This window comes from Procambarus clarkii, chromosome 2, assembly GCF_040958095.1.
Source record: "Procambarus clarkii isolate CNS0578487 chromosome 2, FALCON_Pclarkii_2.0, whole genome shotgun sequence".
Lineage (NCBI taxonomy): Eukaryota > Metazoa > Arthropoda > Malacostraca > Decapoda > Cambaridae > Procambarus > Procambarus clarkii.
The window spans coordinates 1,110,394-1,182,482 of NC_091151.1; positions in this window are offsets into that span (position 1 = coordinate 1,110,394).

Consider the following 72,089-nt stretch of genomic DNA (forward strand, 5'->3'; position numbering starts at 1 on the left):
GCAGAGAGCCAGAATTTGGGTCCAAAATATGGCTCAGGTATCAAATTTGGGATTTTTGGGATATTTTGAAAACTGCAGTGGGGTTTGGGCAAAATGTGACCCACCGCCGCTTTTAGTAATTGGCAGATTTTTGGTATAAAACGTCGGAATTTCAATCTGCGAATAGGTGCAGAGAGCCAGAATTTGGGTCCAAAATATGGCTCAGGTATCGAATTTGGGATGTTTGGGATATTTTGAAAACTGCAGGGGGGTGTGGGCAAAATGTGACCAACCGCCGCTCTCAGTAATTGGCAGGTTTTTGGTATAAAAAGTCGGAATTTCAAACTGCGAATAGGTTCAGAGAGCCAGAATTTGGGTCCAAAATATGGCTCAGGTATCAAATTTGGGATTTTTGGGATATTTTGAAAACTGCAGTGGGGTTTGGGCAAAATGTGACCCACCGCCGCTTTCAGTAATTGGCAGGTTTTTGGTATAAAACGTCGGAATTTCAATCTGCGAATAGGTGCAGAGAGCCAGAATTTGGGTCCAAAATATGGCTCAGGTATCGAATTTGGGATGTTTGGGATATTTTGAAAACTGCAGGGGGGTTTGGGCAAAATGTGACCCACCGCCGCTCTCAGTAATTGGCAGGTTTTTGGTATAAAACGTCGGAATTTCAATCTGCGAATAGGTGCAGAGAGCCAGAATTTGGGTAAAAATATGGCTCAGGTATCGAATTTGGGATGTTTGGAATATTTTGAAAACTGCAGGGGGGTTTGTGTAAAATGTGACCCACCGCTGCTTTCAGTAATTGGCAGATTTTTTGTATAAAAAGTCGGAATTTCAAACGGCGAATATGTGCAGAGAGCCAAAATTTAGGTCCAAAATATGGCTCAGGTATCGAATTTGGGATGTTTAGGATATTTTGAAAACTGCAGGGGGGTTTGGGCAAAATGTTACAAATCGCTGCTTTTAATAATTGGTATATTTTTGGTATAAAAAGTCGGAATTTCAAACTTCGAATAGGTGCAGAATGCCAGAATTTGGCTCCAAAATTAGGCTCAGGTATCGAATTTGGGATTTTTGGGATATTTTGAAAACTGCAGGGGGGTTTGAGCAAAATATGCCCCACCGCCGCATTCAGTAATTGGCAGCTTTTTGGTATAAAACGTCGGAATTTCAATCTGCGAATATGTGCAGAGAGCCAGAATTTGGGTCCAAAATATGGCTCAGGTATCGAATTTGGGATGTTTGGGTTATTTTGAAAACTGCAGGGGGGTTTGGGCAAAATGTGACCCACCGCTGCTTTCAGTAATTGGCATATTTATAGTATAAAAAGTCGGAATTTCAACCTGCGAATAGGTGCAGAGAGCCAGAATTTGGATCCAAAATATAGCTCAGGTATCGAATTTGGGATGGTTGGGATATTTTGAAAACTGCAGGGGGGTTTGGGCAAAATGTGACCCACCGCCGCTCTCAGTAATTGGCAGGTTTTTGGTATAAAACGTCGGAATTTCAATCTGCGAATAGGTGCAGAGAGCCAGAATTTGGGTCCAAAATATGGCTCAGGTATTGAATTTGGGATGTTTGGGATATTTTGAAAACTGCAGGGGGGTTTGGGCAAAATGTGACCCACCGCCGCTCTCAGAAATTGGCAGGTTTTTGGTATAAAACGTCGGGATTTCAATCTGCGAATACGTGCAGAGAGCCAGAATTTGGGTCGAAAATATGGCTCAGGTATCGAATTTGGGATGTTTGGGATATTTTGAAAACTGCAGGGGGGTTTGGGCAAAATGTGACCTACCGCTGGTTTCAGTAATTGGCATATTTTTGGTATAAAAAGTTGGAATTTCAAACTGCGAATAGGTGCAGAGAGCCAGAATTTAGGTCCAAAATAAGACTCAGGTATCGAATTAGGGATGTTTGGGATATTTTGAAAACTGCGGGGGGGTTTGGGCAAAATGTGACCCACCGCTGCTTTCAGTAATTGGCAGATTTTTGGTATAAAAAGTAGGAATTTCAAACTGCGAATAGGTTTCAGAGAGCCAGAATTTGGGTCCAAAATATGGCTCAGGTATCAAATTTGGGGTATTTTGAAAACAGCAGGAGGGTTTGGGCAAAATGTGACCCAACGCCGCTTTCAGTAATTGGCAGGTTTTTGGTATAAAAAGTCGGAATTTCAAACTGCGAATAGGTGCAAAGAGCCAGAATTTTGGTCCAAAATATGGCTCAGGTATCGAATTTGGGATTTTTTGAAAACTGCAGGGGGGTTTGCACAAAATGTGACCCACCGTTGCCTTCAGTAATTGGCAGCTTTTTGGTATAAAACGTCGGAATTCAATCTGCGAATAGGTGCAGAGAGCCAGAATTTGGGTCGAAAATATGGCTCAGGTATCGAATTTGGGATGTTTGGGATATTTTGAATACTGCAGGGGGGTGTGGGCAAAATGTGACCCACCGCTGCTTTCAGTAATTGGCATATTTTTGGTATAAAAAGTCGAAATTTCAAACTGCGAGTTGGTGCAGAGAGCCAGAATTTGGGTCCAAAATATGGTTCAGGTATCGAATTTTGGATCTTTGGGATATTTTGAAAACTGCGGGGGGGTTTGGGCAAAACGTGACCCACCTCCGCTTTCAGTAATTGGCAGATTTTTGGTATAAAACGTCGGAATTTCAATCTGCGATTAGGTGCAGAGAGCCAGAATTTGGGTCCAAAATATGGCTCAGGTATCGAATTTGGGATGTTTGGGATATTTTGAAAACTGCAGGGGGGTGTGGGCAAAATGTGACCAACCGCCGCTCTCAGTAATTGGCAGGTTTTTGGTATAAAAAGTCGGAATTTCAAACTGCGAATAGGTTCAGAGAGCCAGAATTTGGGTCCAAAATATGGCTCAGGTATCAAATTTGGGATTTTTGGGATATTTTGAAAACTGCAGTGGGGTTTGGGCAAAATGTGACCCACCGCCGCTTTCAGTAATTGGCAGGTTTTTGGTATAAAACGTCGGAACTTCAATCTGCAAATAGGTGCAGAGAGCCAGAATTTGGGTCCAAAATATGGCTCAGGTATCGAATTTGGGATGTTTGGGATATTTTGAAAACTGCAGGGGGGTTTGGGCAAAATGTGACCCACCGCCGCTCTCAGTAATTGGCAGGTTTTTGGTATAAAACGTCGGAATTTCAATCTGCGAATAGGTGCAGAGAGCCAGAATTTGGGTAAAAATATGGCTCAGGTATCGAATTTGGGATGTTTGGGATATTTTGAAAACTGCAGGGGGGTTTGGGCAAAATGTGACCTACCGCTGGTTTCAGTAATTGGCATATTTTTGGTATAAAAAGTTGGAATTTCAAACTGCGAATAGGTGCAGAGAGCCAGAATTTAGGTCCAAAATAAGGCTCAGGTATCGAATTAGGGATGTTTGGGATATTTTGAAAACTGCAGGGGGGTTTGGGCAAAATGAGACCCACCGCTGCTTTCAGTAATTGGCAGATTTTTGGTATAAAAAGTAGGAATTTCAAACTGCGAATAGGTACAGAGAGCCAGAATTTGGGTCCAAAATATGGCTCAGGTATCAAATTTGGGGTATTTTGAAAACAGCAGGATGGTTTGGGCAAAATGTGACCCAACGCCGCTTTCAGTAATTGGCAGGTTTTTGGTATAAAAATTCGGAATTTCAAACTGCGAATAGGTGCAAAGAGCCAGAATTTTGGTCCAAAATATGGCTCAGGTATCGAATTTGGGATTTTTTGAAAACTGCAGGGGGGTTTGCACAAAATGTGACCCACCGTTGCCTTCAGTAATTGGCAGCTTTTTGGTATAAAACGTCGGAATTCAATCTGCGAATAGGTGCAGAGACCCAGAATTTGGGTCCTAAATATGGCTCAGGTATCGAATTTGGGATGTTTGGGATATTTTGAAAACTGCAGGGGGGTGTGGGCAAAATGTGACCCACCGCTGCTTTCAGTAATTGGCATATTTTTGGTATAAAAAGTCGAAATTTCAAACTGCGAGTTGGTGCAGAGAGCCAGAATTTGGGTCCAAAATATGGTTCAGGTATCGAATTTTGGATCTTTGGGATATTTTGAAAACTGCGGGGGGGTTTGGGCAAAATGTGACCCACCTCCGCTTTCAGTAATTGGCAGATTTTTGGTATAAAAAGTCGGAGTTTCAAACTGCGAATAGGTGCAGAGAGCCAGAATTTGGGTCCAAAATATGGCTCAGGTATCAAATTTGGGATTTTTGGGATATTTTGAAAACTGCAGTGGGGTTTGGGCAAAATGTGACCCACCGCCGCTTTTAGTAATTGGCAGATTTTTGGTATAAAACGTCGGAATTTCAATCTGCGAATAGGTGCAGAGAGCCAGAATTTGGGTCCAAAATATGGCTCAGGTATCGAATTTAAGATGTTTAGGATTTTTTGAAAACTGCAGGGGGGTGTGGGCAAAATGTGACCAACCGCTGCTCTCAGTAATTGGCAGGTTTTTGGTATAAAAAGTCGGAATTTCAAACTGCGAATAGGTTCAGAGAGCCAGAATTTGGGTCCAAAATATGGCTCAGGTATCAAATTTGGGATTTTTCGGATATTTTGAAAACTGCAGTGGGGTTTGGGCAAAATGTGACCCACCGCCGCTTTCAGTAATTGGCAGGTTTTTGGTATAAAACGTCGGAATTTCAATCTGCGAATAGGTGCAGAGAGCCAGAATTCGGGTCCAAAATATGGCTCAGGTATCGAATTTGGGATGTTTGGGATATTTTGAAAAATGCAGGGGGGTTTGTGCAAAATGTGACCCACCGCTGCTTTCAGTAATTGGCAGATTTTTTGTATAAAAAGTCAGAATTTCAAACAGTGAATAGGTGCAGAGAGCCAAAATTTAGGTCCAAAATATGGCTCAGGTATCGAATTTGGGATGTTTAGAATATTTTGAAAACTGCAGGGGGGTTTGGGCAAAATGTTACAAATCGCCGCTTTTAATAATTGGTATATTTTTGGTATAAAAAGTCGGAATTTCAAACTTCGAATAGGTGCAGAATGCCAGAATTTGGCTCCAAAATTAGGCTCAGGTATAGAATTTGGGATTTTTGGGATATTTTGAAAACTGCAGGGGGGTTTGAGCAAAATATGCCCCACCGCCGCTTTCAGTAATTGGCAGCTTTTTGGTATAAAACGTCAGAATTTCAATCTGCGAATAGGTGCAGAGAGCCAGAATTTGGGTCCAAAATATGGCTCAGGTATCGAATTTGGGATGTTTGGGTTATTTTGAAAACTGCATGGGGGTTTGGGCAAAATGTGACCCACCGCTGCTTTCAGTAATTGGAATATTTTTGGTATAAAAAGTCGGAATTTCACACTGCGAATAGGTTCAGAAAGCCAGAATTTGGGTCCAAAATATGGCTCAGGTATCAAATTTGGGATTTTTGGGATATTTTGAAAACTGCAGTGGGGTTTGGGTAAAATGTGATCCACCGCCGCTTTCAGTAATTCACAGGTTTTTGGTATAAAACCTCGGAATTTCAATCTGCGAATAGGTGCAGAGAGCCAGAATTTGGGTCCAAAATATGGCTCAGGTATCCAATTTGGGATGTTTGGGATATTTTGAAAACTGCAGGGGGGTTTGGGCAAAATGTGACCGACCGCCGCTCTCAGTAATTGGCAGGTTTTTGGTATAAAACGTCGGAATTTCAATCTGCGAATAGTTGCAGAGAGCCAGATTTTGGGTAAAAATATGGCTCAGGTATCGAATTTGGGATGTTTGGGATATTTTGAAAACTGCAGGGGGTTTGGGTAAAATGTGACCAACCGCCGCTTTCAGTAATTGGGAGATTTTTTGTATAAAAAATCGGAATTTCAAACGGCGAATAGGTGCAGAGAGCCAAAATTTAGGTCCAAAATATGGCTCAGGTATCGAATTTGGGATGTTTAGGATATTTTGAAAACTGCAGGGGGGTTTGGGCAAAATGTTACAAATCGCCGCTTTTAATAATTGGTTTATTTTTGGCATAAAAAGTCGGAATTTCAAACTGCGAATAGGTGCAGAATGCCAGAATTTGGCTCCAAAATTAGGCTCAGGTATCGCATTTGGGATGTTTGGGATATTTTGAAAACTGCAGGGGGGTTTGAGCAAAATGTGCCCCACCGCCGCTTTCAGTAATTGGCAGCTTTTTGGTATAAAACGTCGGAATTTCAATCTGCGAATAGGTGCAGAGAGCCAGAATTTGGGTCCAAAATATGGCTCAGGTATCGAATTTGGGATGTTTGGGTTATTTTGAAAACTGCAGGGGGGTTTGGGCAAAATGTGACCCACTGCTGCTTTCAGTAATTGGCAGGTTTTTGGTATAAAACGTCGGAATTTCAATCTGCGAATAGGTGCAGAGAGCCAGAATTTGGGTCCAAAATATGGCTCAGGTATCGAATTTGGGATGTTTGGGATATTTTGAAAACTGCAGGGGGGTTTGGGCAAAATGTGACCCACCGCCGCTCTCAGTAATTGGCAGGTTTTTGGTATAAAACGTCGGAATTTCAATCTGCGAATAGTTGCAGAGAGCCAGAATTTGGGTAAAAATATGGCTCAGGTATCGAATTTGGGATGTTTGGGATATTTTGAAAACTGCAGGGGGGTTTGTGTAAAATGTGACCAACCGCCGCTTTCAGTAATTGGGAGATTTTTTGTATAAAAATCGGAATTTCAAACGGCGAATAGGTGCAGAGAGCCAAAATTTAGGTCCAAAATATGGCTCAGGTATCGAATTTGGGATGTTTAGGATATTTTGAAAACTGCAGGGGGGTTTGGGCAAAATGTTACAAATCGCCGCTTTTAATAATTGGTTTATTTTTGGCATAAAAAGTCGGAATTTCAAACTGCGAATAGGTGCAGAATGCCAGAATTTGGCTCCAAAATTAGGCTCAGGTATCGCATTTTGGATGTTTGGGATATTTTGAAAACTGCAGGGGGGTTTGAGCAAAATGTGCCCCACCGCCGCTTTCAGTAATTGGCAGCTTTTTGGTATAAAACGTCGGAATTTCAATCTGCGAATAGTTGCAGAGAGCCAGAATTTGGGTAAAAATATGGCTCAGGTATCGAATTTGGGATGTTTGGGTTATTTTGAAACCTGCAGGGGGGTTTGGGCAAAATGTGACCCACCGTTGCTTTCAGTAATTGGCATATTTTTAGTATAAAATTCGGAATTTCAACCTGCGAATAGGTGCAGAGAGCCAGAATTTGGGTCCAAAATATAGCTCAGGTATCGAATTTGGGATGTTTGGGATATTTTGAAAACTGCAGGGGGGTTTGGGCAAAATGTGACCCACCGCCGCTCTCAGTAATTGGTATATTTTTGGTATAAAACGTCGGAATTTCAATCTGCGAATAGGTGCAGAGAGCCAGAATTTGGGTCCAAAATATGGCTCAGGTATTGAATTTGGGATGTTTGGGATATTTTGAAAACTGCAGGGGGGTTTGGGCAAAATGTGACCCACCGCCGCTCTCAGAAATTGGCAGGTTTTTGGTATAAAACGTCGTTATTTCAATCTGCGAATATGTGCAGAGAGCCAGAATTTGGGTCGAAAATATGGCTCAGGTATCGAATTTGGGATGTTTGGGATATTTTGAAAACTGCAGGGGGGTTTGGGCAAAATGTGACCTACCGCTGGTTTCAGTAATTGGCATATTTTTGGTATAAAAAGTTGGAATTTCAAACTGCGAATAGGTGCAGAGAGCCAGAATTTAGGTCCAAAATAAGGCTCAGGTATCGAATTAGGGATGTTTGGGATATTTTGAAAACTGCGGGGGGGTTTGGGCAAAATGTGACCCACCGCTGCTTTCAGTAATTGGCACATTTTTGGTATAAAAAGTAGGAATTTAAACTGCGAATAGGTACAGAGAGCCAGAATTTGGGTCCAAAATATGGCTCAGGTATCAAATTTGGGGTATTTTGAAAACAGCAGGAGGGTTTGGGCAAAATGTGACCCAACGCCGCTTTCAGTAATTGGCAGGTTTTTGGTATAAAAAGTCGGAATTTCAAACTGCGAATAGGTGCAAAGAGCCAGAATTTTGGTCCAAAATATGGCTCAGGTATCGAATTTGGGATTTTTTGAAAACTGCAGGGGGGTTTGCACAAAATGTGACCCACCGTTGCCTTCAGTAATTGGCAGCTTTTTGGTATAAAACGTCGGAATTCAAACTGCGAATAGGTGCAGAGAGCCAGAATTTGGGTCCAAAATATGGCTCAGGTATCAAATTTGGGATTTTTGGGATATTTTGAAAACTGCAGTGGGGTTTGGGCAAAATGTGACCCACCGCCGCTTTTAGTAATTGGCAGATTTTTGGTATAAAACGTCGGAATTTCAATCTGCGATTAGGTGCAGAGAGCCAGAATTTGGGTCCAAAATATGGCTCAGGTATCGAATTTGGGATGTTTGGGATATTTTGAAAACTGCAGGGGGGTGTGGGCAAAATGTGACCAACCGCCGCTCTCAGTAATTGGCAGGTTTTTGGTATAAAAAGTCGGAATTTCAAACTGCGAATAGGTTCAGAGAGCCAGAATTTGGGTCCAAAATATGGCTCAGGTATCAAATTTGGGATTTTGGGGATATTTTGAAAACTGCAGTGGGGTTTGGGCAAAATGTGACCCACCGCCGCTTTCAGTAATTGGCAGGTTTTTGGTATAAAACGTCGGAATTTCAATCTGAGAATAGGTGCAGAGAGCCAGAATTTGGGTCCAAAATATGGCTCAGGTATCGAATTTGGGATGTTTGGGATATTTTGAAAACTGCAGGGGGGTTTGGGCAAAATGTGACCCACCGCCGCTCTCAGTAATTGGCAGGTTTTTGGTATAAAACTTCGGAATTTCAATCTGCGAATAGGTGCAGAGAGCCAGAATTTGGGTAAAAATATGGCTCAGGTATCGAATTTGGGATGTTTGGGATATTTTGAAAACTTCAGGGGGGTTTGGGCAAAATGTGACCTACCGCTGCTTTCAGTAATTGGCATATTTTTGGTATAAAAAGTAGGAATTTAAACTGCGAATAGGTACAGAGAGCCAGAATTTGGGTCCAAAAAATGGCTGAGGTATCAAATTTGGGGTATTTTGAAAACAGCAGGAGGGTTTGGGCAAAATGTGACCAACCGCCGCTTTCAGTAATTGGGAGATTTTTTGTATAAAAAATCGGAATTTCAAACGGCGAATAGGTGCAGAGAGCTAAAATTTAGGTCCAAAATATGGCTCAGGTATCGAATTTGGGATGTTTAGGATATTTTGAAAACTGCAGGGGGGTTTGGGCAAAATGTTACAAATCGCCGCTTTTAATAATTGGTTTATTTTTGGCATAAAAAGTCGGAATTTCAAACTGCGAATAGGTGCAGAATGCCAGAATTTGGCTCCAAAATTAGGCTCAGGTATCGCATTTGGGATGTTTGGGATATTTTGAAAACTGCAGGGGGGTTTGAGCAAAATGTGCCCCACCGCCGCTTTCAGTAATTGGCAGCTTTTTGGTATAAAATTTCGGAATTTCAATCTGCGAATAGGTGCAGAGAGCCAGAATTTGGGTCCAAAATATGGCTCAGGTATCGAATTTGGGATGTTTGGGTTATTTTGAAAACTGCAGGGGGGTTTGGGCAAAATGTGACCCACTGCTGCTTTCAATAATTGGCAGGTTTTTGGTATAAAACGTCGGAATTTCAATCTGCGAATAGGTGCAGAGAGCCAGAATTTGGGTCCAAAATATGGCTCAGGTATCGAATTTGGGATGTTTGGGATATTTTGAAAACTGCAGGGGGGTTTGGGCAAAATGTGACCCACCGCCGCTCTCAGTAATTGGCAGGTTTTTGGTATAAAACGTCGGAATTTCAATCTGCGAATAGTTGCAGAGAGCCAGAATTTGGGTAAAAATATGGCTCAGGTATCGAATTTGGGATGTTTGGGATATTTTGAAAACTGCAGGGGGGTTTGTGTAAAATGTGACCAACCGCCGCTTTCAGTAATTGGGAGATTTTTTGTATAAAAATCGGAATTTCAAACGGCGAATAGGTGCAGAGAGCCAAAATTTAGGTCCAAAATATGGCTCAGGTATCGAATTTGGGATGTTTAGGATATTTTGAAAACTGCAGGGGGGTTTGGGCAAAATGTTACAAATCGCCGCTTTTAATAATTGGTTTATTTTTGGCATAAAAAGTCGGAATTTCAAACTGCGAATAGGTGCAGAATGCCAGAATTTGGCTCCAAAATTAGGCTCAGGTATCGCATTTTGGATGTTTGGGATATTTTGAAAACTGCAGGGGGGTTTGAGCAAAATGTGCCCCACCGCCGCTTTCAGTAATTGGCAGCTTTTTGGTATAAAACGTCGGAATTTCAATCTGCGAATAGTTGCAGAGAGCCAGAATTTGGGTAAAAATATGGCTCAGGTATCGAATTTGGGATGTTTGGGTTATTTTGAAACCTGCAGGGGGGTTTGGGCAAAATGTGACCCACCGTTGCTTTCAGTAATTGGCATATTTTTAGTATAAAATTCGGAATTTCAACCTGCGAATAGGTGCAGAGAGCCAGAATTTGGGTCCAAAATATAGCTCAGGTATCGAATTTGGGATGTTTGGGATATTTTGAAAACTGCAGGGGGGTTTGGGCAAAATGTGACCCACCGCCGCTCTCAGTAATTGGTATATTTTTGGTATAAAACGTCGGAATTTCAATCTGCGAATAGGTGCAGAGAGCCAGAATTTGGGTCCAAAATATGGCTCAGGTATTGAATTTGGGATGTTTGGGATATTTTGAAAACTGCAGGGGGGTTTGGGCAAAATGTGACACACCGCCGCTCTCAGAAATTGGCAGGTTTTTGGTATAAAACGTCGTTATTTCAATCTGCGAATATGTGCAGAGAGCCAGAATTTGGGTCGAAAATATGGCTCAGGTATCGAATTTGGGATGTTTGGGATATTTTGAAAACTGCAGGGGGGTTTGGGCAAAATGTGACCTACCGCTGGTTTCAGTAATTGGCATATTTTTGGTATAAAAAGTTGGAATTTCAAACTGCGAATAGGTGCAGAGAGCCAGAATTTAGGTCCAAAATAAGGCTCAGGTATCGAATTAGGGATGTTTGGGATATTTTGAAAACTGCGGGGGGGTTTGGGCAAAATGTGACCCACCGCTGCTTTCAGTAATTGGCACATTTTTGGTATAAAAAGTAGGAATTTAAACTGCGAATAGGTACAGAGAGCCAGAATTTGGGTCCAAAATATGGCTCAGGTATCAAATTTGGGGTATTTTGAAAACAGCAGGAGGGTTTGGGCAAAATGTGACCCAACGCCGCTTTCAGTAATTGGCAGGTTTTTGGTATAAATAGTCGGAATTTCAAACTGCGAATAGGTGCAAAGAGCCAGAATTTTGGTCCAAAATATGGCTCAGGTATCGAATTTGGGATTTTTTGAAAACTGCAGGGGGGTTTGCACAAAATGTGACCCACCGTTGCCTTCAGTAATTGGCAGCTTTTTGGTATAAAACGTCGGAATTCAAACTGCGAATAGGTGCAGAGAGCCAGAATTTGGGTCCAAAATATGGCTCAGGTATCAAATTTGGGATTTTTGGGATATTTTGAAAACTGCAGTGGGGTTTGGGCAAAATGTGACCCACCGCCGCTTTTAGTAATTGGCAGATTTTTGGTATAAAACGTCGGAATTTCAATCTGCGATTAGGTGCAGAGAGCCAGAATTTGGGTCCAAAATATGGCTCAGGTATCGAATTTGGGATGTTTGGGATATTTTGAAAACTGCAGGGGGGTGTGGGCAAAATGTGACCAACCGCCGCTCTCAGTAATTGGCAGGTTTTTGGTATAAAAAGTCGGAATTTCAAACTGCGAATAGGTTCAGAGAGCCAGAATTTGGGTCCAAAATATGGCTCAGGTATCAAATTTGGGATTTTGGGGATATTTTGAAAACTGCAGTGGGGTTTGGGCAAAATGTGACCCACCGCCGCTTTCAGTAATTGGCAGGTTTTTGGTATAAAACGTCGGAATTTCAATCAGAGAATAGGTGCAGAGAGCCAGAATTTGGGTCCAAAATATGGCTCAGGTATCGAATTTGGGATGTTTGGGATATTTTGAAAACTGCAGGGGGGTTTGGGCAAAATGTGACCCACCGCCGCTCTCAGTAATTGGCAGGTTTTTGGTATAAAACTTCGGAATTTCAATCTGCGAATAGGTGCAGAGAGCCAGAATTTGGGTAAAAATATGGCTCAGGTATCGAATTTGGGATGTTTGGGATATTTTGAAAACTTCAGGGGGGTTTGGGCAAAACGTGACCTACCGCTGCTTTCAGTAATTGGCATATTTTTGGTATAAAAAGTAGGAATTTAAACTGCGAATAGGTACAGAGAGCCAGAATTTGGGTCCAAAAAATGGCTGAGGTATCAAATTTGGGGTATTTTGAAAACAGCAGGAGGGTTTGGGCAAAATGTGACCCAACGCCGCTTTCAGTAATTGGCAGGTTTTTGGTATAAAAAGTCGGAATTTCAAACTGCGAATAGGTGCAAAGAGCCAGAATTTTGGTCCAAAATATGGCTCAGGTATCGAATTTGAGATTTTTTGAAAACTGCAGGGGGGTTTGCACAAAATGTGACCCACCGTTGCCTTCAGTAATTGGCAGCTTTTTGGTATAAAACGTCGGAATTCAATCTGCGAATAGGTGCAGAGAGCCAGAATTTGGGTCCTAAATATGGCTCAGGTATCGAATTTGGGATGTTTGGGATATTTTGAAAACTGCAGGGGGGGGGGGGGTGTGGGCAAAATGTGACCCACCGCTGCTTTCAGTAATTGGCATATTTTTGGTATAAAAAGACGAAATTTCAAACTGCGAGTTGGTGCAGAGAGCCAGAATTTGGGTCCAAAATATGGCTCAGGTATCAAATTTGGGATTTTTGGGATATTTTGAAAACTGCAGTGGGGTTTGGGCAAAATGTGACCCACCGCCGCTTTCAGTAATTGGCAGGTTTTTGGTATAAAACGTCGGAATTTCAATCTGCGAATAGGTGCAGAGAGCCAGAATTTGGGTCCAAAATATGGCTCAGGTATCGAATTTGGGATGTTTGGGATATTTTGAAAACTGCAGGGGGGTTTGGGCAAAATGTGACCCACCGCCGCTCTCAGTAATTGGCAGGTTTTTGGTATAAAACGTCGGAATTTCAATCTGCGAATAGGTGCAGAGAGCCAGAATTTGGGTAAAAATATGGCTCAGGTATCGAATTTGGGATGTTTGGGATATTTTGAAAACTGCAGGGGGGTTTGGGTAAAATGTGACCCACCGCTGCTTTCAGTTGTTGGCAGATTTTTTGTATAAAAAGTCGGAATTTCAAACGGCGAATAGGTGCAGAGAGCCAAAATTTAGGTCCAAAATATGGCTCAGGTATCAAATTTGGGGTATTTTGAAAACAGCAGGAGGGTTTGGGCAAAATGTGACCCAACGCCGCTTTCAGTAATTGGCAGGTTTTTGGTATAAAAAGTCGGAATTTCAAACTGCGAATAGGTGCAAAGAGCCAGAATTTTGGTCCAAAATATGGCTCAGGTATCGAATTTGGGATTTTTTGAAAACTGCAGGGGGGTTTGCACAAAAAGTGACCCACCGTTGCCTTCAGTAATTGGCAGCTTTTTGATATAAAACGTCGGAATTCAATCTGCGAATAGGTGCAGAGAGCCAGAATTTGGGTCCTAAATATGGCTCAGGTATCGAATTTGGGATGTTTGGGATATTTTTAAAACTGCAGGGGGGTGTGGGCAAAATGTGACCCACCGCTGCTTTCAGTAATTGGCATATTTTTGGTATAAAACGTCGGGATTTCAATCTGTGAATACGTGCAAAGAGCCAGAATTTGGGTCGAAAATATGGCTCAGGTATCGAATTTGGGATGTTTGGGATATTTTTAAAACTGCAGGGGGGTGTGGGCAAAATGTGACCCACCGCCGCTCTCAGAAATTGGCAGGTTTTTGGTATAAAACGTCGGGATTTCAATCTGTGAATACGTGCAAAGAGCCAGAATTTGGGTCGAAAATATGGCTCAGGTATCGAATTTGGGATGTTTGGGATATTTTGAAAACTGCAGGGGGGTTTGGGCAAAATGTGACCTACCGCTGGTTTCAGTAATTGGCAGATTTTTGGTATAAAAAGTAGGAATTTCAAACTGCGAATAGGTACAGAGAGCCAGAATTTGGGTCCAAAATATGGCTCAGGTATCAAATTTGGGGTATTTTGAAAACAGCAGGAGGGTTTGGGCAAAATGTGACCCAACGCCGCTTTCAGTAATTGGCAGGTTTTTGGTATAAAAAGTCGGAATTTCAAACTGCGAATAGGTGCAAAGAGCCAGAATTTTGGTCCAAAATATGGCTCAGGTATCGAATTTGGGATTTTTTGAAAACTGCAGGGGGGTTTGCACAAAAAGTGACCCACCGTTGCCTTCAGTAATTGGCAGCTTTTTGGTATAAAACGTCGGAATTCAATCTGCGAATAGGTGCAGAGAGCAAGAATTTGGGTCCTAAATATGGCTCAGGTATCGAATTTGGGATGTTTGGGATATTTTTAAAACTGCAGGGGGGTGTGGGCAAAATGTGACCCACCGCTGCTTTCAGTAATTGGCATATTTTTGGTATAAAAAGTCGAAATTTCAAACTGCGAGTTGGTGCAGAGAGCCAGAATTTGGGTCCAAAATATGGTTCAGGTATCGAATTTTGGATCTTTGGGATATTTTGAAAACTGCGGGGGGGGGGGGGGGTTTGGGCAAAATGTGACCCACCTCCGCTTTCAGTAATTGGCAGATTTTTGGTATAAAAAGTCGGAGTTTCAAACTGCGAATAGGTGCAGAGAGCCAGAATTTGGGTCCAAAATATGGCTCAGGTATCAAATTTGGGATTTTTGGGATATTTTGAAAACTGCAGTGGGGTTTGGGCAAAATGTGACCCACCGCCGCTTTTAGTAATTGGCAGATTTTTGGTATAAAACGTCGGAATTTCAATCTGCGAATAGGTGCAGAGAGCCAGAATTTGGGTCCAAAATATGGCTCAGGTATCGAATTTGGGATGTTTGGGATATTTTGAAAACTGCAGGGGAGTGTGGGCAAAATGTGACCAACCGCCGCTCTCAGTAATTGGCAGGTTTTTGGTATAAAAAGTCGGAATTTCAAACTGCGAATAGGTTCAGAGAGCCAGAATTTGGGTCCAAAATATGGCTCAGGTATCAAATTTGGGATTTTTGGGATATTTTGAAAACTGCAGTGGGGTTTGGGCAAAATGTGACCCACCGCCGCTTTCAGTAATTGGCAGGTTTTTGGTATAAAACGTCGGAATTTCAATCTGCGAATAGGTGCAGAGAGCCAGAATTTGGGTCCAAAATATGGCTCAGGTATCGAATTTGGGATGTTTGGGATATTTTGAAAAATGCAGGGGGGTTTGGGCAAAATTTGACCCACCGCCGCTCTCAGTAATTGGCAGGTTTTTGGTATAAAACGTCGGAATTTCAATCTGCGAATAGGTGCAGAGAGCCAGAATTTGGGTAAAAATATGGCTCAGGTATCGAATTTGGGATGTTTGGGATATTTTGAAAACTGCAGGGGGGTTTGGGTAAAATGTGCCCCAACGCTGCTTTCAGTAATTGGCAGATTTTTTGTATAAAAAGTCGGAATTTCAAACGGCGAATAGGTGCAGAGAGCCAAAATTTAGGTCCAAAATATGGCTCAGGTATCGAATTTGGGATGTTTAGGATATTTTGAAAACTGCAGGGGGGTTTGGGCAAAATGTTACAAATCGCCGCTTTTAATAATTGGTATATTTTTGGTATAAAAAGTCGGAATTTCAAACTTCGAATAGGTGCAGAATGCCAGAATTTGGCTCCAAAATTAGGCTCAGGTATCGAATTTGGGATTTTTGGGATATTTTGAAAACTGCAGGGGGGTTTGAGCAAAATATGCCCCACCGCCGCTTTCAGTAATTGGCAGCTTTTTGGTATAAAACGTCGGAATTTCAATCTGCGAATAGGTGCAGAGAGCCAGAATTTGGGTCCAAAATATGGCTCAGGTATCGAATTTGGGATGTTTGGGTTATTTTGAAAACTGCAGGGGGGTTTGGGCAAAATGTGACCCACCGCTGCTTTCAGTAATTGGCATATTTATAGTATAAAAAGTCGGAATTTCAACCTGCGAATAGGTGCAGAGAGCCAGAATTTGGGTCCAAAATATAGCTCAGGTATCGAGTTTGGGATGTTTGGGATATTTTGAAAACTGCAGGGGGGGTTTGGGCAAAATGTGACCCACCGCCGCTCTCAGTAATTGGCAGGTTTTTGGTATAAAACGTCGGAATTTCAATCTGCGAATAGGTGCAGAGAGCCAGAATTTGGGTCCAAAATATGGCTCAGGTATCGAATTTGGGATGTTTGGGATATTTTGAAAACTGCAGGGGGGTTTGGGCAAAATGTGACCCACCGCCGCTCACAGAAATTGGCAGGTTTTTGGTATAAAACGTCGGAATTCCAATCTGCGAATAGGTGCAGAGAGCCAGAATTTGGGTCGAAAATATGGCTCAGGTATCGAATTTGGGATGTTTGGGATATTTTGAAAACTGCAGGGGGGTGTGGGCAAAATGTGACCCACCGCCGCTCTCAGTAATTGGCAGGTTTTTGGTATAAAACGTCAGAATTTCAATCTGCGAATAGGTGCAGAGAGCCAGAATTTGGGTAAAAATATGGCTCAGGTATCGAATTTGGGATGTTTGGGATATTTTGAAAACTGCAGGGGGGTTTGGGCAAAATGTGACCTACCGCTGGTTTCAGTAATTGGCATATTTTTGGTATAAAAAGTTGGAATTTCAAACTGCGAATAGGTGCAGAGAGCCAGAATTTAGGTCCAAAATAAGGCTCAGGTATCGAATTAGGGATGTTTGGGATATTTTGAAAACTGCAGGGGGGTTTGGGCAAAATGTGACCCACCGCTGCTTTCAGTAATTGGCAGATTTTTGGTATAAAAAGTAGGAATTTCAAACTGCGAATAGGTACAGAGAGCCAGAATTTGGGTCCAAAATATGGCTCAGGTATCAAATTTGGGGTATTTTGAAAACAGCAGGAGGGTTTGGGCAAAATGTGACCCAACGCCGCTTTCAGTAATTGGCAGGTTTTTGGTATAAAAAGTCGGAATTTCAAACTGCGAATAGGTGCAAAGAGCCAGAATTTGGGTCCTAAATATGGCTCAGGTATCGAATTTGGGATGTTTGGGATATTTTGAAAACTGCAGGGGGGTGTGGGCAAAATGTGACCTACCGCTGCTTTCAGTAATTGGCATATTTTTGGTATAAAAAGTCGAAATTTCAAACTGCGAGTTGGTGCAGAGAGCCAGAATTTGGGTCCAAAATATGGTTCAGGTATCGAATTTTGGATCTTTGGGATATTTAGAAAACTGCGGGGGAATTTCAATCTGCGAATAGGTGCAGAGAGCCAGAATTTGGGTCCAAAATATGGCTCAGGTATCGAATTTGGGATGTTTGGGATATTTTGAAAAATGCAGGGGGGTTTGGGCAAAATTTGACCCACCGCCGCTCTCAGTAATTGGCAGGTTTTTGGTATAAAACGTCGGAATTTCAATCTGCGAATAGGTGCAGAGAGCCAGAATTTGGGTCCAAAATATGGCTCAGGTATCGAATTTGGGATGTTTGGGTTATTTTGAAAACTGCAGGGGGGTTTGGGCAAAATGTGACCCACCGCTGCTTTCAGTAATTGGCATATTTATAGTATAAAAAGTCGGAATTTCAACCTGCGAATAGGTGAAGAGAGCCAGAATTTGGGTCCAAAATATAGCTCAGGTATCGAATTTGGGATGTTTGGGATATTTTGAAAACTGCAGGGGGGTTTGGGCAAAATGTGACCCACCACCGCTCTCAGTAATTGGCAGGTTTTTGGTATAAAACGTCAGAATTTCAATCTGCGAATAGGTGCAGAGAACCAGAATTTGGGTCCAAAATATGGCTCAGGTATCGAATTTGGGATGCTTGGGATATTTTGAAAACTGCAGGGGGGTTTGGGCAAAATGTGACCCACCGCCGCTCACAGAAATTGGCAGGTTTTTGGTATAAAACGTCGGAATTCCAATCTGCGAATAGGTGCAGAGAGCCAGAATTTGGGTCGAAAATATGGCACAGGTATCGAATTTGGGATGTTTGGGATATTTTGAAAACTGCAGGGGGGTTTGGGCAAAATGTGACCCACCGCTGCTTTCAGTAATTGGAATATTTTTGGTATAAAAAGTCGGAATTTCAAACTGCGAATAGGTGCAGAGAGCCAGAATTTAGGTCCAAAATATGGCTCAGGTATCGAATTTGGGATGTTTGGGATATTTTGAAAACTGCAGGGGGGTGTGGGCAAAATGTGACCCACCGCTGCTTTCAGTAATTGGCATATTTTTGGTATAAAAATTCGAAATTTCAAACTGCGAGTTGGTGCAGAGAGCCAGAATTTGGGTCCAAAATATGGTTCAGGTATCGAATTTTGGATCTTTGGGATATTTTGAAAACTGCGGGGGGGTTTGGGCAAAATGTGACCCACCGCCGCTTTCAGTAATTGGCAGGTTTTTGGTATAAAAATTCGGAGTTTCAAACTGCGAATAGGTTCAGAGAGCCAGAATTTGGGTCCAAAATATGGCTCAGGTATCAAATTTGGGATTTTTGGGATATTTTGAAAACTGCAGTGGGGTTTGGGCAAAATGTGACCCACCGCCGCTTTCAGTAATTGGCAGGTTTTTGGTATAAAACGTCGGAATTTCAATCTGCGAATAGGTGCAGAGAGCCAGAATTTGGGTCCAAAATATGGCTCAGGTATCGAATTTGGGATGTTTTGGATATTTTGAAAACTGCAGGGGGGTTTGGGCAAAATGTGACCCACCGCCGCTCTCAGTAATTGGCAGGTTTTTGGTATAAAACGTCGGAATTTCAATCTGCGAATAGGTGCAGAGAGCCAGAATTTGGGTAAAAATATGGCTCAGGTATCGAATTTGGGATGTTTGGGAGATTTTGAAAACTGCAGGGGGGTTTGGGCAAAATGTGACCTACCGCTGGTTTCAGTAATTGGCATATTTTTGGTATAAAAAGTTGGAATTTCAAACTGCGAATAGGTGCAGAGAGCCAGAATTTAGGTCCAAAATAAGGCTCAGGTATCGAATTAGGGATGTTTGGGATATTTTGAAAACTGCAGGGGGGTTTGGGCAAAATGTGACCCACCGCTGCTTTCAGTAATTGGCAGATTTTTGGTATAAAAAGTAGGAATTTCAAACTGCGAATAGGTACAGAGAGCCAGAATTTGGGTCCAAAATATGGCTCAGGTATCAAATTTGGGGTATTTTGAAAACAGCAGGAGGGTTTGGGCAAAATGTGACCCAACGCCGCTTTCAGTAATTGGCAGGTTTTTGTTATAAAAAGTCGGAATTTCAAACTGCGAATAGGAGCAAAGAGCCAGAATTTTGGTCCAAAATATGGCTCAGGTATTGAATTTGGGATTTTTTGAAAACTGCAGGGGGGTTTGCACAAAATGTGACCCACCGTTGCCTTCAGTAATTGGCAGCTTTTTGGTATAAAACGTCGGAATTCAATCTGCGAATAGGTGCAGAGAGCCAGAATTTGGGTCCTAAATATGGCTCAGGTATCGAATTTGGGATGTTTGGGATATTTTGAAAACTGCAGGGGGGTGTGGGCAAAATGTGACCCACCGCTGCTTTCAGTAATTGGCATATTTTTGGTATAAAAATTCGAAATTTCAAACTGCGAGTTGGTGCAGAGAGCCAGAATTTGGGTCCAAAATATGGTTCAGGTATCGAATTTTGGATCTTTGGGATATTTTGAAAACTGCAGGGGGGTTTGGGCAAAATGTGACCCACCTCCGCTTTCAGTAATTGGCAGATTTTTCGTATAAAAAGTCGGAGTTTCAAACTGCGAATAGGTGCAGAGAGCCAGAATTTGGGTCCAAAATATGGCTCAGGTATCAAATTTGGGATTTTTGGGATATTTTGAAAACTGCAGTGGGGTTTGGGCAAAATGTGACCCACTGCCGCTTTTAGTAATTGGCAGATTTTTGGTATAAAACGTCGGAATTTCAATCTGCGAATAGGTGCAGAGAGCCAGAATTTGGGTCCAAAATATGGCTCAGGTATCGAATTTGGGATGTTTGGGATATTTTGAAAACTGCAGGGGGGTTTGGGCAAAATGTGACCTACCGCTGGTTTCAGTAATTGGCATATTTTTGGTATAAAAAGTTGGAATTTCAAACTGCGAATAGGTGCAGAGAGCCAGAATTTAGGTCCAAAATAAGGCTCAGGTATCGAATTAGGGATGTTTGGGATATTTTGAAAACTGCAGGGGGGTTTGGGCAAAATGTGACCCACCGCTGCTTTCAGTAATTGGCAGATTTTTGGTATAAAAAGTAGGAATTTCAAACTGCGAATAGGTACAGAGAGCCAGAATTTGGGTCCAAAATATGGCTCAGGTATCAAATTTGGGGTATTTTGAAAACAGCAGGAGGGTTTGGGCAAAATGTGACCCAACGCCGCTTTCAGTAATTGGCAGGTTTTTGTTATAAAAAGTCGGAATTTCAAACTGCGAATAGGAGCAAAGAGCCAGAATTTTGGTCCAAAATATGGCTCAGGTATTGAATTTGGGATTTTTTGAAAACTGCAGGGGGGTTTGCACAAAATGTGACCCACCGTTGCCTTCAGTAATTGGCAGCTTTTTGGTATAAAACGTCGGAATTCAATCTGCGAATAGGTGCAGAGAGCCAGAATTTGGGTCCTAAATATGGCTCAGGTATCGAATTTGGTATGTTTGGGATATTTTGAAAACTGCAGGGGGGTGTGGGCAAAATGTGACCAACCGCCGCTCTCAGTAATTGGCAGGTTTTTGGTATAAAAAGTCGGAATTTCAAACTGCGAATAGGTTCAGAGAGCCAGAATTTGGGTCCAAAATATGGCTCAGGTATCAAATTTCGGATTTTTGGGATATTTTGAAAACTGCAGTGGGGTTTGGGCAAAATGTGACCCACCGCCTCTTTCAGTAATTGGCAGGTTTTTGGTATAAAACGTCGGAATTTTAATCTGCAAATAGGTGCAGAGAGCCAGAATTTGGGTCCAAAATATGGCTCAGGTATCGAATTTGGGATGTTTGGGATATTTTGAAAACTGCAGGGGGGTTTGGGCAAAATGTGACCCACCGCCGCTCTCAGTAATTTACAGGTTTTTGGTATAAAACGTCGGAATTTCAATCTGCGAATAGGTGCAGAGAGACAGAATTTGGGTAAAAATATGGCTCAGGTATCGAATTTGGGATGTTTGGGATATTTTGAAAACTGCAGGGGGGTTTGGGTAAAATGTGACCCACCGCCGCTTTCAGTAATTGGCAGATTTTTTGTATAAAAAGTCGGAATTTCAAACGGGGAATAGGTGCAGAGAGCCAAAATTTAGGTCCAAAATATGGTTCAGGTATCGAATTTGGGATGTTTAGGATATTTTGAAAACTGCAGGGGGGTTTAGGCAAAATGTTACAAATCGCCGCTTTTAATAATTGGTATATTTTTGGTATTAAAAGTCGGAATTTCAAACTTCGAATAGGTGCAGAATGCCAGAATTTGGCTCCAAAATTAGGCTCAGGTCTCGAATTTGGGATGTTTGGGATATTTTGAAAACTGCAGGGGGGTTTGAGCAAAATATGCCCCACCGCCGCTTTCAGTAATTGGCAGCTTTTTGGTATAAAACGTCGGAATTTCAATCTGCGAATAGGTGCAGAGAGCCAGAATTTGGGTCCAAAATATGGCTCAGGTATCGAATTTGGGATGTTTGGGTTATTTTGAAAACTGCAGGGGGGTTTGGGCAAAATGTGACCCACCGCTGCTTTCAGTAATTGGCATATTTTTAGTATAAAAAGTCGGAATTTCAACCTGCGAATAGGTGCAGAGAGCCAGAATTTGGGTCCAAAATATAGCTCAGGTATCCAATTTGGGATGTTTGGGATATTTTGAAAACTGCAGGGGGGTTTGGGCAAAATGTGACCCACCGCCGCTCTCAGTAATTGGCAGGTTTTTGGTATAAAACGTCGGAATTTCAATCTGCGAATAGGTGCAGAGAGCCAGAATTTGGGTCCAAAATATGGCTCAGGTATCGAATTTGGGATGTTTGGGATATTTTGAAAACTGCAGGGGGGTTTGGGCAAAATGTGACCCACCGCCGCTCTCAGAAATTGGCAGGTTTTTGGTATAAAACGTCGGAATTTCAATCTGCGAATAGGTGCAGAGAGCCAGAATTTGGGTCGAAACTATGGCTCAGGTATCGAATTTGGGATGTTTGGGATATTTTGAAAACTGCAGAAGGGGTTTGGGCAAAATGTGACCCACCGCTGCTTTCAGTAATTGGAATATTTTTGGTATAAAAAGTCGGAATTTCAAACTGCGAATAGGTGCAGAGAGCCAGAATTTAGGTCCAAAATATGGTTCATGTATCGAATTTGGGATGTTTGGGATATTTTGAAAACTGCAGGGGGGTTTGGGCAAAATGTGACCCACCGCTGCATTCAGTAATTGGTATATTTTTGGTATAATAATTCGGAATTTCAAACTGCGAATAGGTGCAGAGAGCCAGAATTTGGCTACAAAATATGGCTCAGGTATCGAATTTGGGATGTTTGGGATATTTTGAAAACTGCAGGGGGGTTTGTGCAAAATGTGACCCACCGCCGCTATTAGTAATTGGCATATTTTTGGTATAAAAAGTCGGAATTTCAAACTGCGAATAGGTGCAGAGAGCCAGAATTTGGGTCCAAAAAATGGCTCAGGTATCGAATTTGGGATGTTTGGGATATTTTGAAAACTGCAGGGGGGTTTGGGCAAAATATGACTCACCGCTGATTTCAGTAATTGGCATATTTTTGGTATAAAAAGTCGGAATTTCAAACTGCGAATAGGTTCAGAGAGCCAGAATTTGGGTCCAAAATATGGCTCAGGTATCGAATTTGGGATGTTTGGGATATTTTGAAAATTGCAGGGGGGTTTGGGCAAAATGTGACCCACCGCCGCTTTCAGTAATTGGCAGCTTTTTGGTATAAAACGTCGGAATTTCAATCTGCGAATAAGTGCAGAGAGCCAGAATTTGGGTTAAAAATATGGCTCAGGTATCGAATTTGGGATGTTTGGGATATTTTGAAAACTGCAGGGGTGGTTTGGGCAAAATGTGATCCACCGCGGCTTTCAGTAATCGGCAGATTTTTGGTATAAAAAGTCGGAATTCCAAACTGCGAATAGGTGCAAAGAGCAAGAACTTGGGTCCAAAATATGGCTCAGGTATCTAATTTGGGATGTTTGGGATATTTTGAAAACTGCAGGGGGGTTTGGACAAAATGTGACCCACCGCTGCTTTCAGTAATTGGCATATTTTTGGTACAAAAAGTCGGAATTTCAAACTGCGAATAGGTGCAGAGAGCCAGAATTTAGGTCTTAAATATGGCTCAGGTATCGAATTTGGGATGTTTGAGATATTTTGAAAACTGCAGGGGGGGTTTGGGCAAAATGTGACTCTTAGCTGCTTTTAGTAATTGGTATATTTTTGGTATAAAAAGTCGGAATTTCAAACGGCTAATAGGTGTAGAGAGCCAGAATTTTGGTCCAAAATATGGCTCAGGTATCGAATTTGGGATGTTTAGAGTATTTTAGGATATTTTGAAAACTGCAGGGGGGGTTTGGGCAAAATGTGACCCTTCGCTGCTTTTAGTAATTGGTATATTTTTGGTATAAAAAATCGGAATTTCAAACGGCGAATAGGTGCAGAGAGTCAGAATTTAGGTCCAAAAAATGGCTCAGGTATCGAATTTGGGATGTTTAGGATATTTTGAAAACTGCAGGGGGGTTTGGGCAAAATGTGACCAATCGCCGCTTTTAATAATTGGTATATTTTTGGTATAAAAAGTCGGAATTTCAAACTACGAATAGATGCAGAGAGCCAGAATTTGGCTCCAAAATATAGCTCAGGTATCGAATTTGGGATGTTTGGGATATTTTGAAAACTGCAGGGGGGTTTGGGCAAAATGTGACCCACCGCCGCTTTCAGTAATTGGCAGCTTTTTGGTATAAAACGTCGGAATTTCAATCTGCGAATAGGTGCAGAGCGCCAGAATTTGGGTTCAAAATATGGCTCAGGTATCGAATTTGGGATGTTTGGGATATTTTGAAAACTGCAGGGAGGTTTAGGCAAAATGTGACCCACCGCCGCTCTCAGTAATTGGCATATTTTTGGTATAAAAAGTCGGAATTTCAAGCTGCGAATAGGTGCAGAGAGCCAGAATTTAGGTCTTAAATATGGCTCAGGTATCGAATTTGGGATGTTTAGGATATTTTGAATACTGCAGGGCGTTTTGGGCAAAATGTGACCCACCGCTGCTTTCAGTAATTGGCAGATTTTTGGTATAAAAAGTAGGAATTTCAAACTGCGAATAGGTACAGAGAGCCAGAATTTGGGTCCAAAATATGGCTCAGGTATCAAATTTGGGGTGTTTTGAAAACAGCAGGAGGGTTTGGGCAAAATGTGACCCAACGCCGCTCTCAGTAATTGGCAGTTTTTTGTTATAAAAAGTCGGAATTTCAAACTGCGAATAGGTGCAAAGAGAAAGAATTTTGGTCCAAAATATGGCTCAGGTATCGAATTTGGGATTTTTTGAAAACTGCAGGGGGGTTTGCACAAAATGTGATCCACCGTTGCCTTCAGTAATTGGCAGCTTTTTGGTATAAAACGTCGGAATTCAATCTGCGAATAGGTGCAGAGAACCAGAATTTGGGTCCTAAATATGGCTCAGGTATCGAATTTGGGATGTTTGGGATATTTTGAAAACTGCAGGGGGGTGTGGGCAAAATGTGACCCACCGCTGCTTTCAGTAATTGGCATATTTTTGGTATAAAAATTCGAAATTTCAAACTGCGAGTTGGTGCAGAGAGCCAGAATTTGGGTCCAAAATATGGTTCAGGTATCGAATTTTGGATCTTTGGGATATTTTGAAAACTGCGGGGGGGTTTGGGCAAAATGTGACCCACCTCCGCTTTCAGTAATTGGCAGATTTTTGGTATAAAAAGTCGGAGTTTCAAACTGCGAATAGGTACAGAGAGCCAGAATTTGGGTCCAAAATATGGCTCAGGTATCAAATTTGGGATTTTTGGGATATTTTGAAAACTGCAGTGGGGTTTGGGCAAAATGTGACCCACCGCCGCTTTTAGTAATTGGCAGATTTTTGGTATAAAACGTCGGAATTTCAATCTGCGAATAGGTGCAGAGAGCCAGAATTTGGGTCCAAAATATGGTTCAGGTATCGAATTTGGGATGTTTGGGATATTTTGAAAACTGCAGGGGGGTGTGGGCAAAATGTGACCAACCGCCGCTCTCAGTAATTGGCAGGTTTTTGGTATAAAAAGTCGGAATTTCAAACTGCGAATAGGTTCAGAGAGCCAGAATTTGGGTCCAAAATATGGCTCAGGTATCAAATTTGGGATTTTTGGGATATTTTGAAAACTGCAGTGGGGTTTGGGCAAAATGTGACCCACCGCCGCTTTCAGTAATTGGCAGGTTTTTGGTATAAAACGTCGGAATTTCAATCTGCAAATAGGTGCAGAGAGCCAGAATTTGGGTCCAAAATATGGCTCAGGTATCGAATTTGGGATGTTTGGGTTATTTTGAAAACTGCAGGGGGGTTTGGGCAAAATGTGACCCACCGCTGCTTTCAGTAATTGGCATATTTTTAGTATAAAAAGTCGGAATTTCAACCTGCGAATAGGTGCAGAGAGCCAGAATTTGGGTCCAAAATATAGCTCAGGTATCCAATTTGGGATGTTTGGGATATTTTGAAAACTGCAGGGGGGTTTGGGCAAAATGTGACCCACCGCCGCTCTCAGTAATTGGCAGGTTTTTGGTATAAAACGTCGGAATTTCAATCTGCGAATAGGTGCAGAGAGCCAGAATTTGGGTCCAAAATATGGCTCAGGTATCGAATTTGGGATGTTTGGGATATTTTGAAAACTGCAGGGGGGTTTGGGCAAAATGTGACCCACCGCCGCTCTCAGAAATTGGCAGGTTTTTGGTATAAAACGTCGGAATTTCAATCTGCGAATAGGTGCAGAGAGCCAGAATTTGGGTCGAAACTATGGCTCAGGTATCGAATTTGGGATGTTTGGGATATTTTGAAAACTGCAGGGGGGTTTGGGCAAAATGTGACCCACCGCTGCTTTCAGTATTTGGAATATTTTTGGTATAAAAAGTCGGAATTTCAAACGGCGAATAGGTGCAGAGAGCCAGAATTTAGGTCCAAAATATGGATCATGTATCGAATTTGGGATGTTTGGGATATTTTGAAAACTGCAGGGGGGTTTGGGCAAAATGTGACCCACCGCTGCATTCAGTAATTGGTATATTTTTGGTATAATAAGTCGGAATTTCAAACTGCGAATAGGTGCAGAGAGCCAGAATTTGGCTACAAAATATGGCTCAGGAATCGAATTTGGGATGTTTGGGATATTTTGAAAACTGCAGGGGGGTTTGTGCAAAATGTGACCCACCGCCGCTATCAGTAATTGGCATATTTTTGGTATAAAAAGTCGGAATTTCAAACTGCGAATAAGTTCAGAGAGCCAGAATTTGGGTCCAAAATATGTCTCAGGTATCGAATTTGGGATGTTTGGGATATTTTGAAAATTGCAGGGGGGTTTGGGCAAAATGTGACCCACCGCCGCTTTCAGTAATTGGCAGCTTTTTGGTATAAAACGTCGGAATTTCAATCTGCGAATAAGTGCAGAGAGCCAGAATTTGGTTTAAAAATATGGCTCAGGTATCGAATTTGGGATGTTTGGGATATTTTGAAAACTGCAGGGGTGGTTTGGGCAAAATGTGATCCACCGCGGCTTTCAGTAATCGGCAGATTTTTGGTATAAAAAGTCGGAATTCCAAACTGCGAATAGGTGCAAAGAGCAAGAACTTGGGTCCAAAATATGGCTCAGGTATCGAATTTGGGATGTTTGGGATATTTTGAAAACTGCAGGGGGGTTTGGACAAAATGTGACCCACCGCTGCTTTCAGTAATTGGCATATTTTTGGTATAAAAAGTCGGAATTTCAAACTGCGAATAGGTGCAGAGAGCCAGAATTTAGGTCTTAAATATGGCTCAGGTATCGAATTTGGGATGTTTAGGATATTTTGAAAACTGCAGGGGGGGTTTGGGCAAAATGTGACTCTTAGCTGCTTTTAGTAATTGGTATATTTTTGGTATAAAAAGTCGGAATTTCAAACGGCTAATAGGTGTAGAGAGCCAGAATTTTGGTCCAAAATATGGCTCAGGTATCGAATTTGGGATGTTTAGAATATTTTAGGATATTTTGAAAACTGCAGGGGGGGTTTGGGCAAAATGTGACCCTTCGCTGCTTTTAGTAATTGGTATATTTTTGGTATAAAAAGTCGGAATTTCAAACGGCGAATAGGTGCAGAGAGTCAGAATTTAGGTCCAAAAAATGGCTCAGGTATCGAATTTGGGATGTTTAGGATATTTTGAAAACTGCAGGGGGGTTTGGGCAAAATGTGACCAATCGCCGCTTTTAATAATTGGTATATTTTTGGTATAAAAAGTCGGAATTTCAAACTACGAATAGATGCAGAGAGCCAGAATTTGGCTACAAAATATAGCTCAGGTATCGAATTTGGGATGTTTGGGATATTTTGAAAACTGCAGGGGGGTTTGGGCAAAATGTGACCCACCGCCGCTTTCAGTAATTGGCAGCTTTTTGGTATAAAACGTCGGAATTTCAATCTGCGAATAGGTGCAGAGAGCCAGAATTTGGGTCCAAAATATAGCTCAGGTATCCAATTTGGGATGTTTGGGATATTTTGAAAACTGCAGGGGGGTTTGGGCAAAATGTGACCCACCGCCGCTCTCAGTAATTGGCAGGTTTTTGGTATAAAACGTCGGAATTTCAATCTGCGAATAGGTGCAGAGAGCTAGATTTTGGGTCCAAAATATGGCTCAGGTATCGAATTTGGGATGTTTGGGATATTTTGAAAACTGCAGGGGGGTTTGGGCAAAATGTGACCCACCGCCGCTCTCAGAAATTGGCAGGTTTTTGGTATAAAACGTCGGAATTTCAATCTGCGAATAGGTGCAGAGAGCCAGAATTTGGGTCGAAACTATGGCTCAGGTATCGAATTTGGGATGTTTGGGATATTTTGAAAACTGCAGGGGGGTTTGGGCAAAATGTGACCCACCGCTGCTTTCAGTAATTGGAATATTTTTGGTATAAAAAGTCGGAATTTCAAACTGCGAATAGGTGCAGAGAGCCAGAATTTAGGTCCAAAATATGGCTCATGTATCGAATTTGGGATGTTTGGGATATTTTGAAAACTGCAGGGGGGTTTGGGCAAAATGTGACCCACCGCTGCATTCAGTAATTGGTATATTTTTGGTATAATAAGTCGGAATTTCAAACTGCGAATAGGTGCAGAGAGCCAGAATTTGGCTACAAAATATGGCTCAGGTATCGAATTTGGGATGTTTGGGATATTTTGAAAACTGCGGGGGGGTTTGTGCAAAATGTGACCCACCGCCGCTATCAGTAATTGGCATATTTTTGGTATAAAAAGTCGGAATTTCAAACTGCGAATAGGTGCAGAGAGCCAGAATTTGGGTCCAAAAAATGGCTCAGGTATCGAATTTGGGATGTTTGGGATATTTTGAAAACTGCAGGGGGGTTTGGGCAAAATGTGACTCACCGCTGATTTCAGTAATTGGCATATTTTTGGTATAAAAAGTCGGAATTTCAAACTGCGAATAGGTTCAGAGAGCCAGAATTTGGGTCCAAAATATGGCTCAGGTATCGAATTTGGGATGTTTGGGATATTTTGAAAATTGCAGGGGGGTTTGGGCAAAATGTGACCCACCGCCGCTTTCAGTAATTGGCAGCTTTTTGGTATAAAACGTCGGAATTTCAATCTGCGAATAAGTGCAGAGAGCCAGAATTTGGGTTAAAAATATGGCTCAGGTATCGAATTTGGGATGTTTGGGATATTTTGAAAACTGCAGGGGTGGTTTGGGCAAAATGTGATCCACCGCGGCTTTCAGTAATCGGCAGATTTTTGGTATAAAAAGTTGGAATTCCAAACTGCGAATAGGTGCAAAGAGCAAGAACTTGGGTCCAAAATATGGCTCAGGTATCGAATTTGGGATGTTTGGGATATTTTGAAAACTGCAGGGGGGTTTGGACAAAATGTGACCCACCGCTGCTTTCAGTAATTGGCATATTTTTGGTATAAAAAGTCGGAATTTCAAACTGCGAATAGGTGCAGAGAGCCAGAATTTAGGTCTTAAATATGGCTCAGGTATCGAATTTGGGATGTTTAGGATATTTTGAAAACTGCAGGGGGGGTTTGGGCAAAATGTGACTCTTAGCTGCTTTTAGTAATTGGTATATTTTTGGTATAAAAAGTCGGAATTTCAAACGGCTAATAGGTGTAGAGAGCCAGAATTTTGGTCCAAAATATGGCTCAGGTATCGAATTTGGGATGTTTAGAATATTTTAGGATATTTTGAAAACTGCAGGGGGGGTTTGGGCAAAATGTGACCCTTCGCTGCTTTTAGTAATTGGTATATTTTTGGTATAAAAAGTCGGAATTTCAAACGGCGAATAGGTGCAGAGAGTCAGAATTTAGGTCCAAAAAATGGCTCAGGTATCGAATTTGGGATGTTTAGGATATTTTGAAAACTGCAGGGGGATTTGGGCAAAATGTGACCAATCGCCGCTTTTAATAATTGGTATATTTTTGGTATAAAAAGTCGGAATTTCAAACTACGAATAGATGCAGAGAGCCAGAATTTGGCTCCAAAATATAGCTCAGGTATCGAATTTGGGATGTTTGGGATATTTTGAAAACTGCAGGGGGGTTTGGGCAAAATGTGACCCACCGCCGCTTTCAGTAATTGGCAGCTTTTTGGTATAAAACGTCGGAATTTCAATCTGCGAATAGGTGCAGAGCGCCAGAATTTGGGTTCAAAATATGGCTCAGGTATCGAATTTGGGATGTTTGGGATATTTTGAAAACTGCAGGGAGGTTTAGGCAAAATGTGACCCACCGCCGCTCTCAGTAATTGGCATATTTTTGGTATAAAAAGTCGGAATTTCAAGCTGCGAATAGGTGCAGAGAGCCAGAATTTAGGTCTTAAATATGGCTCAGGTATCGAATTTGGGATGTTTAGGATATTTTGAATACTACAGGGGGGTTTGGGCAAAATGTGACCCACCGCTGCTTTCAGTAATTGGCAGATTTTTGGTATAAAGAGTAGGAATTTCAAACTGCGAATAGGTACAGAGAGCCAGAATTTGGGTCCAAAATATGGCTCAGGTATCAAATTTGGGGTATTTTGAAAACAGCAGGAGGGTTTGGGCAAAATGTGACCCAACGCCGCTTTCAGTAATTGGCAGGTTTTTGTTATAAAAAGTCGGAATTTCAAACTGCGAATAGGTGCAAAGAGAAAGAATTTTGGTCCAAAATATGGCTCAGGTATCGAATTTGGGATTTTTTGAAAACTGCAGGGGGGTTTGCACAAAATGTGACCCACCGTTGCCTTCAGTAATTGGCAGCTTTTTGGTATAAAACGTCGGAATTCAATCTGCGAATAGGTGCAGAGAGCCAGAATTTGGGTCCTAAATATGGCTCAGGTATCGAATTTGGGATGTTTGGGATATTTTGAAAACTGCAGGGGGGTGTGGGCAAAATGTGACCCACCGCTGCTTTCAGTAATTGGCATATTTTTGGTATAAAAAGTCGAAATTTCAAACTGCGAGTTGGTGCAGAGAGCCAGAATTTGGGTCCAAAATATGGTTCAGGTATCGAATTTTGGATCTTTGGGATATTTTGAAAACTGCGGGGGGGTTTGGGCAAAATGTGACCCACCTCCGCTTTCAGTAATTGGCAGATTTTTGGTATAAAAAGTCGGAGTTTCAAACTGCGAATAGGTGCAGAGAGCCAGAATTTGGGTCCAAAATATGGCTCAGGTATCAAATTTGGGATTTTTGGGATATTTTGAAAACTGCAGTGGGGTTTGGGCAAAATGTGACCCACCGCCGCTTTTAGTAATTGGCAGATTTTTGGTATGAAACGTCGGAATTTCAATCTGCGAATAGGTGCAGAGAGCCAGAATTTGGGTCCAAAATATGGTTCAGGTATCGAATTTGGGATGTTTGGGATATTTTGAAAACTGCAGGGGGGTGTGGGCAAAATGTGACCAACCGCCGCTCTCAGTAATTGGCAGGTTTTTGGTATAAAAAGTCGGAATTTCAAACTGCGAATAGGTTCAGAGAGCCAGAATTTGGGTCCAAAATATGGCTCAGGTATCAAATTTGGGATTTTTGGGATATTTTGAAAACTGCAGTGGGGTTTGGGCAAAATGTGACCCACCGCCGCTTTCAGTAATTGGCAGGTTTTTGGTATAAAACGTCGGAATTTCAATCTGCAAATAGGTGCAGAGAGCCAGAATTTGGGTCCAAAATATGGCTCAGGTATCGAATTTGGGATGTTTGGGATATTTTGAAAACTGCAGGGGGGTTTGGGCAAAATGTGACCCACCGCCGCTCTCAGTAATTGGCAGGTTTTTGGTATAAAACGTCGGAATTTCAATCTGCGAATTGGTGCAGAGAGCCAGAATTTGGGTAAAAATATGGCTCAGGTATCGAAGTTGGGATGTTTTGGATATTTTGAAAACTGCAGGGGGGTTTGGGCAAAATGTGACAAATCGCAGCTTTCAGTAATTGGCAGATTTTTTATATAAAAATTCGGAATTTCAAACGGCGAATAGGTGCAGAGAGCCAGAATTTAGGTCCAAAAAATGGCTCAGGTAACGAATTTGGGATGTTTTGGATATTTTGAAAGCTGCAGGGGGGTTTGGGCAAAATGTGACCAATCGCCGCTTTTAATAATTGGTATATTTTTGGTATAAAAAGTCGGAATTTCAAACTACGAATAGATGCAGAGAGCCAGAATTTGGCTCCAAAATATAGCTCAGGTATCGAATTTGGGATGTTTGGGATATTTTGAAAACTGCAGTGGGGTTTGGGCAAAATGTGACCCACCGCCGCTTTCAGTAATTGGCAGCTTTTTGGTATAAAACGTCGGAATTTCAATCTGCGAATAGGTGCAGAGCGCCAGAATTTGGGTTCAAAATATGGCTCAGGTATCGAATTTGGGATGTTTGGGATATTTTGAAAACTGCAGGGAGGTTTAGGCAAAATGTGACCCACCGCCGCTCTCAGTAATTGGCATATTTTTGGTATAAAAAGTCGGAATTTCAAGCTGCGAATAGGTGCAGAGAGCCAGAATTTAGGTCTTAAATATGGCTCAGGTATCGAATTTGAGATGTTTAGGATATTTTGAATACTGCAGGGGGGGTTTGGGCAAAATGTGACCCTTCACCGCTTTTAGTAATTGGTATATTTTTGGTATAAAAAGTCGGAATTTCAAACTGCAAATAAGTGCAGAGAGCCAGAATTTGGCTCCAAAATATGGCTCAGGAGTCAAATTTCCGACATTTCAGACATTTTGAAAACTGCTGGGGGGTTTGGGCAAAATATGACCCATCGCCGTTTTCAGTAATTGGCATATTTTCGGTATGAAACGTCGTAATTTGAAACTGAAAAAAGGTGCAGAGAGTCAGAATTCGGCTCAAAAATCACGCTCAGCAGTCAAATTTCCAACATTTCAGACATTTTGAAAACTGCAGGGGGGTTTGGGCAAATTATGACCCATCGCCGTTTTCAGTAATTGGCATATTTTCGGTATGAAACGTCGTAATTTGAAACTGAAAATAGGTGCAGAGAGTCAGAATTCGGCTCAAAAATCATGCTCAGGAGTCAAATTTCCGACATTTCAGACATTTTGAAAACTGCAGGGAGGTTTGGGCAAAATATGACCCATCGCCGTTTTCAGTAATTGGCATATTTTCGGTATAAAAAGTCGTAATTTGAAACTGAAATTAGGTGCAAAGAGTCAGAATTCGGATAAAAAATCACGCTCAGGAGTCAAATTTCCGACATTTCAGACATTTTGAAAACTGCAGGGGGGGTTGGGCAAATTATGACCCATCGCGGTTTTCAGTAATTGGCATATTTTCGGTATAAAAAGTCGTAATTTGAAACTGAAAATAGATGCAGAGAGTCAGAATTCGGATAAAAAATCACGCTCAGGAGTCAAATTTCCGACATTTCAGACATTTTGAAAACTGCAGTGGGGTTTGGGCAAAATATGACCCATCGCCGTTTACAGTATTTGGCATATTTTCGGTATGAAACTTCGTAATTTGAATCTGAAAAAAGGTGCAGAGAGTCAGAATTCGGCTCAAAAATCATGCTCAGGAGTCAAATTTCCGACATTTCAGACATTTTAAAAACTGCAGGGGGGTTTGGGCAAAATATGACCCATCGCTGTTTTCAGTAATTGGCATATTTTCGGTATGAAATGTCGTAATTTGAAACTGAAAATAGGTGCAGAGAGTAAGAATTTGGCTAAAAAATCACGTTCAAGATTCAAATTTCCGACATTTCCGACATTTTGAAAACAGCAGGGGGGTTTGGGCAAAACATGAGAAATCGCCGTTTTAAGTAATTGGCATATTTTCGGAATAAAAAGTCGTAATTTGAAACTGAAAATAGATGCAGAGAGTCAGAATTCGGATAAAAAATCACGCTCAGGAGTCAAATTTCCGACATTTCAGACATTTTGAAAACTGCAGTGGGGTTTGGGCAAAATATGACCCATCGCCGTTTACAGTATTTGGCATATTTTCGGTATGAAACTTCGTAATTTGAAACTGAAAATAGGTGCAGAGAGTCGGAATTCGGCTCAAAAATCACGCTCAGGAGTCAAATTTCCGACATTTTAGACATTTTGAAAACTGCAGGGGCGTTTGGGCAAAATATGACCCATCGCCGTTTTCAGTAATTGGCATATTTTCGGTATGAAACGTCGTAATTTGAAACTGAAAATAGGTGCAGAGTCAGAATTCGGCTCAAAAATCACGCTCAGGAGTCAAATTTCCGACATTTCAGACATTTTGAAAACTGCAAAGGGGGTTTGGGCAAAATATGACTGATCGCCGTTTTCAGTAATTGTCATATTTTCGGTATAAAAAGTTGTAATTTGAAACTGAAAATAGGTGCAGAGACCCAGCATTTGGATAAAAAAATCACGCTCAAGAGTCAAATTTCCGACATTTCAGACATTTTGAAAACTGCAGGGGGGTTTGGGCAAAAAATGACCGATCGCCGTTTTCAGCAATTGGCATATTTTCGGTATGAAACGTCGTAATTTGAAGCTGTAAATAGGTGCAGAGAGTCAGAATTCGGCTAAAAAATCACGCTCAGGAGTCAAATTTCCGACATTTTAGACATTTTGAAAACTGCAGGGGGGTTTGAGCAAAATATGACCCATCGCCGTTTTCAGTAATTGGCATATTTTCGGTATAAAACATCGTGATTTGAAACTGAAAATAGGTGCAGAGAGTCAGAATTCGGATACAAAATCACGCTCAGGAGTCAAATTTCCGACATTTCAGAGATTTTGAAAACTGCAGGGGGGGTTTGGGCAAAATATGAACCATCGCCGTTTACAGTAATTGGCATATTTTCGGTATAAAACATCGTAATTTGAAACTGAAATTAGGTGCAGAGAGTAAGAATTTGGCTCAAAAATCACGTTCAGGAGTCAAATTTCCGACATTTCAGACATTTTGAAAACAGCAGGGGGGTTTGGGCAAAATATGACCGATCGCCGTTTTCAGTAATTGGCATATTTTCGGTATAAAAAGTCGTAATTTGAAACTGAAAAAAGGTGCAGAGAGTCAGAATTCGGCTCAAAAATCACGCTCAGCAGTCAAATTTCCAACATTTCAGAAATTTTGGAAACTGCTTGAGGGTTTGTGCAAAATATGACCCATCGCTGTTTTCAGTTATTGGCATATTTTCGGTATAAAAAGTCGTAATTTGAAACTGAAAATAGGTGCAGAGAGTCAGCATTTGGATTAAAAAAATCACGCACAGGAGTCAAATTTCCGACATTTAAGACATTTCGGAAACTGCAGGGGGGTTTGGGCAAAATATGACCTATCGCTGTTTTCAATAATTGGCATATTTTCGGTATAAAAAGTCGTAATTTGAAACTGAAAAAAGGTGCAGAGAGTCAGAATTCGGCTCAAAAATAACGCTCCGCAGTCAAATTTCCGACATTTCAGAAATTTTGGAAACTGCTGGAGGGTTTGTGCAAAATATGACCCATCGCTGTTTTCAGTAATTGGCATATTTTCGGTATAAAAAATCGTAATTTGAAACTGAAAATAAGTGCAGAGAGTCAGAATTCGGATAAAAAATCACGCTCAGGAGTCAAATTTCCGACATTTCAGACATTTTGAAAACTGCAGGGGGGTTTGGGCAAAAAATGACCGATCGCCGTTTTCAGTAATTGGCATATTTTCGGTATGAAACGTCGTAATTTGAAGCTGTAAGTAGGTGCAGAGAGTCAGAATTCGGCTAAAAAATCACGCTCAGGAGTCAAATTTCCGACATTTTAGACATTTTGAAAACTGCAGGGGGGTTTGAGCAAAATATGACCCATCGCCGTTTTCAGTAATTGGCATATTTTCGGTATAAAACATCGTGATTTGAAACTGAAAATAGGTGCAGAGAGTCAGAATTCGGATACAAAATCACGCTCAGGAGTCAAATTTCCGACATTTCAGAGATTTTGAAAACTGCAGGGGGGGTTTGGGCAAAATATGAACCATCGCCGTTTACAGTAATTGGCATATTTTCGGTATAAAACATCGTAATTTGAAACTGAAATTAGGTGCAGAGAGTAAGAATTTGGCTCAAAAATCACGTTCAGGAGTCAAATTTCCGACATTTCAGACATTTTGAAAACAGCAGGGGGGTTTGGGCAAAATATGACCGATCGCCGTTTTCAGTAATTGGCATATTTTCGGTATAAAAAGTCGTAATTTGAAACTGAAAAAAGGTGCAGAGAGTCAGAATTCGGCTCAAAAATCACGCTCAGCAGTCAAATTTCCAACATTTCAGAAATTTTGGAAACTGCTTGAGGGTTTGTGCAAAATATGACCCATCGCTGTTTTCAGTTATTGGCATATTTTCGGTATAAAAAGTCGTAATTTGAAACTGAAAATAGGTGCAGAGAGTCAGCATTTGGATTAAAAAAATCACGCACAGGAGTCAAATTTCCGACATTTAAGACATTTCGGAAACTGCAGGGGGGTTTGGGCAAAATATGACCTATCGCTGTTTTCAATAATTGGCATATTTTCGGTATAAAAAGTCGTAATTTGAAACTGAAAAAAGGTGCAGAGAGTCAGAATTCGGCTCAAAAATAACGCTCCGCAGTCAAATTTCCGACATTTCAGAAATTTTGGAAACTGCTGGAGGGTTTGTGCAAAATATGACCCATCGCTGTTTTCAGTAATTGGCATATTTTCGGTATAAAAAATCGTAATTTGAAACTGAAAATAAGTGCAGAGAGTCAGAATTCGGATAAAAAATCACGCTCAGGAGTCAAATTTCCGACATTTCAGACATTTTAAAAACTGCAAAGGGGGTTTGGGCAAAATATGACTGATCGCCGTTTTCAGTAATTGGCATATTTTCGGTATAAAAAGTCGTAATTTGAAACTGAAAATAGGTGCAGAGAGTCAGCATTTGGATAAAAAAAATCACGCTCAGGAGTCAAATTTCCGACATTTCAGACATTTTGAAAACTGCAGGGGGGTTTGGGCAAAAAATGACCGATCGCCGTTTTCAGTAATTGGCATATTTTCGGTATGAAACGTTGTAATTTGAAGCTGTAAATAGGTGCAGAGAGTCAGAATTCGGCTAAAAAATCACGCTCAGGAGTCAAATTTCCGACATTTTAGACATTTTGAAAACTGCAGGGGGGGTTTGGGCAAAATATGACCCATCGCCGTTTTCAGTAATTGGCATATTTTCGGTATAAAACGTCATAATTTGAAACTGAAAATAGGTGCAGAGGGTAAGAATTTGGCTCTAAAATCACGTTCAGGAGTCAATTTTCCGACATTTCAGAAATTTTGGAAACTGCTGGAGGGTTTGTGCAAAATATGACCCATCGCTGTTTTCAGTAATTGGCATATTTTCGGTATAAAAAATCGTAATTTGAAACTGAAAATAAGTGCAGAGAGTCAGAATTCGGATAAAAAATCACGCTCTGGAGTCAAATTTCCGACATTTCAGACATGTTGAAAACTGCAAGGGGTGTTTGGGCAAAATATGACCCATCGCCGTTTACAGTAATTGGCATATTTTCGGTATAAAACGTCGTAATTTGAAACTGTAAATAGGTGCAGAGAGTCAGAATTCGGCTCAAAAATCACGCTCAGGAGTCAAATTTCCGACATTTTAGATATTTTAAAAACTGCAGGGGGGTTTGTGCAAAATATGACCCATCGCCGTTTTCAGTAATTGGCATATTTTCGGTATAAAACGTCGTGATTTGAAACTGAAAATAGGTGCAGAGAGTCAGAATTTGGATAAAAAATCACGCTCAGGAGTCAAATTTCTGACATTTCAGAAATTTTGAAAACTGCATGGGGGTTTGGGCAAAATATGAACCATCGCCGTTTACAGTAATTGGCATATTTTCGGAATAAAACGTCGTAATTTGAAACTGAAAATAGGTGCAGAGAGTCAGAATTCGGTTCAAAAATCATGCTCAGGTGTCATATTTCCGACATTTCAGACATTTTAAAAACTGCAAGGGGGTTTGGGCAAAATATGACCCATCGCTGTTTTCAGTTATATGGCATATTTTCGGTATGAAACGTAGTAATATGAAACTGAAAATAGGTGCAGAGAGTAAGAATTTGGCTCAAAAATCACGTTCAGGAGTCAAATTTCCGACATTTCAGACATTTTGAAAACAGCAGGGGGGTTTGAGCAAAATATGACTCATCGCAGTATTCAGTAATTGGCATTTTTCCGGTATAAAAAGTCGTAATTTGAAACTAAAAATAGGTGCAGAGAGTCAGAATTCGGCTCAAAAATCACGCTCAGGAGTCAAATTTCCGACACTTCAGACATTTTAAAAACTGCACGGAGGTTTGGGCAAAATATGACCCATCGCCGTTTACAGTAATTGGCATATTTTCTTTATAAAAAAGTCGTAATTTGAAACTGAAAATAGGTTCAGAGAGTCAGAATTCGGCTCAAACATCCCGCTTAGGAGTCAAATTTCCGACATTTCAGACATTTTGAAAACTGCAGGGTGGGTTTGGGCAAAATATGACCCATCGCCGTTTTCAGTAATTGGCATATTTTCGGTATAAAAAGTCGTAATTTGAAACTGAAAATAGGTTCAGAGAGTCAGAATTCGGCTCAAAAATCACGCTCAGGAGTCGAATTTCCGACATTTCAGACATTTTGAAAACTGCAGGGGGGTTTGGGCAAAATATGACCCACCGCCGTTTTCAGTAATTGGCATATTTTCGGTATGAAACGTCGTAATTTGAAATTGAAAATAGGTGCAGAGAGTCAGAATTCGGCTCAAAAATCACGCTCAGGAGTCAAATTTTCCGACATTTCAGACATTTTAAAAACTGCAGGGGGGTTTGGGCAAAATATGACCCATCGCCGTTTTCAGTAATTGGCATATTTTCGGTATAAAACGTCATAATTTGAAACTGAAAATAGGTGCAGAGGGTAAGAATTTGGCTCTAAAATCACGTTCAGGAGTCAATTTTCCGACATTTCAGACATTTTGAAAACAGCATGGGGGTTTCGGCAACATATGACCCATCGCCGTTTTCAGTAATTGGCATATTTTCGGTATAAAAAGTCGTAATTTGAAACTGAAAATAGGTGCAGAGTCAAAGTTCGGATAAAAAATCACGCTCAGGAGTCAAATTTCCGACATTTCAGACATTTTGAAAACTGCAGGGGGGGTTTGGGAAAAATATGATCCATCACCGTTTACAGTAATTGGCATATTTTCGGTATGAAACGTCGTAATTTGAAACTGAAAATAGGTGCAGAGAGTCAGAATTCGGATAAAAAAATCACGCTCAGGAGTCAAATTTCCGACATTTCAGACATTTTGAAAACTGCAGGGGGGGTTTGGGCAAAATATGACCCATCGCCGTTTACAGTAATTGGCATATTTTCGGTATAAAACGTCGTAATTTGAAACTGAAAATAGATGCAGAGAGTCAGAATTCGGTTCAAAAATCATGCTCAGGAGTCAAATTTCCGACATTTCAGGCATTTTGAAAACAGCAGGGGGGTTTGGGCAAAATATAACCCATCGCCGTTTTCAGTAATTGGCATATTTTCGGTTTGAAACGTCGTAATTTGAAACTGAAAAAAGATGCAGAGTCAGAATTCGGCTCAAAAATCACGCTCATGAGTCAAATTTCCGACATTTCAGACATTTTGAAAACTGCAGGGAGGTTTGGGCAAAATATGACCCATCGCCGATTTCAGTAATTGGCATATTTTCGGTATAAAAAGTCGTAATATGAAACTGAAAATAGGTGCAAAGAGTCAGAATCCGGATATAAAATCACGCTCAGGAGTTAAATTTCCGATATTTCAGACATTTTGAAAACTGCAGGGGGGTTGGGGCAAAATATGACCCATCGCCGTTTCCAGTAATTGGCATATTTTCGGTATGAAACGTTGTAATTTGAAACTGAAAAAAGATGCAGAGAGTCGGAATTCGGCTCAAATATCACGCTCATGAGTCAAATTTCCGACATTTCAGACATTTGGAAAACTGCAGGGAGGTTTGGGCAAAATATGACCCATCGCCGTTTTCAGTAATTGGCATATTTTCGGTATAAAAAGTCGTAATATGAAACAGAAAATAAGTGCAGAGAGTCAGAATTCGGATAAAAAATCACGCTCAGGAGTAAGTTTTCCGACATTTCAGACATTTTGAAAACTGCAGAGGGGTTTGGGCAAAATATGACCCATCGCCGTTTTCAGTAATTGGCATATTTTCGGTATAAAAAATCGTAATATGAAACTGAAAATAGGTGCAAAGAGTCAGAATTCGGATAAAAAATCGTGCTCAGGAGTCAAATTTCCGACATTTCAGACATTTTGAAAACTGCAGGGGGGTTTGGGCAAAATATGACCCATCGCCGTTTCCAGTAATTGGCATATTTTCGGTATAAAAAGTCGTAATATGAAACAGAAAATAGGTGCAGAGAGTCAGAATTCGGCTCAAAAATCACGCTCGGGAGTCAAATTTCCGACATTTCAGACATTTTGAAAACAGCAGGGGGGTTTGGGCAAAATATGACCCATCGCCGTTTTCAGTAATTGGCATATTTTCGGTATAAAAAGTCGTAATTTGAAACTGAAAATAGGTGCAGAGAGTCAGAAGTAGGATAAAAAATCACGCTAAGGAGTCAAATTTCCGACATTTCAGACATTTTGAAAACTGCAGGGGGGTTTGGGCAAAATATGACCCATCGCTGTTTTCAGTAATTGGCATATTTTCGGTATAAAAAGTCGTAATTTGAAACTGAAAAAAGATGCAGAGAGTCAGAATTCGGCTCAAAAATCACGCTCATGAGTCAAATTTACGACATTTCAGACATTTGGAAAACTGCAGGGAGGTTTGGGCAAAATATGACCCATCGCCGATTTCAGTAATTGGCATATTTTCGGTATAAAAAGTTGTAATATGAAACTGAAAATAGGTGCAAAGAGTCAGAATTCGGATAAAAAATCACGCTCAGGAGTCAAATTTCCGACATTTCAGACATTTTGAAAACTGCAGGGGGGTTTGGGCAAAATATGACCCATCGCCGTTTACAGTAATTGGCATATTTTCGGTATGAAACGTCGTAATTTGAAACAGAAAATAGGTGCAGAGAGTCAGAATTCGGCTCAAAAATCACGCTCAGGAGTAAAATTTCCAACATTTCAGACATTTTGAAAACTGCAGGGGGGTTTGGGGAAAATATGACCCATCGCCGTTTTCAGTAATTTGCATATTTTCGGTATAAAAAGTCGTAATATGAAACAGAAAATAGGTGCAGAGAGTCAGAATTCGGCTCAAAAATCACGCTCAGGAGTCAAATTTCCGACACTTCAAACATTTTAAAAACTGCAGGGAGGTTTGGGCAAAATATGACCCATCGCTGTTTTCAGTAATTGGCATATTTTCTTTATAAAATTCGTAATTTGAAACTGAAAATAGGTGCAGAGAGTCAGAATTCGGATAAAAAATCACGCACAGGAGTCAAATTTCCGACATTTCAGACATTTTGCAAACTGCAGGGGGGTTTGAGCAAAATATGACCCATCGCCGTTTTCAGTAATTGGCATATTTTCGGCATGAAACGTCGTAATTTGAAACCGAAAATGGGTGCTGAGAGTCTGAATTCGGCTCAAAAATCACGCATAGGAGTCAAATTTCCGACATTTCAGACATTTTGAAAACTGCAGGGGGGTTTGGGCAAAATATTACCGATCGCTGTTTTCAGTAATTGGCATATTTTTGGTAAAAAAAGTTGTATTTTGAAACTGAAAATAGGTGCAGAGAGTCAGAATTTGGATAAAAAATCACGCTCAGGAGTTAATTTTCCGACATTTCAGACATTTTGAAAACTGCAGGGTGGTTTGGGCAAAATATGACCCATCGCCGTTTACAGTAATTGGCATATTTTCGGTATGAAACGTCGTAATTTGAAACTGAAAAAAGGTGCAGAGAGTCGGAATTCGGCTCAAATATCACGCTCATGAGTCAAATTTCCGACATTTCAGACATTTGGAAAACTGCAGGGAGGTTTGGGCAAAATATGACCCATTGCCGTTTTCAGTAATTGGCATATTTTCGGTATAAAAAGTCGTAATATGAAACTGAAAATAGGTGCAAAGAGTCAGAATTCGGATAAAAAATCATGCTCAGGAGTCAAATTTCCGACGTTTCAGACATTTTGAAAACTGCAGGGGGGGTTTGGGCAAAATATGACCCATCGCCGTTTCCAGTAATTGGCATATTTTCGGTATGAAACATCGTAATTTGAAACAGAAAATAGGTGCAGAGAGAGTCAGAATTCGGCTCAAAAATCATGCTCAGGAGTCAAATTTCCGACATTTCAGACATTTCGAAAACTGCAGGGGGGTTTGGGCAAAATATGACCCATCGCCGTTTTCAGTAATTGGCATATTTTCGGTATAAAAAGTCGTAATATGAAACAGAAAATAAGTGCAGAGAGTCAGAATTCGGATAAAAAATCACGCTCAGGAGTAAGTTTTCCGACATTTCAGACATTTTGAAAACTGCAGAGGGGTTTGGGCAATATATGACCCATCGCCGTTTTCAGTAATTGGCATATTTTCGGTATGAAACGTCGTAATTTGAAACTGAAAATAGGTGCAGAGAGTAAGAATTTGGCTCAAAAATCACGTTCAGGAGTCAAATTTCCGACATTTCAGACATTTTGAAAACAGCAGGGGGGTTTGGGCAAAATATAACCCATCGCCGTTTTCAGTAATTGGCATATTTTCGGTATGAAACGTCGTAATTTGAAACTGAAAAAAGATGCAGAGAGTCAGAATTCGGCTCAAAAATCACGCTCATGAGTCAAATTTACGACATTTCAGACATTTGGAAAACTGCAGGGAGGTTTGGGCAAAATATGACCCATCGCCGATTTCAGTAATTGGCATATTTTCGGAATAAAAAGTCGTAATATGAAACTGAAAATAGGTGCAAAGAGTCCGAATTCGGATAAAAAATCACGCTCAGGAGTCAAATTTCCGACATTTCAGACATTTTGAAAACTGCAGGGGGGTTTGGGCAAAATATGACCCATCGCCGTTTACAGTAATTGGCATATTTTCGGTATGAAACGTCGTAATTTGATACAGAAAATAGGTGCAGAGAGTCAGAATTTGGCTCAAAAATCACGCTCAGGAGTAAAATTTCCGACATTTCAGACATTTTGAAAACTGCAGGGGGGTTTGGGCAAAATATGACCCATCGCCGTTTTCAGTAATTGGCATATTTTCGGTATAAAAAGTCGTAATATGAAACAGAAAATAGGTGCAGAGAGTCAGAATTCGGCTCAAAAATCACGCTCAGGAGTCAAATTTCCGACACTTCAAACATTTTAAAAACTGCAGGGAGGTTTGGGCAAAATATGACCCATCGCTGTTTTCAGTAATTGGCATATTTTCTTTATAAAATTCGTAATTTGAAACTGAAAATAGGTGCAGAGAGTCAGAATTCGGATAAAAAATCACGCACGGGAGTCAAATTTCCGACATTTCAGACATTTTGAAAACTGCAGGGGGGTTTGAGCAAAATATGACCCATCGCCTTTTTCAGTAATTGGCATATTTTCGGCATGAAACGTCGTTATTTGAAACTGAAAATGGGTGCAGAGAGTCTGAATTCGGCTCAAAAATCACGCATAGGAGTCAAATTTCCGACATTTCAGACATTTTGAAAACTGCAGGGGGGTTTGGGCAAAATATTACCGATCGCTGTTTTCAGTAATTGGCATATTTTCGGTATAAAAAGTCGTATTTTGAAACTGAAAATAGGTGCAGAGAGTCAGAATTTGGATAAAAAATCACGCTCAGGAGTCAAATATCCGACATTTCAGACATTTTGAAAACTGCAGGGGGGTTTGGGCAAAATATGACCCAGCGCTGTTTTCAGTAATTGGCATATTTTCGGTATAAAAAGTCGTAATATGAAACAGAAAATAGGTGCAGAGAGTCAGAAATCGGCTCAAAAATCACGCTCGGGAGTCAAATTTCCGACATTTCAGAGATTTTGAAAACAGCAGGGGGGTTTGGGCAAAATATGACCCATCGCCGTTTTCAGTAATTGGCATATTTTCGGTATAAAAAGTCGTAATTTGAAACTGAAAATAGGTGCAGAGAGTCAGAATTTGGATAAAAAATCACGCTAAGGAGTCAAATTTCCGACATTTCAGACATTTTGAAAACTGCAGGGGGGTTTGGGCAAAATATGACCCAGCGCTGTTTTCAGTAATTTGCATATTTTCGGAATAAAAAGTCGTTTTTTGAAACTGAAAATAGGTGCAGAGAGTCATAATTTGGATAAAAAATCACGCTAAGGAGTCAAATTTCCGACATTTCAGACATTTTGAAAACTGCAGGGGGGTTTGGGCAAAATATGACCCATCGCTGTTTTCAGTAATTGGCATATTTTCGGTAAAAAAAGTCGTAATTTGAAACTGAAAATAAGTGCAGAGAGTCAGAATTCGGATAAAAAATCACGCTCAGGAGTCAAATTTCCGACATTTCAGATATTTTGAAAACTGCAGGGGGGTTTGGGCAAAATATTACCGATCGCTGTTTTCAGTAATTGGCATATTTTCGGTATAAAAAGTCGTATTTTGAAACTGAAAATAGGTGCAGAGAGTCAGAATCCGGATAAAAAATCACGCTCAGGAGTTAAATTTCCGACATTTCAGACATTTTGAAAACTGCAGGGGGGTTTGGGCAAAATATGACCCATCGCCGTTTACAGTAATTGGCATATTTTCGGTATGAAACGTCGTAATTTGAAACTGAAAAAAGATGCAGAGAGTCGGAATTCGGCTCAAATATCACGCTCATGAGTCAAATTTCCGACATTTCAGACATTTGGAAAACTGCAGGGAGGTTTGGGCAAAATATGACCCATCGCCGTTTTCAGTAATTGGCATATTTTCGGTATAAAAATCGTAATATGAAACTGTAAATAGGTGCAAAGAGTCAGAATTCAGATAAAAAATCATGCTCAGGAATCTAATTTCCGACATTTCAGACATTTTGAAAACTGCAGGGGGGTTTGGGCAAAATATGACCCATCGTTGTTTCCAGTAATTGGCATATTTTCGGTATGAAACATCGTAATTTGAAACAGAAAATAGGTGCAGAGAGTCAGAATTCGGCTCAAAAATCACGCTCGGGAGTCAAATTTCCGACATTTCAGACATTTTGAAAACTGCAGAGGGGTTTGGGCAAAATATGACCCATCGCCGTTTTCAGTAATTGGCATATTTTCGGTATGAAACGTCGTAATTTGAAACTGAAAATAGGTGCAGAGAGTAAGAATTTGGCTCAAAAATCACGTTCAGGAGTCAAATTTCCGACATTTCAGACATTTTGAAAACAGCAGAGGGGTTTGGGCAAAATATGACCCATCGCCGTTTTCAGTAATTGGCATATTTTCGGTATAAAAAGTCGTAATTTGAAACTGAAAACAGGTGCAGAGAGTCAGAATTTGGATAAAAAATCACGCTAAGGAGTCAAATTTCCGACATTTCAGGCATTTTGAAAACTGCAGGGGGTTTGGGCAAAATATGACCCATCGCTGTTTTCAGTAATTGGCATATTTTAGGTATAAAAAGTCGTAATTTGAAACTGAAAAAAGATGCAGAGAGTCAGAATTTGGCTCAAAAATCACGCTCATGAGTCAAATTTACGACATTTCAGACATTTGGAAAACTGCAGGGAGGTTTGGGCAAAATATGACCCATCGCCGTTTACAGTAATTGGCATATTTTCGGTATAAACGTCGTAATTTGAAACAGAAAATAGGTGCAGAGAGTCAGAATTCGGCTCAAAAATCACGCTCAGGAGTAAAATTTCCGACATTTCAGACATTTTGAAAACTGCAGGGGGGTTTGGGGAAAATATGACACATCGCCGTTTTCAGTAATTGGCATATTTTCGGTATAAAAATCGTAATTTGAAACTGAAAATAAGAGCAGAGAGTCAGAATCCGGATAAAAAATCACGCTCAGGAGTTAAATTTCCGACATTTCAGACATTTTGAAAGCTGCAGGGGGGTTTGGGCAAAATATGACCCATCGCCGTTTACAGTAATTGGCATATTTTCGGTATGAAACGTCGTAATTTGAAACTGAAAAAAGATGCAGAGAGTCGGAATTCGGCTCAAATATCACGCTCATGAGTCAAATTTCCGACATTTCAGACATTTGGAAAACTGCAGGGAGGTTTGGGCAAAATATGACCCATCGCCGTTTTCAGTAATTGGCATATTTTCGGTATAAAAAGTCGTAATATGAAACTGAAAATAGGTGCAAAGAGTCAGAATTCGGATAAAAAATCATGCTCAGGAGTCAAATTTCCGACATTTCAGACATTTTGAAAACTGCAGGGGGGTTTGAGCAAAATATGACCCATCGCCGTTTTCAGTAATTGGCATATTTTCGGCATGAAACGTCGTAATTTGAAACTGAAAATGGGTGCAGAGAGTCTGAATTCCGCTCAAAAATCACGCATAGGAGTCAAATTTCCGACATTTCAGACATTTTGAAAACTGCAGGGGGGTTTGGGCAAAATATTACCGATCGCTGTTTTCAGTAATTGGCATATTTTTGGTAAAAAAAGTCGTATTTTGAAACTGAAAATAGGTGCAGAGAGTCAGAATTTGGATAAAAAATCACGCTCAGGAGTTAAATTTCCGACATTTCAGACATTTTGAAAACTGCAGGGGTGTTTGGGCAAAATATGACCCATCGCCGTTTACAGTAATTGGCATATTTTCGGTATGAAACGTCGTAATTTGAAGCTGAAAAAAGGTGCAGAGAGTCGGAATTCGGCTCAAATATCACGTTCATGAGTCAAATTTCCGACATTTCAGACATTTGGAAAACTGCAGGGAGGTTTGGGCAAAATATGACCCATTGCCGTTTTCAGTAATTGGCATATTTTCGGTATAAAAAGTCGTAATATGAAACTGAAAATAGGTGCAAAGAGTCAGAATTCGGATAAAAAATCATGCTCAGGAGTCAAATTTCCGACGTTTCAGACATTTTGAAAACTGCAGGGGGGGTTTGGGCAAAATATGACCCATCGCCGTTTCCAGTAATTGGCATATTTTCGGTATGAAACATCGTAATTTGAAACAGAAAATAGGTGCAGAGAGTCAGAATTCGGCTCAAAAATCATGCTCAGGAGTCAAATTTCCGACATTTCAGACATTTCGAAAACTGCAGGGGGGTTTGGGCAAAATATGACCCATCGCCGTTTTCAGTAATTGGCATATTTTCGGTATAAAAAGTCGTAATATGAAACAGAAAATAAGTGCAGAGAGTCAGAATTCGGATAAAAAATCACGCTCAGGATTAAGTTTTCCGACATTTCAGACATTTTGAAAACTGCAGAGGGGTTTGGGCAATATATGACCCATCGCCGTTTTCAGTAATTGGCATATTTTCGGTATGAAACGTCGTAATTTGAAACTGAAAATAGGTGCAGAGAGTAAGAATTTGGCTCAAAAATCACGTTCAGGAGTCAAATTTCCGACATTTCAGACATTTTGAAAACAGCAGGAGGGTTTGGGCAAAATATAACCCATCGCCGTTTTCAGTAATTGGCATATTTTCGGTATGAAACGTCGTAATTTGAAACTGAAAAAAGATGCAGAGAGTCAGAATTCGGCTCAAAAATCGCGCTCATGAGTCAAATTTACGACATTTCAGACATTTGGAAAACTGCAGGGAGGTTTGGGCAAAATATGACCCATCGCCGATTTCAGTAATTGGCATATTTTCGGAATAAAAAGTCGTAATATGAAACTGAAAATAGGTGCAAAGAGTCAGAATTCGGATAAAAAATCACGCTCAGGAGTCAAATTTCCGACATTTCAGACATTTTGAAAACTGCAGGGGGGTTTGGGCAAAATATGACCCATCGCCGTTTACAGTAATTGGCATATTTTCGGTATGAAACGTCGTAATTTGAAACAGAAAATAGGTGCAGAGAGTCAGAATTCGGCTCAAAAATCACGCTCAGGAGTCAAATTTCCGACACTTCAAACATTTTAAAAACTGCAGGGAGGTTTGGGCAAAATATGACCCATCGCTGTTTTCAGTAATTGGCATATTTTCTTTATAAAATTCGTAATTTGAAACTGAAAATAGGTGCAGAGAGTCAGAATTCGGATAAAAAATCACGCACGGGAGTCAAATTTCCGACATTTCAGACATTTTGAAAACTGCAGGGGGGTTTGAGCAAAATATGACCCATCGCCTTTTTCAGTAATTGGCATATTTTCGGCATGAAACGTCGTTATTTGAAACTGAAAATGGGTGCAGAGAGTCTGAATTCGGCTCAAAAATCACGCATAGGAGTCAAATTTCCGACATTTCAGACATTTTGAAAACTGCAGGGGGGTTTGGGCAAAATATTACCGATCGCTGTTTTCAGTAATTGGCGGATTTTCGGTATAAAAAGTCGTATTTTGAAACTGAAAATAGGTGCAGAGAGTCAGAATTTGGATAAAAAATCACGCTCAGGAGTCAAATATCCGACATTTCAGACATTTTGAAAACTGCAGGGGGGTTTGGGCAAAATATGACCCAGCGCTGTTTTCAGTAATTGGCATATTTTCGGTATAAAAAGTCGTAATATGAAACAGAAAATAGGTGCAGAGAGTTAGAAATCGGCTCAAAAATCACGCTCGGGAGTCAAATTTCCGACATTTCTGACATTTTGAAAACTGCAGAGGGGTTTGGGCAAAATATGACCCATCGCCGTTTACAGTAATTGGCATATTTTCGGTATGAAACGTCGTAATTTGAAACTGAAAATAGGTGCAGAGAGTAAGAATTTGGCTCAAAAATCACGTTCAGGAGTCAAATTTCCGACATTTCAGACATTTTGAAAACAGCAGGGGGGGTTTGGGCAAAATATGACCCATCGCCGTTTTCAGTAATTGGCATATTTTCGGTATAAAAAGTCGTAATTTGAAACTGAAAATAGGTGCAGAGAGTCAGAATTTGGATAAAAAATCACGCTAAGGAGTCAAATTTCCGACATTTCAGACATTTTGAAAACTGCAGGGGGGTTTGGGCAAAATATGACCCAGCGCTGTTTTCAGTAATTTGCATATTTTCGGAATAAAAAGTCGTTTTTTGAAACTGAAAATAGGTGCAGAGAGTCATAATTTGGATAAAAAATCACGCTAAGGAGTCAAATTTCCGACATTTCAGACATTTTGAAAACTGCAGGGGGGTTTGGGCAAATTACGACCCATCTCTGTTTTCAGTAATTGGCATATTTTCGGTATAAAAAGTCGTAATTTGAAACTGAAAATAAGTGCAGAGAGTCAGAATTCGGATAAAAAATCACGCTCAGGAGTCAAATTTCCGACATTTCAGACATTTTGAAAACTGCAGGGGGGTTTGGGCAAAATATTAACGATCGCTGTTTTCAGTAATTGGCATATTTTCGATATAAAAAGTCGTATTTTGAAACTGAAAATAGGTGCAGAGAGTCAGAATCCGGATAAAAAATCACGCTCAGGAGTTAAATTTCCGACATTTCAGACATTTTGAAAACTGCAGGGGGGTTTGGGCAAAATATGACCCATCGCCGTTTACAGTAATTGGCATATTTTCGGTATGAAACGTCGTAATTTGAAACTGAAAAAAGATGCAGAGAGTCGGAATTCGGCTCAAATATCACGCTCATGAGTCAAATTTCCGACATTTCAGACATTTGGAAAACTGCAGGGAGGTTTGGGCAAAATATGACCCATCGCCGTTTTCAGTAATTGGCATATTTTCGGTATAAAAAGTCGTAATATGAAACTGTAAATAGGTGCAAAGAGTCAGAATTCAGATAAAAAATCATGCTCAAGAGTCTAATTTCCGACATTTCAGACATTTTGAAAACTGCAGGGGGGTTTGGGCAAAATATGACCCATCGTTGTTTCCAGTAATTGGCATATTTTCGGTATGAAACATCGTAATTTGAAACAGAAAATAGGTGCAGAGAGTCAGAATTCGGCTCAAAAATCACGCTCGGGAGTAAAATTTCCGACATTTCAGACATTTTGAAAACTGCAGAGGGGTTTGGGCAAAATATGACCCATCGCCGTTTTCAGTAATTGGCATATTTTCGGTATGAAACGTCGTAATTTGAAACTGAAAATAGGTGCAGAGAGTAAGAATTTGGCTCAAAAATCACGTTCAGGAGTCAAATTTCCGACATTTCAGACATTTTGAAAACAGCAGGGGGGTTTGGGCAAAATATGACCCATCGCCGTTTTCAGTAATTGGCATATTTTCGGTATAAAAAGTCGTAATTTGAAACTGAAAACAGGTGCAGAGAGTCAGAATTTGGATAAAAAATCACGCTAAGGAGTCAAATTTCCGACATTTCAGACATTTTGAAAACTGCAGGGGGGTTTGGGCAAAATATGACCCATCGCTGTTTTCAGTAATTGGCATATTTTAGGTATAAAAAGTCGTAATTTGAAACTGAAAAAAGATGCAGAGAGTCAGAATTTGGCTCAAAAATCACGCTCATGAGTCAAATTTACGACATTTCAGACATTTGGAAAACTGCAGGGAGGTTTGGGCAAAATATGACCCATCGCCGTTTACAGTAATTGGCATATTTTCGGTATAAACGTCGTAATTTGAAACAGAAAATAGGTGCAGAGAGTCAGAATTCGGCTCAAAAATCACGCTCAGGAGTAAAATTTCCGACATTTCAGACATTTTGAAAACTGCAGGGGGGTTTGGGGAAAATATGACACATCGCCGTTTTCAGTAATTGGCATATTTTCGGTATAAAAATCGTAATTTGAAACTGAAAATAAGAGCAGAGAGTCAGAATCCGGATAAAAAATCACGCTCAGGAGTTAAATTTCCGACATTTCAGACATTTTGAAAACTGCAGGGGGGTTTGGGCAAAATATGACCCATCGCCGTTTACAGTAATTGGCATATTTTCGGTATGAAACGTCGTAATTTGAAACTGAAAAAAGATGCAGAGAGTCGGAATTCGGCTCAAATATCACGCTCATGAGTCAAATTTCCGACATTTCAGACATTTGGAAAACTGCAGGGAGGTTTGGGCAAAATATGACCCATCGCTGTTTTCAGTAATTGGCATATTTTCGGTATAAAAAGTCGTAATATGAAACTGAAAATAGGTGCAAAGATTCAGAATTCGGATTAAAAATCATGCTCAGGAGTCAAATTTCCGACATTTCAGACATTTTGAAAACTGCAGGGGGGTTTGGGCAAAATATGACCCATCGCCGTTTCCAGTAATTGGCATATTTTCGGTATGAAACGTCGTAATTTGAAACAGAAAATAGGTGCAGAGAGTCAGAATTCGGCTCAAAAATCACGCTCAGGAGTCAAATTTCCGACATTTCAGACATTTCGAAAACTGCAGGGGGGTTTAGGCAAAATATGACACATCGCCGTTTTCAGTAATTGGCATATTTTCGGTATAAAAAGTCGTAATATGAAACAGAAAATAGGTGCAGAGAGTCAGAATTCGGCTCAAAAATCACGCTCGGGAGTAAAATTTCCGACATTTCAGACATTTTGAAAACTGCAGAGGGGTTTGGGAAAAATATGACCCATCGTCGTTTTCAGTAATTGGCATATTTTCGGTATGAAACGTCGTAATTTGAAACTGAAAATAGGTGCAGAGAGTAAAAATTTGGCTAAAAAATCACGTTCAGGATTCAAATTTCCGACATTTCAGACATTTTGAAAACAGCAGGGGGGTTTGGGCAAAATATGACCCAGCGCTGTTTTCAGTAATTGGAATATTTTCGGTATAAAAAGTCGTAATTTGAAACTGAAAATATTTGCAGAGAGTCAGAATTCAAATACAAAATCACGCTCAGGAGTCAAATTTCCGACGTTTCAGACATTTTTAAAACTGCAGGGGGGTTTGGGCAAAATATGACCCATCGCCGTTTACAGTAATTGGCATATTTTCGGTATGAAACGTCGTAATTTGAAACTGAAAATAGGTGCAGAGAGTCAGAATTCGGATAAAAAATCACGCTCAGGAGTCAAATTTCCGACATTTCAGACATTTTGAAAACTGCAGGGGGGTTTGAGCAAAATATGACCCCATCGCCGTTTTCAGTAATTGGCATATTTTCGGTATGAAACGTCGTAATTTGAAACTGAAAAAAGATGCAGAGAGTCAGAATTCGGCTCAAAAATCACGCTCAGGAGTCAAATTTCCGACACTTCAAACATTTTAAAAACTGAAGGGAGGTTTGGGCAAAATATGACCCATCGCTGTTTTCAGTAATTGGCACATTTTCTTTATAAAATTCGTAATTTGAAACTGAAAAAAGGTGCAGAGAGTCAGAATTCGGATAAAAAATCACGCACAGGAGTCAAATTTCTGACATTTCAGACATTTTGAAAACTGCAGGGGGGTTTGAGCAAAATATGACCCATCGCCGTTTTCAGTAATTGGCATATTTTCGGCATGAAACGTCGTAATTTGAAACTGAAAATGGGTGCAGAGAGTCTGAATTCGGCTCAAAAATCACGCATAGGAGTCAAATTTCCGATATTTCAGACATTTTGAAAACTGCAGGGGGGTTTGGGCAAAATATGACCGATCGCTGTTTTCAGTAATTGGCATATTTTCGGTATAAAAAGTCGTATTTTGAAACTGAAAATAGGTGCAGAGAGTCAGAATTCGGCTAAAAAATCACGCTCAGGAGTCAAATTTCCGACATTTCAGACATTTCGAAAACTGCAGGGGGGTTTGGGCAAAATATGACCCATCGCCGTTTTCAGTAATTGGCATATTTTCGGTATAAAAAGTCGTAATATGAAACAGAAAATAGGTGCAGCGAGTCAGAATTCGGTTCAAAAATCACGCTTGGGAGTCAAATTTCCGACATTTCAGACATTTTGAAAACTGCAGAGGGGTTTGGGCAAAATATGACCCATCGCCGTTTACAGTAATTGGCATATTTTCGGTATAAAACGTCGTAATTTGAAACTGAAAATAGGTGCAGAGAGTCAGAATTCGGTTCAAAAATCATGCTCAGGTGTCATATTTCCGACATTTCAGACATTTTAAAAACTGCAAGGGGGTTTGGGCAAAATATGACCCATCGCTGTTTTCAGTTATATGGCATATTTTCGGTATGAAACGTAGTAATATGAAACTGAAAATAGGTGCAGAGAGTAAGAATTTGGCTCAAAAATCACGTTCAGGAGTCAAATTTCCGACATTTCAGACATTTTGAAAACAGGGGGGGGTTTTGGGCAAAATATGATTCATCGCAGTATTCAGTAATTGGCATTTTTCCGGTATAAAAAGTCGTAATTTGAAACTAAAAATAGGTGCAGAGAGTCAGAATTCGGCTCAAAAATCACGCTCAGGAGTCAAATTTCCGACACTTCAGACATTTTAAAAACTGCACGGAGGTTTGGGCAAAATATGACCCATCGCCGTTTACAGTAATTGGCATATTTTCTTTATAAAAAAGTCGTAATTTGAAACTGAAAATAGGTTCAGAGAGTCAGAATTCGGCTCAAACATCCCGCTTAGGAGTCAAATTTCCGACATTTCAGACATTTTGAAAACTGCAGGGTGGGTTTGGGCAAAATATGACCCATCGCCGTTTTCAGTAATTGGCATATTTTCGGTATAAAAAGTCGTAATTTGAAACTGAAAATAGGTTCAGAGAGTCAGAATTCGGCTCAAAAATCACGCCCAGGAGTCGAATTTCCGACATTTCAGACATTTTGAAAACTGCAGGGGGGTTTGGGCAAAATATGACCCACCGCCGTTTTCAGTAATTGGCATATTTTCGGTATGAAACGTCGTAATTTGAAATTGAAAATAGGTGCAGAGAGTCAGAATTCGGCTCAAAAATTACGCTCAGGAGTCAAATTTTCCGACATTTCAGACATTTTAAAAACTGCAGGGGGGTTTGGGCAAAATATGACCCATCGCCGTTTTCAGTAATTGGCATATTTTCGGTATAAAACGTCATAATTTGAAACTGAAAATAGGTGCAGAGAGTAAGAATTTGGCTCTAAAATCACGTTCAGGAGTCAATTTTCCGACATTTCAGACATTTTGAAAACAGCACGGGGGTTTCGGCAACATATGACCCATCGCCGTTTTCAGTAATTGGCATATTTTCGGTATAAAAAGTCGTAATTTGAAACTGAAAATAGGTGCAGAGTCAAAGTTCGGATAAAAAATCACGCACAGGAGTCAAATTTCCGACATTTCAGACATTTTGAAAACTGCAGGGGGGGTTTGGGAAAAATATGATCCATCACCGTTTACAGTAATTGGCATATTTTCGGTATGAAACGTCGTAATTTGAAACTGAAAATAGGTGCAGAGAGTCAGAATTCGGATAAAAAAATCACGCTCAGGAGTCAAATTTCCGACATTTCAGACATTTTGAAAACTGCAGGGGGGGTTTGGGCAAAATATGACCCATCGCCGTTTACAGTAATTGGCATATTTTCGGTATAAAACGTCGTAATTTGAAACTGAAAAGAGGTGCAGAGAGTCAGAATTCGGTTCAAAAATCATGCTCAGGAGTCAAATTTCCGACATTTCAGACATTTTGAAAACAGCAGGGGGGTTTGGGCAATATATAACCCATCGCCGTTTTCAGTAATTGGCATATTTTCGGTTTGAAACGTCGTAATTTGAAACTGAAAAAAGATGCAGAGTCAGAATTCGGCTCAAAAATCACGCTCATGAGTCAAATTTCCGACTTTTCAGACATTTGGAAAACTGCAGGGAGGTTTGGGCAAAATATGACCCATCGCCGATTTCAGTAATTGGCATATTTTCGGTATAAAAAGTCGTAATATGAAACTGAAAATAGGTGCAAAGAGTCAGAATCCGGATATAAAATCACGCTCAGGAGTTAAATTTCCGATATTTCAGACATTTTGAAAACTGCAGGGGGGTTGGGGCAAAATATGACCCATCGCCGTTTACAGTAATTGGCATATTTTCGGTATGAAACGTTGTAATTTGAAACTGAAAAAAAATGCAGAGAGTCGGAATTCGGCTCAAATATCACGCTCATGAGTCAAATTTCAGACATTTCAGACATTTGGAAAACTGCAGGGAGGTTTGGGCAAAATATGACCCATCGCTGTTTTCAGTAATTGGCATATTTTCGGTATAAAAAATCGTAATATGAAACTGAAAATAGGTGCAAAGAGTCAGAATTCGGATAAAAAATCGTGCTCAGGAGTCAAATTTCCGACATTTCAGACATTTTGAAAACTGCAGGGGGGTTTGGGCAAAATATGACCCATCGCCGTTTCCAGTAATTGGCATATTTTCGGTATAAAAAGTCGTAATATGAAACAGAAAATAGGTGCAGAGAGTCAGAATTCGGCTCAAAAATCACGCTCGGGAGTCAAATTTCCGACATTTCAGACATTTTGAAAACAGCAGGGGGGTTTGGGCAAAATATGACCCATCGCCGTTTTCAGTAATTGGCATATTTTCGGTATAAAAAGTCGTAATTTGAAACTGAAAATAGGTGCAGAGAGTCAGAATTAGGATAAAAAATCACGCTAAGGAGTCAAATTTCCGACATTTCAGACATTTTGAAAACTGCAGGGGGGTTTGGGCAAAATATGACCCATCGCTGTTTTCAGTAATTGGCATATTTTCGGTATAAAAAGTCGTAATTTGAAACTGAAAAAAGATGCAGAGAGTCAGAATTCGGCTCAAAAATCACGCTCATGAGTCAAATTTACGACATTTCAGACATTTGGAAAACTGCAGGGAGGTTTGGGCAAAATATGACCCATCGCCGATTTCAGTAATTGGCATATTTTCGGTATAAAAAGTTGTAATATGAAACTGAAAATAGGTGCAAAGAGTCAGAATTCGGATAAAAAATCACGCTCAGGAGTCAAATTTCCGACATTTCAGCCATTTTGAAAACTGCAGGGGGGTTTGGGCAAAATATGACCCATCGCCGTTTACAGTAATTGGCATATTTTCGGTATGAAACGTCGTAATTTGAAACAGAAAATAGGTGCAGAGAGTCAGAATTCGGCTCAAAAATCACGCTCAGGAGTAAAATTTCCAACATTTCAGACATTTTGAAAACTGCAGGGGGGTTTGGGGAAAATATGACCCATCGCCGTTTTCAGTAATTTGCAAATTTTCGGTATAAAAAGTCGTAATATGAAACAGAAAATAGGTGCAGAGAGTCAGAATTCGGCTCAAAAATCACGCTCAGGAGTCAAATTTCCGACACTTCAAACATTTTAAAAACTGCAGGGAGGTTTGGGCAAAATATGACCCATCGCTGTTTTCAGTAATTGGCATATTTTCTTTATAAAATTCGTAATTTGAAACTGAAAATAGGTGCAGAGAGTCAGAATTCGGCTAAAAAATCACGCACAGGAGTCAAATTTCCGACATTTCAGACATTTTGAAAACTGCAGGGGGGTTTGAGCAAAATATGACCCATCGCCGTTTTCAGTAATTGGCATATTTTCGGCATGAAACGTCGTAATTTGAAACTGAAAATGGGTGCAGAGAGTCTGAATTCGGCTCAAAAATCACGCATAGGAGTCAAATTTCCGACATTTCAGACATTTTGAAAACTGCAGGGGGGTTTGGGCAAAATATTACCGATCGCTGTTTTCAGTAATTGGCATATTTTTGGTAAAAAAAGTCGTATTTTGAAACTGAAAATAGGTGCAGAGAGTCAGAATTTGGATAAAAAATCACGCTCAGGAGTTAATTTTCCGACATTTCAGACATTTTGAAAACTGCAGGGGGGTTTGGGCAAAATATGACCCATCGCCGTTTACAGTAATTGGCATATTTTCGGTATGAAACGTCGTAATTTGAAACTGAAAAAAGGTGCAGAGAGTCGGAATTCGGCTCAAATATCACGCTCATGAGTCAAATTTCCGACATTTCAGACATTTGGAAAACTGGAGGGAGGTTTGGGCAAAATATGACCCATTGCCGTTTTCAGTAATTGGCATATTTTCGGTATAAAAAGTCGTAATATGAAACTGAAAATAGGTGCAAAGTGTCAGAATTCGGATAAAAAATCATGCTCAGGAGTCAAATTTCCGACGTTTCAGACATTTTGAAAACTGCAGGGGGGGTTTGGGCAAAATATGACCCATCGCCGTTTCCAGTAATTGGCATATTTTCGGTATGAAACATCGTAATTTGAAACAGAAAATAGGTGCAGAGAGTCAGAATTCGGCTCAAAAATCATGCTCAGGAGTCAAATTTCCGACATTTCAGACATTTCGAAAACTGCAGGGCGGTTTGGGCAAAATATGACCCATCGCCGTTTTCAGTAATTGGCATATTTTCGGTATAAAAAGTCGTAATATGAAACAGAAAATAAGTGCAGAGAGTCAGAATTCGGATAAAAAATCACGCTCAGGAGTAAGTTTTCCGACATTTCAGACATTTTGAAAACTGCAGAGGGGTTTGGGCAATATATGACCCATCGCCGTTTTCAGTAATTGGCATATTTTCGGTATGAAACGTCGTAATTTGAAACTGAAATTAGGTGCAGAGAGTAAGAATTTGGCTCAAAAATCACGTTCAGGAGTCAAATTTCCGACATTTCAGACATTTTGAAAACAGCAGGGGGGTTTGGGCAAAATATAACCCATCGCCGTTTTCAGTAATTGGCATATTTTCGGTATGAAACGTCGTAATTTGAAACTGAAAAAAGATGCAGAGAGTCAGAATTCGGCTCAAAAATCACGCTCGTGAGTCAAATTTACGACATTTCAGACATTTGGAAAACTGCAGGGAGGTTTGGGCAAAATATGACCCATTGCCGATTTCAGTAATTGGCATATTTTCGGAATAAAAAGTCGTAATATGAAACTGAAAATAGGTGCAAAGAGTCAGAATTCGGATAAAAAATCACGCTCAGGAGTCAAATTTCCGACATTTCAGACATTTTGAAAACTGCAGGGGGGTTTGGGCAAAATATGACCCATCGCCGTTTACAGTAATTGGCATATTTTCGGTATGAAACGTCGTAATTTGATACAGAAAATAGGTGCAGAGAGTCAGAATTCGGCTCAAAAATCACGCTCAGGAGTAAAATTTCCGACATTTCAGACATTTTGAAAACTGCAGGGGGGTTTGGGCAAAATATGACCCATCGCCGTTTTCAGTAATTGGCATATTTTCGGTATAAAAAGTCGTAATATGAAACAGAAAATAGGTGCAGAGAGTCAGAATTCGGCTCAAAAATCACGCTCAGGAGTCAAATTTCCGACACGTCAAACATTTTAAAAACTGCAGGGAGGTTTGGGCAAAATATGACCCATCGATGTTTTCAGTAATTGGCATATTTTCTTTATAAAATTCGTAATTTGAAACTGAAAATAGGTGCAGAGAGTCAGAATTCGGATAAAAAATCACGCACGGGAGTCAAATTTCCGACATTTCAGACATTTTGAAAACTGCAGGGGGGTTTGAGCAAAATATGACCCATCGCCTTTTTCAGTAATTGGCATATTTTCGGCATGAAACGTCGTTATTTGAAACTGAAAATGGGTGCAGAGAGTCTGAATTCGGCTCAAAAATCACGCATAGGAGTCAAATTTCCGACATTTCAGACATTTTGAAAACTGCAGGGGGGTTTGGGCAAAATATTACCGATCGCTGTTTTCAGTAATTGGCATATTTTCGGTATAAAAAGTCGTATTTTGAAACTGAAAATAGGTGCAGAGAGTCAGAATTTGGATAAAAAATCACGCTCAGGAGTCAAATATCCGACATTTCAGACATTTTGAAAACTGCAGGGGGGTTTGGGCAAAATATGACCCAGCGCTGTTTTCAGTAATTGGCATATTTTCGGTATAAAAAGTCGTAATATGAAACAGAAAATAGGTGCAGAGAGTCAGAAATCGGCTCAAAAATCACGCTCGGGAGTCAAATTTCCGACATTTCAGAGATTTTGAAAACTGCAGAGGGGTTTGGGCAAAATATGACCCATCGCCGTTTTCAGTAATTGGCATATTTTCGGTATGAAACGTCGTAATTTGAAACTGAAAATAGGTGCAGAGAGTAAGAATTTGGCTCAAAAATCACGTTCAGGAGTCAAATTTCCGACATTTCAGACATTTTGAAAACAGCAGGGGGGTTTGGGCAAAATATGACCCATCGCCGTTTTCAGTAATTGGCATATTTTCGGTATAAAAAGTCGTAATTTGAAACTGAAAATAGGTGCAGAGAGTCATAATTTGGATAAAAAATCACGCTAAGGAGTCAAATTTCCGACATTTCAGACATTTTGAAAACTGCAGGGGGGTTTGGGCAAAATATGACCCATCGCTGTTTTCAGTAATTGGCATATTTTCGGTATAAAAAGTCGTAATTTGAAACTGAAAATAAGTGCAGAGAGTCAGAATTCGGATAAAAAATCACGGTCAGGAGTCAAATTTCCGACATTTCAGACATTTTGAAAACTGCAGGGGGGTTTGGGCAAAATATTACCGATCGCTGTTTTCAGTAATTGGCATATTTTCGGTATAAAAAGTCGTATTTTGAAACTGAAAACAGGTGCAGAGAGTCAGAATCCGGATAAAAAATCACGCTCAGGAGTTAAATTTCCGACATTTCAGACATTTTGAAAACTGCAGGGGGGTTTGGGCAAAATATGACCCATCGCCGTTTACAGTAATTGGCATATTTTCGGTATGAAACGTCGTAATTTGAAACTGAAAAAAGATGCAGAGAGTCGGAATTCGGCTCAAATATCACGCTCATGAGTCAAATTTCCGACATTTCAGACATTTGGAAAACTGCAGGGAGGTTTGGGCAAAATATGACCCATCGCCGTTTTCAGTAATTGACATATTTTCGGTATAAAAATCGTAATATGAAACTGTAAATAGGTGCAAAGAGTCAGAATTCAGATAAAAAATCATGCTCAGGAGTCTAATTTCCGACATTTCAGACATTTTGAAAACTGCAGGGGGGTTTGGGCAAAATATGACCCATCGCCGTTTTCAGTAATTGGCATATTTTCGGTATGAAACGTCGTAATTTGAAACTGAAAATAGGTGCAGAGAGTAAGAATTTGGCTCAAAAATCACGTTCAGGAGTCAAATTTCCGACATTTCAGACATTTTGAAAACAGCAGGGGGGTTTGGGCAAAATATGACCCATCGCCGTTTTCAGTAATTGGCATATTTTCGGTATAAAAAGTCGTAATTTGAAACTGAAAACAGGTGCAGAGAGTCAGAATTTGGATAAAAAATCACGCTAAGGAGTCAAATTTCCGACATTTCAGACATTTTGAAAACTGCAGGGGGGGTTTGGGCAAAATATGACCCATCGCTGTTTTCAGTAATTGGCATATTTTAGGTATAAAAAGTCGTAATTTGAAACTGAAAAAAGATGCAGAGAGTCAGAATTTGGCTCAAAAATCACGCTCATGAGTCAAATTTACGACATTTCAGACATTTGGAAAACTGCAGGGAGGTTTGGGCAAAATATGACCCATCGCCGTTTACAGTAATTGGCATATTTTCGGTATAAACGTCGTAATTTGAAACAGAAAATAGGTGCAGAGAGTCAGAATTCGGCTCAAAAATCACGCTCAGGAGTAAAATTTCCGACATTTCAGACATTTTGAAAACTGCAGGGGGGTTTGGGGAAAATATGACACATCGCCGTTTTCAGTAATTGGCATATTTTCGGTATAAAAATCGTAATTTGAAACTGAAAATAAGAGCAGAGTGTCAGAATCCGGATAAAAAATCACGCTCAGGAGTTAAATTTCCGACATTTCAGACATTTTGAAAACTGCAGGGGGGTTTGGGCAAAATATGACCCATCGCCGTTTACAGTAATTGGCATATTTTCGGTATGAAACGTCGTAATTTGAAACTGAAAAAAGATGCAGAGAGTCGGAATTCGGCTCAAATATCACGCTCATGAGTCAAATTTCCGACATTTCAGACATTTGGAAAACTGCAGGGAGGTTTGGGCAAAATATGACCCATCGCCTTTTTCAGTAATTGACATATTTTCGGTATAAAAAGTCGTAATATGAAACTGAAAATAGGTGCAAAGAGTCAGAATTCGGATAAAAAATCATGCTCAGGAGTCAAATTTCCGACATTTCAGACATTTTGAAAACTGCAGGGGGGTTTGAGCAAAATATGACCCATCGCCGTTTTCAGTAATTGGCATATTTTCGGCATGAAACGTCGTAATTTGAAACTGAAAATGGGTGCAGAGAGTCTGAATTCGGCTCAAAAATCACGCATAGGAGTCAAATTTCCGACATTTCAGACATTTTGAAAACTGCAGGGGGGTTTGGGCAAAATATTACCGATCGCTGTTTTCAGTAATTGGCATATTTTTGGTAAAAAAAGTCGTATTTTGAAACTGAAAATAGGTGCAGAGAGTCAGAATTTGGATAAAAAATCACGCTCAGGAGTTAAATTTCCGACATTTCAGACATTTTGAAAACTGCAGGGGGGTTTGGGCAAAATATGACCCATCGCCGTTTACAGTAATTGGCATATTTTCGGTATGAAACGTCGTAATTTGAAGCTGAAAAAAGGTGCAGAGAGTCGGAATTCGGCTCAAATATCACGCTCATGAGTCAAATTTCCGACATTTCAGACATTTGGAAAACTGCAGGGAGGTTTGGGCAAAATATGACCCATTGCCGTTTTCAGTAATTGGCATATTTTCGGTATAAAAAGTCGTAATATGAAACTGAAAATAGGTGCAAAGAGTCAGAATTCGGATAAAAAATCATGCTCAGGAGTCAAATTTCCGACGTTTCAGACATTTTGAAAACTGCAGGGGGGGTTTGGGCAAAATATGACCCATCGCCGTTTCCAGTAATTGGCATATTTTCGGTATGAAACATCGTAATTTGAAACAGAAAATAGGTGCAGAGAGTCAGAATTCGGCTCAAAAATCATGCTCAGGAGTCAAATTTCCGACATTTCAGACATTTCGAAAACTGCAGGGGGGTTTGGGCAAAATATGACCCATCGCCGTTTTCAGTAATTGGCATATTTTCGGTATAAAAAGTCGTAATATGAAACAGAAAATAAGTGCAGAGAGTCAGAATTCGGATAAAAAATCACGCTCAGGAGTAAGTTATCCGACATTTCAGACATTTTGAAAACTGCAGAGGGGTTTGGGCAATATATGACCCATCGCCGTTTTCAGTAATTGGCATATTTTCGGTATGAAACGTCGTAATTTGAAACTGAAAATAGGTGCAGAGAGTAAGAATTTGGCTCAAAAATCACGTTCAGGAGTCAAATTTCCGACATTTCAGACATTTTGAAAACAGCAGGGGGGTTTGGGCAAAATATAACCCATCGCCGTTTTCAGTAATTGGCATATTTTCGGTATGAAACGTCGTAATTTGAAACTGAAAAAAGATGCAGAGAGTCAGAATTCGGCTCAAAAATCACGCTCATGAGTCAAATTTACGACATTTCAGACATTTGGAAAACTGCAGGGAGGTTTGGGCAAAATATGACCCATCGGCGATTTCAGTAATTGGCATATTTTCGGAATAAAAAGTCGTAATATGAAACTGAAAATAGGTGCAAAGAGTCAGAATTCGGATAAAAAATCACGCTCAGGAGTCAAATTTCCGACATTTCAGACATTTTGAAAACTGCAGGGGGGTTTGGGCAAAATATGACCCATCGCCGTTTACAGTAATTGGCATATTTTCGGTATGAAACGTCGTAATTTGAAACAGAAAATAGGTGCAGAGAGTCAGAATTCGGCTCAAAAATCACGCTCAGGAGTCAAATTTCCGACACTTCAAACATTTTAAAAACTGCAGGGAGGTTTGGGCAAAATATGACCCATCGCTGTTTTCAGTAATTGGCATATTTTCTTTATAAAATTCGTAATTTGAAACTGAAAATAGGTGCAGAGAGTCAGAATTCGGATAAAAAATCACGCACGGGAGTCAAATTTCCGACATTTCAGACATTTTGAAAACTGCAGGGGGGTTTGAGCAAAATATGACCCATCGCCTTTTTCAGTAATTGGCATATTTTCGGCATGAAACGTCGTTATTTGAAACTGAAAATGGGTGCAGAGAGTCTGAATTCGGCTCAAAAATCACGCATAGGAGTCAAATTTCCGACATTTCAGACATTTTGAAAACTGCAGGGGGGTTTGGGCAAAATATTACCGATCGCTGTTTTCAGTAATTGGCATATTTTCGGTATAAAAAGTCGTATTTTGAAACTGAAAATAAGTGCAGAGTGTCAGAATTTGGATAAAAAATAACGCTCAGGAGTCAAATATCCGACATTTCAGACATTTTGAAAACTGCAGGGGGGTTTGGGCAAAATATGACCCAGCGCTGTTTTCAGTAATTGGCATATTTTCGGTATAAAAAGTCGTAATATGAAACAGAAAATAGGTGCAGAGAGTCAGAAATCGGCTCAAAAATCACGCTCGGGAGTCAAATTTCCGACATTTCTGACATTTTGAAAACTGCAGAGGGGTTTGGGCAAAATATGACCCATCGCCGTTTTCAGTAATTGGCATATTTTCGGTATGAAACGTCGTAATTTGAAACTGAAAATAGGTGCAGAGAGTAAGAATTTGGCTCAAAAATCACGTTCAGGAGTCAAATTTCCGACATTTCAGACATTTTGAAAACAGCAGGGGGGTTTGGGCAAAATATGACCCATCGCCGTTTTCAGTAATTGGCATATTTTCGGTATAAAAAGTCGTAATTTGAAACTGAAAATAGGTGCAGAGAGTCAGAATTTGGATACAAAATCACGCTAAGGAGTCAAATTTCCGACATTTCAGACATTTTGAAAACTGCAGGGGGGTTTGGGCAAAATATGACCCAGCGCTGTTTTCAGTAATTTGCATATTTTCGGAATAAAAAGTCGTTTTTTGAAACTGAAAATAGGTGCAGAGAGTCATAATTTGGATAAAAAATCACGCTAAGGAGTCAAATTTCCGACATTTCAGACATTTTGAAAACTGCAGGGGGGTTTGGGCAAATTATGACCCATCTCTGTTTTCAGTAATTGGCATATTTTCGGTATAAAAAGTCGTAATTTGAAACTGAAAATAAGTGCAGAGAGTCAGAATTCGGATAAAAAATCACGCTCAGGAGTCAAATTTCCGACATTTCAGACATTTTGAAAACTGCAGGGGGGTTTGGGCAAAATATTACCGATCGCTGTTTTTAGTAATTGGCATATTTTCGATATAAAAAGTCGTATTTTGAAACCGAAAATAGGTGCAGAGAGTCAGAATCCGGATAAAAAATCACGCTCAGGAGTTAAATTTTCGACATTTCAGACATTTTGAAAACTGCAGGGGGGTTTGGGCAAAATATGACCCATCGCCGTTTACAGTAATTGGCATATTTTCGGTATGAAACGTCGTAATTTGAAACTGAAAAAAGATGCAGAGAGTCGGAATTCGGCTCAAATATCACGCTCATGAGTCAAATTTCCGACATTTCAGACATTTGGAAAACTGCAGGGAGGTTTGGGCAAAATATGACCCATCGCCGTTTTCAGTAATTGGCATATTTTCGGTATAAAAAGTCGTAATATGAAACTGTAAATAGGTGCAAAGAGTCAGAATTCAGATAAAAAATCATGCTCAGGAGTCTAATTTCCGACATTTCAGACATTTTGAAAACTGCAGGGGGGTTTGGGCAAAATATGACCCATCGTTGTTTCCAGTAATTGGCATATTTTCGGTATGAAACATCGTAATTTGAAACAGAAAATAGGTGCAGAGAGTCAGAATTCGGCTCAAAAATCACGCTCGGGAGTCAAATTTCCGACATTTCAGACATTTTGAAAACTGCAGAGGGGTTTGGGCAAAATATGACCCATCGCCGTTTTCAGTAATTGGCATATTTTCGGTATGAAACGTCGTAATTTGAAACTGAAAATAGGTGCAGAGAGTCAGAATTTTGATAAAAAATCACGCTAAGGAGTCAAATTTCCGACATTTCAGACATTTTGAAAACTGCAGGGGGGTTTGGGCAAAATATGACCCAGCGCTGTTTTCAGTAATTTGCATATTTTCGGAATAAAAAGTCGTTTTTTGAAACTGAAAATAGGTGCACAGAGTCATAATTTGGATAAAAAATCACGCTAAGGAGTCAAATTTCCGACATTTCAGACATTTTGAAAACTGCAGGGGGGTTTGGGCAAATTATGACCCATCTCTGTTTTCAGTAGTTGGCATATTTTCGGTATAAAAAGTCGTAATTTGAAACTGAAAATAAGTGCAGAGAGTCAGAATTCGGATAAAAAATCACGCTCAGGAGTCAAATTTCCGACATTTCAGACATTTTGAAAACTGCAGGGGGGTTTGGGCAAAATATTACCGATCGCTGTTTTCAGTAATTGGCATATTTTCGATATAAAAAGTCGTATTTTGAAACCGAAAATAGGTGCAGAGAGTCAGAATCCGGATAAAAAATCACGCTCAGGAGTTAAATTTCCGACATTTCAGACATTTTGAAAACTGCAAGGGGGTTTGGGCAAAATATGACCCATCGCCGTTTACAGTAATTGGCATATTTTCGGTATGAAACGTCGTAATTTGAAACTGAAAAAAGATGCAGAGAGTCGGAATTCGGCTAAAATATCACGCTCATGAGTCAAATTTCCGACATTTCAGACATTTGGAAAACTGCAGGGAGGTTTGGGCAAAATATGACCCATCGCCGTTTTCAGTAATTGGCATATTTTCGGTATAAAAAGTCGTAATATGAAACTGTAAAAAGGTGCAAAGAGTCAGAATTCAGATAAAAAATCATGCTCAGGAGTCTAATTTCCGACATTTCAGACATTTTGAAAACTGCAGGGGGGTTTGGGCAAAATATGACCCATCGTTGTTTCCAGTAATTGGCATATTTTCGGTATGAAACATCGTAATTTGAAACAGAAAATAGGTGCAGAGAGTCAGAATTCGGCTCAAAAATCACGCTGGGGAGTCAAATTTCCGACATTTCAGACATTTTGAAAACTGCAGAGGGGTTTGGGCAAAATATGACCCATCGCCGTTTTCAGTAATTGGCATATTTTCGGTATGAAACGTCGTAATTTGAAACTGAAAATAGGTGCAGAGAGTAAGAATTTGGCTCAAAAATCACGTTCAGGAGTCAAATTTCCGACATTTCAGACATTTTGAAAACAGCAGGGGGGTTTGGGCAAAATATGACCCATCGCCGTTTTCAGTAATTGGCATATTTTCGGTATAAAAAGTCGTAATTTGAAACTGAAAACAGATGCAGAGAGTCAGAATTTGGATAAAAAATCACGCTAAGGAGTCAAATTTCCGACATTTCAGACATTTTGAAAACTGCAGGGGGGTTTGGGCAAAATATGACCCATCGCTGTTTTCAGTAATTGGCATATTTTAGGTATAAAAAGTCGTAATTTGAAACTGAAAAAAGATGCAGAGAGTCAGAATTTGGCTCAAAAATCACGCTCATGAGTCAAATTTACGACATTTCAGACATTTGGAAAACTGCAGGGAGGTTTGGGCAAAATATGACCCATCGCCGTTTACAGTAATTGGCATATTTTCGGTATAAACGTCGTAATTTGAAACAGAAAATAGGTGCAGAGAGTCAGAATTCGGCTCAAAAATCACGCTCAGGAGTAAAATTTCCGACATTTCAGACATTTTGAAAACTGCAGGGGGGGTTTGGGGAAAATATGACACATCGCCGTTTTCAGTAATTGGCATATTTTCGGTATAAAAATCGTAATTTGAAACTGAAAATAAGAGCAGAGAGTCAGAATCCGGATAAAAAATCACGCTCAGGAGTTAAATTTCCGACATTTCAGACATTTTGAAAACTGCAGGGGGGTTTGGGCAAAATATGACCCATCGCCGTTTACAGTAATTGGCATATTTTCGGTATGAAACGTCGTAATTTGAAACTGAAAAAAGATGCAGAGAGTCGGAATTCGGCTCAAATATCACGCTCATGAGTCAAATTTCCGACATTTCAGACATTTGGAAAACTGCAGGGAGGTTTGGGCAAAATATGACCCATCGCCGTTTTCAGTAATTGGCATATTTTCGGTATAAAAAGTCGTAGTATGAAACTGAAAATAGGTGCAAAGATTCAGAATTCGGATAAAAAATCATGCTCAGGAGTCAAATTTCCGACATTTCAGACATTTTGAAAACTGCAGGGGGGTTTGGGCAAAATATGACCCATCGCCGTTTCCAGTAATTGGCATATTTTCGGTATGAAACGTCGTAATTTGAAACAGAAAATAGGTGCAGAGAGTCAGAATTCGGCTCAAAAATCACGCTCAGGAGTCAAATTTCCGACATTTCAGACATTTCGAAAACTGCAGGGGGGTTTGGGCAAAATATGACACATCGCCGTTTTCAGTAATTGGCATATTTTCGGTATAAAAATTCGTAATATGAAACAGAAAATAGGTGCAGAGAGTCAGAATTCGGCTCAAAAATCACGCTCGGGAGTAAAATTTCCGACATTTCAGACATTTTGAAAACTGCAGAGGGGTTTGGGCAAAATATGACCCATCGTCGTTTTCAGTAATTGGCATATTTTCGGTATGAAACGTCGTAATTTGAAACTGAAAATAGGTGCAGAGAGTAAAAATTTGGCTCAAAAATCACGTTCAGGATTCAAATTTCCGACATTTCAGACATTTTGAAAACAGCAGGGGGGTTTGGGCAAAATATGACCCATCGCCGTTTTCAGTAATTGGCATATTTTCGGTATAAAAAGTCGTAATTTGAAACTGAAAATAGGTGCAGAGAGTCAGAATTTGGATAAAAAATCACGCTAAGGAGTCAAATTTCCGACATTTCAGACATTTTGAAAACTGCAGGGGGGTTTGGGCAAAATATGACCCATCGCCGTTTACAGTAATTGGCATATTTTCGGTATGAAACGTCGTAATTTGAAGCTGAAAAAAGGTGCAGAGAGTCGGAATTCGGCTCAAATATCACGCTCATGAGTCAAATTTCCGACATTTCAGACATTTGGAAAACTGCAGGGAGGTTTGGGCAAAATATGACCCATTGCCGTTTTCAGTAATTGGCATATTTTCGGTATAAAAAGTCGTAATATGAAACTGAAAATAGGTGCAAAGAGTCAGAATTCGGATAAAAAATCATGCTCAGGAGTCAAATTTCCGACGTTTCAGACATTTTGAAAACTGCAGGGGGGGTTTGGGCAAAATATGACCCATCGCCGTTTCCAGTAATTGGCATATTTTCGGTATGAAACATCGTAATTTGAAACAGAAAATAGGTGCAGAGAGTCAGAATTCGGCTCAAAAATCATGCTCAGGAGTCAAATTTCCGACATTTCAGACATTTCGAAAACTGCAGGGGGGTTTGGGCAAAATATGACCCATCGCCGTTTTCAGTAATTGGCATATTTTCGGTATAAAAAGTCGTAATATGAAACAGAAAATAAGTGCAGAGAGTCAGAATTCGGATAAAAAATCACGCTCAGGAGTAAGTTATCCGACATTTCAGACATTTTGAAAACTGCAGAGGGGTTTGGGCAATATATGACCCATCGCCGTTTTCAGTAATTGGCATATTTTCGGTATGAAACGTCGTAATTTGAAACTGAAAATAGGTGCAGAGAGTAAGAATTTGGCTCAAAAATCACGTTCAGGAGTCAAATTTCCGACATTTCAGACATTTTGAAAACAGCAGGGGGGTTTGGGCAAAATATAACCCATCGCCGTTTTCAGTAATTGGCATATTTTCGGTATGAAACGTCGTAATTTGAAACTGAAAAAAGATGCAGAGAGTCAGAATTCGGCTCAAAAATCACGCTCATGAGTCAAATTTACGACATTTCAGACATTTGGAAAACTGCAGGGAGGTTTGGGCAAAATATGACCCATCGGCGATTTCAGTAATTGGCATATTTTCGGAATAAAAAGTCGTAATATGAAACTGAAAATAGGTGCAAAGAGTCAGAATTCGGATAAAAAATCACGCTCAGGAGTCAAATTTCCGACATTTCAGACATTTTGAAAACTGCAGGGGGGTTTGGGCAAAATATGACCCATCGCCGTTTACAGTAATTGGCATATTTTCGGTATGAAACGTCGTAATTTGAAACAGAAAATAGGTGCAGAGAGTCAGAATTCGGCTCAAAAATCACGCTCAGGAGTCAAATTTCCGACACTTCAAACATTTTAAAAACTGCAGGGAGGTTTGGGCAAAATATGACCCATCGCTGTTTTCAGTAATTGGCATATTTTCTTTATAAAATTCGTAATTTGAAACTGAAAATAGGTGCAGAGAGTCAGAATTCGGATAAAAAATCACGCACGGGAGTCAAATTTCCGACATTTCAGACATTTTGAAAACTGCAGGGGGGTTTGAGCAAAATATGACCCATCGCCTTTTTCAGTAATTGGCATATTTTCGGCATGAAACGTCGTTATTTGAAACTGAAAATGGGTGCAGAGAGTCTGAATTCGGCTCAAAAATCACGCATAGGAGTCAAATTTCCGACATTTCAGACATTTTGAAAACTGCAGGGGGGTTTGGGCAAAATATTACCGATCGCTGTTTTCAGTAATTGGCATATTTTCGGTATAAAAAGTCGTATTTTGAAACTGAAAATAAGTGCAGAGTGTCAGAATTTGGATACAAAATAACGCTCAGGAGTCAAATATCCGACATTTCAGACATTTTGAAAACTGCAGGGGGGTTTGGGCAAAATATGACCCAGCGCTGTTTTCAGTAATTGGCATATTTTCGGTATAAAAAGTCGTAATATGAAACAGAAAATAGGTGCAGAGAGTCAGAAATCGGCTCAAAAATCACGCTCGGGAGTCAAATTTCCGACATTTCTGACATTTTGAAAACTGCAGAGGGGTTTGGGCAAAATATGACCCATCGCCGTTTTCAGTAATTGGCATATTTTCGGTATGAAACGTCGTAATTTGAAACTGAAAATAGGTGCAGAGAGTAAGAATTTGGCTCAAAAATCACGTTCAGGAGTCAAATTTCCGACATTTCAGACATTTTGAAAACAGCAGGGGGGTTTGGGCAAAATATGACCCATCGCCGTTTTCAGTAATTGGCATATTTTCGGTATAAAAAGTCGTAATTTGAAACTGAAAATAGGTGCAGAGAGTCAGAATTTGGATACAAAATCACGCTAAGGAGTCAAATTTCCGACATTTCAGACATTTTGAAAACTGCAGGGGGGTTTGGGCAAAATATGACCCAGCGCTGTTTTCAGTAATTTGCATATTTTCGGAATAAAAAGTCGTTTTTTGAAACTGAAAATAGGTGCAGAGAGTCATAATTTGGATAAAAAATCACGCTAAGGAGTCAAATTTCCGACATTTCAGACATTTTGAAAACTGCAGGGGGGTTTGGGCAAATTATGACCCATCTCTGTTTTCAGTAATTGGCATATTTTCGGTATAAAAAGTCGTAATTTGAAACTGAAAATAAGTGCAGAGAGTCAGAATTCGGATAAAAAATCACGCTCAGGAGTCAAATTTCCGACATTTCAGACATTTTGAAAACTGCAGGGGGGTTTGGGCAAAATATTACCGATCGCTGTTTTTAGTAATTGGCATATTTTCGATATAAAAAGTCGTATTTTGAAACCGAAAATAGGTGCAGAGAGTCAGAATCCGGATAAAAAATCACGCTCAGGAGTTAAATTTTCGACATTTCAGACATTTTGAAAACTGCAGGGGGGTTTGGGCAAAATATGACCCATCGCCGTTTACAGTAATTGGCATATTTTCGGTATGAAACGTCGTAATTTGAAACTGAAAAAAGATGCAGAGAGTCGGAATTCGGCTCAAATATCACGCTCATGAGTCAAATTTCCGACATTTCAGACATTTGGAAAACTGCAGGGAGGTTTGGGCAAAATATGACCCATCGCCGTTTTCAGTAATTGGCATATTTTCGGTATAAAAAGTCGTAATATGAAACTGTAAATAGGTGCAAAGAGTCAGAATTCAGATAAAAAATCATGCTCAGGAGTCTAATTTCCGACATTTCAGACATTTTGAAAACTGCAGGGGGGTTTGGGCAAAATATGACCCATCGTTGTTTCCAGTAATTGGCATATTTTCGGTATGAAACATCGTAATTTGAAACAGAAAATAGGTGCAGAGAGTCAGAATTCGGCTCAAAAATCACGCTCGGGAGTCAAATTTCCGACATTTCAGACATTTTGAAAACTGCAGAGGGGTTTGGGCAAAATATGACCCATCGCCGTTTTCAGTAATTGGCATATTTTCGGTATGAAACGTCGTAATTTGAAACTGAAAATAGGTGCAGAGAGTCAGAATTTTGATAAAAAATCACGCTAAGGAGTCAAATTTCCGACATTTCAGACATTTTGAAAACTGCAGGGGGGTTTGGGCAAAATATGACCCAGCGCTGTTTTCAGTAATTTGCATATTTTCGGAATAAAAAGTCGTTTTTTGAAACTGAAAATAGGTGCACAGAGTCATAATTTGGATAAAAAATCACGCTAAGGAGTCAAATTTCCGACATTTCAGACATTTTGAAAACTGCAGGGGGGTTTGGGCAAATTATGACCCATCTCTGTTTTCAGTAGTTGGCATATTTTCGGTATAAAAAGTCGTAATTTGAAACTGAAAATAAGTGCAGAGAGTCAGAATTCGGATAAAAAATCACGCTCAGGAGTCAAATTTCCGACATTTCAGACATTTTGAAAACTGCAGGGGGGTTTGGGCAAAATATTACCGATCGCTGTTTTCAGTAATTGGCATATTTTCGATATAAAAAGTCGTATTTTGAAACCGAAAATAGGTGCAGAGAGTCAGAATCCGGATAAAAAATCACGCTCAGGAGTTAAATTTCCGACATTTCAGACATTTTGAAAACTGCAAGGGGGTTTGGGCAAAATATGACCCATCGCCGTTTACAGTAATTGGCATATTTTCGGTATGAAACGTCGTAATTTGAAACTGAAAAAAGATGCAGAGAGTCGGAATTCGGCTAAAATATCACGCTCATGAGTCAAATTTCCGACATTTCAGACATTTGGAAAACTGCAGGGAGGTTTGGGCAAAATATGACCCATCGCCGTTTTCAGTAATTGGCATATTTTCGGTATAAAAAGTCGTAATATGAAACTGTAAAAAGGTGCAAAGAGTCAGAATTCAGATAAAAAATCATGCTCAGGAGTCTAATTTCCGACATTTCAGACATTTTGAAAACTGCAGGGGGGTTTGGGCAAAATATGA